The sequence below is a fragment of the Ostrea edulis genome, chromosome 7 (genome assembly GCF_947568905.1).
Source record: "Ostrea edulis chromosome 7, xbOstEdul1.1, whole genome shotgun sequence".
In the NCBI taxonomy this organism is placed as follows: domain Eukaryota; kingdom Metazoa; phylum Mollusca; class Bivalvia; order Ostreida; family Ostreidae; genus Ostrea; species Ostrea edulis.
This window is the reverse complement of record NC_079170.1, coordinates 21,737,722-21,809,810: the sequence shown is the minus strand read 5'-3', so window position 1 is coordinate 21,809,810 and position 72,089 is coordinate 21,737,722. Positions and strand designations below refer to the sequence as shown.

The following is a 72,089-nucleotide window of genomic DNA, read 5'->3' as shown; positions in this document are numbered from 1 at the left end:
AGATACTCTTAATGTTTTTGTAAAGGAAAACGTTTGCGAAATTATAAAAAAATTTTTAGCTAGATTTGGGTAAAAATTGAGAAATGCCATCACTTTAATGACATAAGCTCCAAATGATCATGTCTATCAAAGACAAATCACGCAATCTGTATTGTAATGTACATGTGCATGGTATCGTTATGAATTGACATCTAAATGACTATTTCTTAAAATGATCAGTTTTACGGCGGCCAAGAAAGACTGTTCTCTATATACATGCGGTTTCGTGTAAACAATCATTCTTTAACGATTCCTTCGTTTATTGTTACGGTGCGTGTATTAAGTTTATATTAATAAAATATTAACGTCTTCAGTACGGGCTATCTTATTGTTAAGATTGAGGTCACCAATCAAAACATGCCAATGATCCCAATGAGATTGAAACAAAGATTGAGAACAATGGTTTAGTGTCCCAGGTACTCTAACTTTAAATGTGCCCGTTATTGGATAACGTTCATCTTCGATGCGTTTAATAGAAAGATGTTTAGTAGAAATTGCATAATTTCTTGGGGATTTCTTATATCCACTTGATTACACTATAGGGAACGATTTCATCAGGGGTAAGTCATTTCACGGGGGTTTATATCTGAATATTTTGTGAATGGTTTGCACTCCGAAAATGCATGCCTGAGAGCATATGATAATCTACAAAACGAATAAGAATAATTTATTATACTAATAAACCCATAACGAAAACATTTTTTCTATAGCAGTCGGAATATCAATTTGGTTCCTTTAGTTAAACGAAAATCTATATTCTTGTATTATACATACATCAACTATCAACTGGGAGGTAATTTTCTCTCTCTCTCTCTCTCTCTCTCTCTCTCTCTCTCTCTCTCTCTCTCTCTCTTCCCCCTCCTCTCTCTCTCTCTCTCTCTCTCTCTCTCTCTCTCTCTCTCTCTCTCTCTCTCTCTCTCCTTTTGATAAACCCAGTCTGATCAAAACCACTTCCTCTTGTCCTATCGTCGTCTGACGATAGGAGAAGAGGGGGAGGGGGGCTGGTTTTAATCAGACTGTAATAAACCTGCATACAACGATAAAATGAGCTTCGTTACACTATGGTACGTTTTGGTGTAACTTTAGATCTAAAGTTGTTGTTTTTTTTTTTAAATATAAAACTTTCTTTCGCAGATTTTCAAGCGGTCAATGAGGATCGGTACTTTTCGGGTTACATGACATAGATTTGCATTACAGAATGCCGTAAGTTACACATTTTTCAGATTTTTTTTGGTGGGGGGGGGTGTCATAATTCGAGCTTATATTTCTAACTATATATTGAAGAAAGTACAGTGTAAATGTATTGTCAATTGTCGATAAAAGTGAGTACATTTAGAATACGAAACCACGGCGTTACACTACAGTTTTATTGTATCATATGCACACAAGAAGGGATGTTTGTGCATAACTGACAACAGGTACATAGAAAAAAGGGATTTTTGACATTCTATTTGGTAGTAATAAAACATATGTAAACTTTGAGTATCCAAAGTCACACGAAAACATAATTCTGTGAATTTTCTGTATATTTGACAAAATTGAAATTAGAGGGTGGGTAGCTGGATTTACGATTTTCTGTATATTTGACAAAAATGAAATTGGAGGGCGGGTAGCTGACGTTACGGTTTTCTGTATATTTGACAGAATTGAAATTGGAGGGCGGGTAGCTGGCGTTACGATTTTCTGTATATTTGACAAAAATGAAATTGGAGGGCGGGTAGCTGACGTTACGGTTTTCTGTATATTTGACAGAATTGAAATTGGAGGGTGGGTAGCTGGATTTACGATTTTCTGTATATTTGACAAAAATGAAATTGGAGGGCGGGTAGCTGGCGTTACGATTTTCTGTATATTTGACAGAATTGAAATTGGAGGGCGGGTAGCTGGCGTTACGATTTTCTGTATATTTGACAAAAATGAAATTGGAGGGCGGGTAGCTGGTGTTACAATTTTCTGTATATTTGACAGAATTGAAATTGGAGGGTGGGTAGCTGGCGTTACGATTTTCTTATATTTGACAGATATGAAATTGGAGGGTGGATAGCTGGAGTTGATATAATTTTCTTATATTTGACAGATATGAAATTGGAGGGTGGATAGCTGGAATTACTGCTGCCTTGGTGCTAGCCATTGTTATAGTCTATATCATCAAAGCCAAGTATAAAAGATCACGTGTGCAAAATGTTCAGAGGAACACGAGAATGACAGTGATCAGCATAGAGTACATCTAATACATGTAAGTATACAATGTTACATCCGTACAGGATCGGCTGTTTCCCCAAACATTTATCTGCATAACACGAGTATTGTTTATAATCAACAGGTTATACATCCATGCGTCAAAATGTTTGCATGTAAAGTACACCCTTCAGTAAACAGCATCCGATATGGTTCGATATAATTCTATTGGATCAAAAACAGTTGGATCTACAAATGTATTGATTGACCCAACTCTCTATCTCTCTCTCCATGTTAATCTCTGTACATGTTTTATTCTTTCAGATTGAGATAATTAATTACATCCATTATGATAAAACACTACAAGAGCGACACACTATGGATATGGCATAGCATGTGTTCGGTTCAGCAATGGCATCATGATATCACATGACCTTAACCAAAAGCTAACTGTAGTATCAAAGTTTTTACTGAAGAAAATGAAAGTGTCCACAGAAAATGAAAGTATCCACGGAAAATGAAAGTATCAAAGTTTTTTACCATATGACTGAAAAGTTAACAACAGTATCAACGATTTACTCTAATGAAGCCAAGGTTATTACGTAAAAAAGCAAAAGTTTTTAATGCTTATTATGTTGAAATATGGAAACTTATTCAGACTATCAACGATTTCATGGAAGGTTTTGGTAAAACTATTTGGTTTGCTATATAATTTTCAGTAAGGGTAGTAAGAAATAGGATTCCGAAAACAAAATACTGCTAATTGTTTGACCTTCATTCATTGATTTAAAGGACATGGAATTTGATACTCTGTTTGGTAATTATTTTGTTGACTGTTTGTAACCTTCGTCCAAGCCTAATTGATCAACTGTAATGTTGCTGTGTTTTTGATACAAATGAATAGCTGCAATTATTTTCATGGTTGTTTATATTTAATTTTTTTTCTTTTGGTTATATATTTTGATGTTAGTTGTTATTGCTACATAAATTATGTTTTAAATGTTGTTTTGTCTCTCTGTATTCCAGATTGTAAGTGTTTTAAAAACTCATCTTAGAATAGGTTGTTGAATTGAATTATGTAAAGTAGATTATTGAAGAACAATTTACTTAACCATTGCCTAATTCGATGACCCACTCCTTTCAATTACACCTATATTGAATTCAACCTCGATTGATTTAATTATTTTGATTTAACAATGTCCAGATAGAAGAAACAAATATTGTGAATTGTATTGAGTGGTGGGATTTCACATAGGACATGGTTTAACAATGTTCAGTTCATAAAAGAAACAAATATTGTAAATTGCATTGAGTGGTGGGATTTTACATGGGACATGGTATGTTGAAAATTGTCTTCAAAATGTTCAACCAAACACTTGAATGTTTGTTCGATAATGTCCATAGTAGAATAAGACATTACACATTTATGCTTAGTTTATAAGTAATATAGAATATATAAGAATGACTCCTTTTAAAGCTAGATAGATGACTATATATAGTAATGTACTGTAGGACCTCTGCTTCATTGATTAGATATTTGCCACATCACAGGAATTTCAAAATCTGACAAGGATGGAGAGGAGATGAGTTGATTTAGCCTATTTCATGTGTTACGCTGAATTGTGCCAAGTTTTGTAAATACATTTTCAAACTATGTTTTTGAATTTGTCATTCATACCACTGAGAGAACTTAGGTCATTTAATCGTATTGCCATAATTCATTTCATTAATCACAATTTGATGTTGGAAGTTGATCAAAATGTCTTCCTCTGACTGTCATGTATTATGATATAATAAAGATTTAGAAAATGTATTTTTATGCATCATCATTCCTCCTTGATACACAAAAGAAACTATATTCAGATCTTTATTTTATTGAATAACATTGATCATTAAATCATAACAATTTATCAGTATCAGAAATTTGACAATTAAACAAAAATTATACGTATTACATGTATTAACCGCTATTGGTTTTTGTTTTTTTTATTATTATTTTTTTTTTTTTTTTTTTTTTTTTTTAGAAATAATCAGACGATTAACAAAGTGAAAGATTGTCAAGAACAGTTCACATTGTTGAAATTAAACTGCAAGATACATCTAGGGCAAACATATTTCAATATCTGAATTCCCGTGGGGATCCGGGTTAGAATAAGTCCTCAGTATCCCTTGCTTGTCGTACGAGGTGACTAAATGTGGACAGTCCTTCGGATGAGACTGCAAAAAACGAGGTCCCGTGTCACAGCAGGTGTGGCACGATAAAAATTCCTCCCTGCTCAATAGCCGTAAGCGCCGAGCATAGGCCTAAATTGTGCAGCCCTTCACCGGCAATGGTGACGTCTCCATATGAGTTAAATATTCTCGAGAGGGACGTTAAACAATATTCAATCAATCAATATCTGAATAAACAAAACACATAGCACTAAATTTACAAAGGTACAGCTGTATATACTCTGCAAGTTACATGCTTATTGTGTTTGGCTTAAAATAGTCATTGTTTTCTAGGGAGCATTCAAGTCCTAATTGTCCAATGGGTGAAGCGCGAAGTGATAATGGGTCACGTAATTCTTCTCAAACGAGGACGAGTTGATTAAAGATGGTAATTATCAGTGCAAGAATTAACTCGTACCCCGAAATATTTCTCATCAAGCACTGTGAATAAAGCATGGAGTAAAAAAGACAAAAGAAACTAAATTTAAATCTTTTAAATAAAAAAAATGGATTAACTCATTAGATAAAGGATTGACAGCCTAGAAAGTCAAATAATCATAATACACATCAAATAATCATAATACACATCAAATAATCATAATACACATCTACAAACATCAGTCTCGGCAAGCATGGTAAAAAGTCTGGAAATCTATTAATTACATAAAAATATCGCATTCATAAGCCCTTAATTTTGCCGAAAATACAATGTATACATGTCAATTATAAAAAAAAAAAAAAAAAACTTCATATAAAACTCACAGTCAATATGCATCTATACACCGTAATTTACAAATAGCATACCGAATATCATTTACACATCATGCAGTAAAATCATGCATGGAAAAATATTCTGTTTGTGTTTTGTGAACAATGCACGATCTCAAAATCACATTCTAACACCGATACCTTCTACACCGCAGTCTCCATCACCATTGCAGATTGCCGTACTAGTTTTAACTTGCACCAGCGGGCGTAGTGACTGGAATCATTGGAGAAAAAGGCAAAGCATTTCTCTTGCATTCGCTTTTCTGCCCTGTGAACTACAACTTCCGGGTCGTAAACATCGTAATTCGGGGGTTCGTAATGAAGAACAATGACATTGCCCTTGAAATAAATTTTCAATTCCTCTCTGATAATTTCTCTATGAGAGAAGGGGCCACGAAAACAATAATGAGCTATTTCACAGAGCACAAACTTGCTATCTTTCTTGACAGTCCTCAGAACTACAGCATCGTGCCAGAGATTCCAATAAGAATATCTGATGACATCACCTACATTTACGTCATCATGACGCAATATCGGTGTAACTTTTGCACTGAGGAGCTTCTTGTTGACTTCATAACATTGTTTGCATATGATGTTGTTTTCGAATTCCTTCTCATTTCGAAGTTTTTCATCACTGATTCCTCGAAATCCACGTCGAACGAAAATTGATGCAATCATTCTGAATTTTCTGACCTGAACACTGAATCTCTTTCCTGTGACGCAGAATGTTGTGAAATGCTCACAATTATTCCCTAGTAAATGATAATCAAAATTCTTCCTATTTGGGTCAGCTTCATTGATAAACTTCTTGGCACGGCATGCGATTTCTTGCTTGGAAAATCTTGGTTTTCTGTACACAACTATTCTTATTTGATCTGTTATAAAGTTAAACGTCTTAATAGTACTTTTAACGTTCGCTTTTCCCCCGAACAAAATGCCTGCAGTTGCTCCGAAAATGGAGTTGGTTGCTTCCACTATCTCAATTTCATTACCGTCTTTCCTTTTTGAAACGACAATTCCATGATGATCATATACTGCTCCAGCAAACACAATGTGGTCGCCCTCCTCTATTTCCTCACCCGAGATTACTGGAATTGCCTTAACACACTCTATGCACCCTCCATGTTCCGATATGTCGTCTGAGCTCTTTTCAATTGTATCAGCTTCTTTATATTCATCGGTTACTTTCTTCCCCTCAGATGCAGAAAGGTTCCTGACTTGTTCTGTTTCCGGTACGTCGTGAACGTTTGAATGGCCTTGATCAGGACTAGAAGGGGCAGAATATTCTGCATCTCTTTCTTCATCAGTTATTATTCCTGCGGGGTCCGGTTGGAATGTGAAAGATTGCGCACTTTTCAGAGAACGAATAGAATGAATAGAAGGAGGCCTTTGTAAGGTGGCAGGGTCAAATGATATGCTACTGTTTAAGTTTTGTCTCCTATGGTCGTTTCCCTGAAACTAGAAGGCTCACAAATTATCAATCAAATAGTACATAAGTTGTTTGATGTATATACCCAAGAGTGGCATTGAAAATTCGATTGACTTTTTAACAAGCTATGATCAAATGACATTTCCCTTATTACCTGATATTTAATCCTCTATCATATTAAAGAAATGACTACTGGTGATAAACATCCCTGAGTTGAATTAAGAGATCCTTGTCAACAATATAGGAATGAACAAATCATTTTGTCAGGGAGTAGCAAATCATCCCCAGCTAACACATCAGAATATCACATCAATCCCAGCTAAACACAACACTAAACATCACACAATAGCGAATCAATCAAAGCTAACACAAAATACTAAACATTACAGAATAGCAAATTAACCACAGTTAACACAAAATACTAAACATCACAGAATAACAAATCAATCATAACTAACACAAAATACTAAACATCAAACAATAGCACATCAACAACAGCTAACACAAAATACTAAACATCACAGAATAACAAATCAATCACAGCTAACACAAAATACTAAACATCACACAATAACAAATCAATCACAGCTAACACAAAATACTAAACATCACACAATAACAAATCAATTACAGCTAACACAGAATACTAAACATCACAGAATAACAAATCAATCACAGCTAACACAAAATACTAAACATCACAGAATAACAAATCAATCACAGCTAACACAAAATACTAAACATCACACAATAGCGAATCAATCAAAGCTAACACAAAATACTAAACATCACAGAATAGCAAATCAACCACAGCCAACACAAAATACTAAACATCAAACAATAGCAAATCAACAACAGCTAACACAAAATGCTAAACATCAAACAATAGCAAATCAACCACAGTTAACACAAAATACTAAACATCACAGAATAACAAATCAATCATAACTAACACAAAATACTAAACATCAAACAATAGCACATCAACAACAGCTAACACAAAATACTAAACATCACAGAATAACAAATCAATCACAGCTAACACAAAATACTAAACATCACACAATAACAAATCAATCACAGCTAACACAAAATACTAAACATCACACAATAACAAATCAATTACAGCTAACACAGAATACTAAACATCACAGAATAACAAATCAATCACAGCTAACACAAAATACTAAACATCACAGAATAACAAATCAATCACAGCTAACACAAAATACTAAACATCACACAATAGCGAATCAATCAAAGCTAACACAAAATACTAAACATCACAGAATAGCAAATCAACCACAGCCAACACAAAATACTAAACATCAAACAATAGCAAATCAACAACAGCTAACACAAAATGCTAAACATCAAACAATAGCAAATCAACCACAGTTAACACAAAATACTAAACATCAAAGAATAGCAAATCAATCATAGCTAACACAAAATATTAAACATCACAGAATAGCAAATCAATTATAGCTAACACAAAACACTAAACATTACAGAATAGCGAATCAATGACAACTAACACAAAGTTCTTAACATTACAGAATAGCAAATCAATCATAGCTAACACAAAGTACTAAACATTACAGAATAGCAAATCAATTATAGCTAACACAAAGTTCTTAACATTACAGAATACCAAATCAATTATAGCTAACACAAAATACTAAACATCACAGAATAGCAAATCAATTATAGCTAACACAAAATACTAAACATCACAGAATAGCAAATCAATTATAGCTAACACAAAGTACTAAACATTACAGAATAGCAAATCAATTATAGCTAACACAAAGTTCTTAATATTACAGAATACCAAATCAATCACAGCTAACACAAAATACTAAACATCACAGAATAGCAAATCAATTATAGCTAACACAAAGTTCTTAATATTACAGAATACCAAATCAATCACAGCTAACACAAAATACTAAACATCACAGAATAGCAAATCAATTATAGCTAACACAAAATACTAAACATCACAGAATAGCGAATCAATTATAGCTAACACAAAATACTAAACACCACACAATAACAAATCAATCACAGCTAACACAAAATACTAAACATCACAGAATAGCGAATCAATCACAGCTAACACAAAATACTAAACACCACACAATAACAAATCAATCACAGCTAACACAAAATACTAAACATCACAGAATAACAAATCAATCACAGCTAACACAAAATAATAAACATCACACAATAGCAAATCAATCACAGCTAACACAAAATACTAAACATCACGGATTAGCAAATCAATCACAGATAACACAAAATACTAAACATCACACAATAACAAATCAATCACAGCTAACACAAAATACTAAACATGAAACAATAGCACATCAACAACAGCTAACACAAAATACTAAACATCACAGAATAGCAAATCAATCACAGCTAACACAAAATACTAAACATCAAACAATAACAAATCATTCATAGCTAACACAAAATACTAAACATCAAACAATAACAAATCAATCATAGCTAACACAAATTACTAAACATCACAGAATAACAAATCAATCACAGCTAACACAAAATACTAAACATCACACAATAACAAATCAATCATAGCTAACACAAAATACTAAACATCACAGAATAACAAATCAATCACAGCTAACACAAAATACTAAACATCACAGAATAACAAATCAATCACAGCTAACACAAAATACTAAACATCAAACAATAACAGATCAATCACAGCTAACACAAAATACTAAACATCACACAATAACAAATCAATCACAGCTAACACAAAATACTAAACATCACACAATAACAAATCAATCACAGCTAACACAAAATACTAAACATCACAGAATAACAAATCAATCACAGCTAACACAAAATACTAAACATCACAGAATAACAAATCAATCACAGCTAACACAAAATACTAAACATCACAGAATAACAAATCAATCACAGCTAACACAAAATACTAAACATCACAGAATAACAAATCAATCACAGCTAACACAAAATACTAAACATCAAACAATAACAAATCAATCATAGCTAACACAAAATACTAAACATCACAGAATAGCAAATCAATCATAGCTAACACAAAATACTAAACATCACAGAATAACAAATCAATCACAGCTAACACAAAATACTAAACATCAAACAATAACAAATCAATCATAGCTAACACAGAATACTAAACATCACAGAATAGCCAATCAATCATAGCTAACACAAAATACTAAACATCACAGAATAGCCAATCAATCATAGCTAACACAAAATACTATTACAGCATGACTAGGAAACGTAAAACATAAAGTGACGGATATACCCGGAGGGATGAATAGACAGGACAGGATATGGATATAAATACATTATCTATTACTAAGTCTTGGCATTGAGGTAGAAACTGCATATCATCCAATGAATATACAATAGACACAGACCTTTGTCAATCAGCATTGAGTTAAACAATACAACGAAAACGTTCACAGGGCATGTAGGACATGATCAAATAGCTTATTTCTATGGGACAAACAGCTAGGCCACATCTAAAGCACATTTTTATTGAACATCACCCTGTTTCTTTCCTACTTCTTTATTCAAGAATTTCTTTTGATTAATTAATATTCCAATTCGAACCTACCAATATCGACATCAGAATTAGCGTACAACATTCAATCATCGAATTTGAAAGTGCAATGATATGGAAACAGCTGAATTCCCCTCATATTTTTTAATATAAAGAATTGCATATATTTGTACATTTGCCATTACTTACACGTATTCTTTCATCTTGATCCATGAATCTTAGTTGTTGTCCATATTTGTACTGTCGTGTATCGAACTATGCACTGCGCGGATTAAACTGATTAATGGACGCATTTACTACAAAGTCCATTCAAAGTTCATCATTGTATTTTACTACCCGAAGGATGTGTACTTACAAAACAACCAATATAAGGGAGACAACTAGTAATGACATTAGATCTCAATAAATCATAGAGTTATCTTTCTTTTACTAACATACTATCAAAGTCTATTACATTCTAACTTGCATATATACTACATCCCTTCCTTCCTTTATAAAGAAATGAAATGTTTATGTTTCTTTTTAATATGATGGTCCAAAAAGTATGACCTTGAAAATTATTTTGACTGATGAAAATAACTACAAATATAAAGTTGAAAATAAATTGGCAGTTGAAATTTCATTTGCCTAAGAATGAAATAAGCAAATTAATACACACAAACAATAATTGAAAAATAACACATTTCAATACACATAGAATCCCAAAGTAATATCAATGCTAGATTACAGCACATATATCAACATAATGTTCTTTCCTTAGAAACTGCTGTTTAAAATTTCATTACAAGTATTTTTGTGAATAACATTTAATCAGTTCATTACAAATTCATCAAATTTTGATGGCAATTTTTTCTCTCTAACTGGTCTAGAAAGTACACCTGAACTCTGGGCATTTTCAACAGATTCATTAACATTATTACTGTTATGGCCAATTTAACATTGTACCAAACATTTTTCCGGATTTTTCAGTTCCATATCTTTCCGGATTTATTTGAATGTTTCAATATCCGGTTTAGCTTGGATTTTTACATTTTTCGCGGGTGCACGAGCTTTAGTACAATTTGCAAGTCATTTCTAGATTACTAGTCACCTGTGCTGAAGACTCTATACTTTTCCTATGAGAGAAGCTTCTAAGATGGTAAGTTAAACCTGACATTTTATATGCAAATTATTCTACAAGAGAATTTATGTACACAATGTTGTTAACTGAATGTTTACAGCGTGTTTACTTGCGAAAGTTCATTTTGGTAGCATGTTTAGAGTGCACGTTTGTTAGAAAATTCATAGCTTAATCGTAATGTTTGCAAAGTATATGATAATATGGTTCATATTAATTGTCATAGTATTGAAGGACATAGAATTATGCTGTGAAACTTTTGGTGTGAATTTTCTGTGCACTCTGCAATTTTCATGTATTGATAGGAATGTTTTCCTTTAGCTATTTATGTGTAATATTATGTAGTTTCTAGGAACATAAATTTTTCACTTTCTAGTCTGATGAAATTGTTTTTGTACATTATGCACTGGTTTTTTAGAGTACAAATGTAGAGTATTTACTGTAAACAATGTTACTTACTGAGATTGATAGGGTATTTGTGTACTAGTATAACATTTATCAAATGTTAGGTAATTTGTCTTTGCTATGAAATACTTTACTTATTTTTGTTTTTGTATATTTGCAGTTAATCACACCACACGACCACACACATACACATGTATGCTGTATGTTTGGATTATGCTTGCTAAAATGAATAAAGTGTGTGCATTTACAATGGAGTTGACTCAGAACTGGGGGTATCAGTACAATTACCCTGAATAAATTCAGAATCAATATTAGAATTTGGCATAATTTCAGTTTGAGAAACTTTTGACTTTTCAACAGATACAGGTTCTGACATTGCTGTATTATTTCTTTCATGAAACTTTTTCAAATGTGTAACATTTCGCCTGTACTGAACACCTTGATCAGACTCAACGACTACACTATTGCTAGTTTTATCAACAACTTTAAAGGGTGAAGGATTAAATGGTGTCGACATTTTATTTTCACGGTCTTGCTTTACAAGTACCTTATCGCCAGTGCGAATATCCGTTTCGCATGCACCACGTTGCTTGTCAGCATATAGTTATCCTTTCTCCTTCCTTTCTAAGTCTCGGTCGCGTACCTCAAGGTCATCAACATTATAATCGGCTAATTCGGGTAATTTTGTTCTCAATTTTTGCCCAAAAGCAACTCTGACGGACTTACACCGGTAACAGTATGAGAAGTACTCCGATAGATCATAAGAAACTTTTCGAGCTCTGACCTCCAGTCGCGACCTTCAACTTGAGCTATTCTTACTCTTTTCATGATCGACCGATTCTGCCTTTCAACCTCGCCGTTCGCATGTGGCCATAATGGCGTTGTCCTATGATGAAGTATGCCATTTTCCGACATGAAATTTTCAAAATGTTGACTAGTAAACTGACGTCCGTTATTTTTATGAATAGATAATGGCAAGCCGTGGGTTAAAAAGAACTTTGACATCAGAGATGTAATTTTCTCGGACGTTATCGTTTTAGTGACTGCGACCTCGAAATACCGACTATAATAATCGACTAATACAAACATGTAATGGTCACTTGGCAAAGGACCTAACAGATCCGCCGCTAAATGTTGCCTTGGTGCAGACGATAGCTCGGTACGCTTCATTGGCTCGGGTTTGCAAGGTTGACTCACGAGTTGACATCCATAGCAACTCCGACAGTACTTTTCTATGCACCTATCAATTCCAGGCCACCAAACTTTACTACGCAATCGGATTTTCATAGCAACTATACCGGGATGACCCTCATGTGCCAACTCAAGTACACGCTCTCGATAATCGATCGGTACCACAATACGTGTTCTGCGTAATATCAATTTACCTATTGCACATAACTCATTCCGAATCGGCAAATACTCTTTGAATTCTATACGATGCCATTTTCCATTGACTAGACATTCTCTTGCCGCCGCTTTGAGTTCTGAATCATGTTCTGATGCTCGCTCGAGCTCGCGTGTTGTAAGTACTACCGGTGTCGACTCATTGGCAACGAATCATACATAGTCGTCTGCTGAATTACTCTGTTTTCCTTGATCAAACGCGATAACGCATCTGCGATATTTTTCGGTCCTGGAATATACCGAACTTTTAAACTTGTAAGCTTGCATACGTAAGACCGAACATTCAATTCGTGCACAAACCTTTGATTTTGGAGAGTATATACATTCGAGAGGTTTGTGATCTGTTAATAGTTCAAACTCACTTCCATAGATATATATATGGAACCTTTCGCACGCCCATACTAGATTTAGCGCCTCTTTCTCCGTCTGAGAGTATCGACGCTCTGTGTCGCTTAGACTTCGACTCGCATACGAAATAATACGCAATTCATTTCCTTGTTCCTGTACGAGTACCGCCCCGAGACCGAGCGGACTAGCATCGGCAATGACCTTAGTCGGCGCGTTTTTATCGTAATACCCTAATGTTTCTGCATTAGCAAGGCGCTTCTTAAGTTCGTCAAATGATTCTTGCTCCGGTTTACCCCATTTGAAAATGGCCTTCTTACGAGTAAGCGCACGAAGCGGAGCCGAGACAGTGGCTAGATCCGGAATAAACCTCGCACTGTACCTGGCAAGACCTAAAAAAACCTGTGAACTTCAGCAGAGTTCTTCGGCTCGCGCGCTTCAACTACGGCTTTTACTTTTACATCAGCCGACCCGATATCACGGTCTGATAAAACATGACCCATAAAAACGACTTGTGACATGTTAAACTGACATTTGTCCTTGTTCAAAGTAATACCTTTGTCTCTCAATACCATATCTACATTTTCAAGACATTTATTATGTTCAGCTTTACAACTAGCATGTACAATAATATCATTCATAATATTATGAACCCCTTCACACCCTTGTAAGACCTGTTGCATGACTTTTTGATATAATTCAGGGGCACAACTCACACCAAAACATAAGGCGTTTGTATCTGAAAAGACCCCTATGTGTTACAAAAGTAGTTATTTCTCTCGATTCAGGTTTTAACTCAATCTGATGATACGCCCAGGTGACATCTAATTTGCTGAACACTTTACTAGAATTCATTTCTTGAAGTAACTCAACAATCGGCGGAATAGGGTGTCTGACACGTTTCCCACCTGTGTTTGCCAAACGCGTGTCCATGCAGAGACGAATATCATCACTGGAACGCTTCGGTACACACACAACCGGTGATACCCACGAACTAGGTTCTTCAACGCGTTCAATTATATCAAGATCTAAGAGTTCATTCAATTTCTTCTCAAGTTTATTACGCAAATTGAACGGTATACGTCTCATCGGCTGGATAACTGGCTCCACGTCCGGATCAATCGGTATTTCAAGTTGAAACGATTTCAACTTTCCTACTCCAGTAAAACATTCTGGGTATTTCTCAAAAATTGTCTTGTTCGGAGCGCAAACAGCTCCTTCGGTGACATGATGTACGAGTTTAAGGACACCCAGTTTTAACGCAGTTTCACGACCAAGTAATGCCTATCCTTTCCCATCAATAACAACAAATTCAACATTTGGAATAGTTTTGCTGTTACATTCAATAGTGACACGAATGTTCCCACTACTTTCAACGGTTCGGTTGATCCATACGCAAACAATTCTTTACATGATTTTGTTGAAACGCACTCTATATGATTTCGCTTCAGATATTCCCATAATTAATCGTCTTCCCATGATATTGCAGGATGCACCAGAGTCAACTATCATCTTCAGGTTGACGTTCCCAACTGATACCACAATATTTTCACATACAGCATTTATCTGATTTATGTTAAATGCATAGTCATCATCACTCGAAGTGTGTGTCTGTTGCTGAGAAACTTGACGAATTTTCTCCGGCTTACAATTAGTTTTTGGCTTGTCCTTGGTCTTACACTGACGTTCAAAATGACCAACTTGCTTACACTTCCGACATTTTTTTCCACGTGCCGGGCATTTTGGGTCAGTCCTTATATGGCCCTCTAGACCACAACTGTAACATATTTGTGGCTTACTACTGCGAACTATTTTGTCCACAAATTTACCTTTTGAATAATTAACTTTGTTTATGTCACTTTTGACACTTTGACCTTGGGTTTCGATTGACTTTGCTTGTCGCCCAGAGTCCTCCATAGCTTTAGCCACTTCACGTAATTGTGTTAAGTTAAGGTTGCGTCCCTTTTCAAGTATTTTGCGCCTGAGATTATGATTCAAACACTTGTCTATAATTTGATCCCGTATACTTTCGTCGACAGCTTCACGATTATCAAAATCACGTTTCAGATTTTTGGCGTAGCCTCGTTATATATTGTTCAATTCTTTCGTTTGGCATATGTGTCATACTTATAAACACGGACCTTTCATACGGTATGTTTGCTTGGGGGTGAAATAAGTGTCAAGAGCTCCCACCGCTTTATCATACGCATTATCTCCTTCACTTTCTGGTAAGGTATATAAATGACTTGCACATCCATCCCTGCTGTATGCAGTAGCAGAGCTTGCTTTTGATCAGGATGAGTAACTCCTTTCCCTGCAGCATATAGTTTGAAAGCACGCAGCCATCGTTTCCATCTTTCCGATAAGCCCGTCGCCTCAGAAATGTTAGAATTCGGAATTCCGTGTAAATCTGGCAATAAAACGTCAGCCATCGTGTTAAGAGATGTTCTTTTACACTCGTCGCCAGATAAATGTCGTGTATCGAACTATACACTGCGCGGATTAAACCGATTAATGGCCGTATTTACTACAAAGTCCATTCAAAGTTCATCATTGTATTTTACTACCCGAAGGATGTGTACTTACAAAACAACCAATATAAGGGAGACAACTAGTAATGACATTAGATTTCAATAAATCATAGAGTTATCTTTCTTTTACTAATATACCATCAAAGTTTATTACATTCTAATTTGTATATACACTATATGTACGAAATCCTGTCTCTGGTTTCCGAATTGTACAAAACAAAAGTACATATACAAAATGCTAATGTTTATTTTTAGTCACAGAGAGTCGCTAAAAAGTCATAATGACGAAATAAAAAAAATCCTAATAGCAAGACATAAAGTCGTTAGATGTGTATATTATGACTTTCGAAAGTCGTACCGGTAATAACGAGATTTTCTAAAGTCGTAATACCGAGATAAAAAGTCGTAATAACAAGAGGGGGGAAAAGCCGTTATTTTAAGTTTCTGTCTATATAATACGACGACATTATCAGTGTTTGAGAACGAAGTGTTAAGGCTGAATTTTAACCGTGCAGTCACTTTAGAAGAGCCACGATTGACTTGCATACCGAAACCAGAATCCATTTATTAGGTAGATCAACCCGTATATCAATATCATTTTCTCGTTATATATTTTGCTATTTTCCCTACAGATTCTGTAGAGATCATCCAGTCGTTCCGCAGAGGAGGATTCCAAAGGTTCGGCCCAATTTATCGCCTATGAAAGTCTAAGTGAGGTCAAATTAGGAATGACCGAGGGCAGGTATATTTAAGAAATAATGTATTGCTCAATAACCTCCAAGGTGAAGAAATGTTGTTGGAAATATAAAAGTTGAGGTGTTAGCCGAGTCGAGATGTTAGCCGAGGCTTTTATATTTCAAATAACATTTCGACACCGATGAGGTTATTCTGTAACATCCATGAAAATAAGAAGATGGTTTCTATTTTTCCATGTTATGTAAACACCCAATAGGAGATTCGATTTTGGTCAACTTAATATGGCATGTGTCTAATCTAATTCAAAGCAATACACAAAACGGCGTGAAATCGACATGCGCATGACGGTTTTTACATTTCGAACCCATAACTGTATTCTTAATGTGCAAGACAGATGTGCATTAATTGTCTCATAATCAGTTATTACGTATGAAGGTATACCACAGAATAATGACCGCGGCATTCCTTTGATCTTTTTGGGGTTTTTTGTTTGTTGGTTATATATTTTGATGTTAGTTGTTATTGCTACATAAATTATGTTTTAAATGTTGTTTTGTCTCTCTGTATTCCAGATTGTAAGTGTTTTAAAAACTCATCTTAGAATAGGTTGTTGAATTGAATTATGTAAAGTAGATTATTGAAGAACAATTTACTTAACCATTGCCTAATTCGATGACCCACTCCTTTCAATTACACCTATATTGAATTCAACCTCGATTGATTTAATTATTTTGATTTAACAATGTCCAGATAGAAGAAACAAATATTGTGAATTGTATTGAGTGGTGGGATTTCACATAGGACATGGTTTAACAATGTCCTGTTCATAAAAGAAACAAACATTGTGAATAGTATTGAGTGGTGGGATTTTACATGGGATATGTTATGTTGAAAATTGTCTTCAAAATGTTCAACCAAACATTTGAATGTTTGTTCGATAATGTCCAAAGTAGAATAAGACATTATACATTTATGCTTAGTTTATAAGTAATATAGAATATATAAGAATGACTCCTTTTAAAGCTAGATAGATTACTATATATAGTAATGTACTGTAGGACCTCTGCTTCATTGATTAGCTATTTGCCACAGCATAATTCATTTCATAAATCACAATTTGATGTTGGAAGTTGACCAAAATGCCTTCTTCTCACTGTCATGTATTATGATATAATAAAGATTTAGAAAATGTATTTTTTATGCATCATCATTCCTCCTTGATACACAAAACAAACTATATTCAAATCTTTATTTTATTGAATAACATTGATCATTAAATCATAACAATTTATCAGTATCAGAAATTTGACATTTCAAAAAATTGTTACGCATTATTAACCGCTATTTTTTTTTTTTTTTTAAATATTTGTTGTTGTTTTTTTTGTTTTTTTTTTGTTGTTTTTTTTTCTGTTTTTTTTTTTTTGTTTTTAGTTTTTTTTTTTTGTTTTACAAATAATCAGACGATTAACAAAGTGCAAGATTGTCAAGAACAGTTCACATTGTTGAAATTAAACTGTAAGATACCAATGTAAACATGTGGGGGAAAAAATATTTCAATATCTGGATTCCCGTGGGGATCCAGGTTAGAATAAGTCCTCAGTATCCCTTGCTTGTCGTAAGAGGCGACTAAATGGGGCAGTCCTTCGATCGGATGAGACCACAAAAAACAAGGTCCCGTTCCACAACAGGTGTGGCACGATATATGAATAAACAAAAACGTCAGATAATATATACAAAGTACATAACACTAAATTTAGAAAGGTACAGTTGTATATACTCTGCAAGTTACATGTTTATTGTTTTGGCTTAATAATCAATGTTTTCTAGGGAGTAATCAACTCCTAATTGTCCAATGGGCTGAAGCGGGAAGTGATAATGGGTGACGTAATTCTTCTCAAACGAGGACGAGTTGATTAAAGATGGTAATCAGTGCAAGAATTAACTCCTACCCGGAAATATTCCTCATCAAGCACTGTGAATAAAACATGGAGTAAAATAGACAAAAGAAAGTAACCCCCCCCCCAAAAAAAAATTAAAAATGTTACGGCCATTTCGTTAATTAGTGCTCTCTCTGGAGTTGTAATGTGATGTCATCATTTTTGGGGCACAGTGTAAAGCCCGTAATTCTATTATGGCAGGACGCGGCAAGTGGCATACCTGCATTACCAGTTTTCCAGTCAAATTTTACTAGTTAACTTACCAGTCAGGTTTGTACTGATAATTATGTTCACTAGAGGAAACTTCTGAATTGGTGAGTGTATTATTGTTTTTATTTAGGTATAAACTGTGCATTTATGTATCTCGGTAAATTTTGCATACTTAGTAATTTCAGTATAAAGTAATTGCTTTTAGTATTTGTGCAATTATATTCAAGTTCATTATTTATAATGCAATTAGGAAGTCAGGTAATATTATTGACATGTATGTGATATCGATGGATACGTGCACATTTATCATATACGGGAGATAACTCCATTTTCATCATGTTTTTCATTCTTGATCTGTAATAATCTAGAGTTATGCCTCTTTTGTTTACATTATGTCGGCAATTTTTCTTATCTATACTGCAGTGTCTGTTATTTTCTAGTACATGTAATACATTATAATTGATTTGCTAGGATGTGTTATCATGTGTGATTTAATCTAAAATATCTTGTATTTATTGTATATTTTCTTTGTATTTTTTGTAGTAAATCGTCGTTAAACGCATTTACAAGTTGTTTCCTACTTCATTTCATACTTGGCCAGTACAAAATAAATGGATCAACTCATTAAACAAAGGACTGACAGCCTAGAAAGTCAAATAATCATGATACACATCAAATAATCATAATACACATCAAATAATTATAATACACATCTACAAACTTAAAATCAGTCTAATATGTGCAAGCATGGTGAAAAAGTCTGCAAATCTATTAATTACATAAAAATATCAAATTCTTGAGCCCTTAATTTTGCCGAAAATATAATATATGTCAATTAGAAAAAAACCCACTTCATATAAAACTCACAGTCAATATGCATCTGCACACCATAATCTACAAATAGCATACCGAATATCATTTACACATCATGCAGTAAAATCATGCATGGAAAATATTCTGTTTGTGTTTTGTGGAGAATGCACTATCTCAAAATCACATTCTGACGCCGATACCTTCTACACCGCAGTCTCCATCACCATTGAAGATTGCCGTACTAGTTTTAACTTGCACCAGCGGGCGTAGTGACTGGAATCATTGGAGAAGAAGACAAAGCATTTCTCTTCCATTCGTTGTTCTGCCCGGTGAACTACAACTTCCGGGTCGTAAACATCATAATTCGGGGGTTCGTAATGAAGAACACTGACACTGCCCTTGAAATAAATTTTCAATTCCTCTCTGATAATTTCTCTATGAGAGAAGGGGCCACGAAAACAATAATGAGCTATTTCACAGAGCACAAACTTACTCTCTTTCTTGACAATCCTCAGAACTACAGCATCGTGCCAGAGATTCCAATAAGAATATCTGATGACATCACCTACATTTACGTCATCATGACGCAATATCGGTGTAACTTTTGCACCGAGGAGCTTCTTGTTGACTTCATAACATTTCTTGCATATGATATTATTTTCGAATTCCTTCTCATTTCGAAGCTTTTCATCACTGATTCCTCGAAATCCACGTCGAACGAAAATTGATGCAATCATTACAAATTTTCTGACCTGAATACTGAATCTTTTTCCTGTGACACAGAAGGTTGCGAAATGCTCACAATTATTCCCTAGTAAATGATAATCAAAATTCTTCCTATTTGGGTCAGCTTCATTGATAAACTTCTTTGCACGACATACGATTTCTTGCTTGGAAAATCTTGGTTTTCTGTACACAACTACTCGTATTTGATCTGTTATAAAGTTAAACGTCTTGATGGTACGTTGAACGTTTGCTTTCCCCCCGAAAAAAATACTTGCAGTTGCTCCGGAAATGGAGTTGGTTGCTTCCACTATCTCAATTTCATTACCGCCTTTCCTTTTCGAAACGACAATTCCATGATGATCATATACTGCTCCAGCAAACACAATGTGGTCGCCCTCCTCTATTTCCTCACCCGAGATTACTGGAATTGCCTTAACACACTCTATGCACCCTCCATGTTCCGATATGTCATCTGAGCTTTCTTCAATTGAATCAGCTTCTTTATATTCATCGGTTAGCTCCTTCCTCTCAGCTGCAGATAGGTTCCTGGTCTGTTTTATCTCAGGTACGTCTTGAACGTTTGCATGGCCTTGACCAGAATTAGAAGGGACGAAATATTCTGCATATCTTTCTTCCTCAGTTACTGTTCCGGCGGGTTCAGGTTGGAATTTGAAAGATTGCGCACGTTTCAGAGAACGAATAGAATGAATAGAAGGAGGCCTTTGTAAGGTGGCAGGGTCAAATGACATGCTCCTGTACAAGGTTTGTCTCCTACGGTCGTCTCCCTGTAACTAGAAGGCCCACAAAAGGGTCAAATATCAATCAAATAGTATATAAGTTGTTTGATGTATTGACTTTCTGACAAGCTATGATCCAATGACATTTCCCTTACTACCTGATATTCAATCCTCAATTCAATACCATATTAAAGAAATGACTACTGGTAATAAACATCCCTGGAATGGATTCATAGATCGTTATCAACAATATAGGAATGAAAAAATCGTTTTCGCAAGGAGTAGCAAATCACCCCCAGCTAGCACAGAATAGCAAACCAATCCTAGCTAGCACAAAATATTAAACACCACAGAATAGCACATCAATCTCAGCTTATACAAAATACTAAACATCAAAGAATAACAAATCAATCCTAGCTAACACAAAATACTAAACATCACAGAATTGCAAATCTATCAGCTAACACAAAATACTAAACATCACAGAATAACCAATCAATCATAGCTAACACAAAATACTAAACCTCACAGTATAGCAAATTAACCACACCTAACACAAATTACTAAACATCAGGGAATAGCAAATCAATCAAAGCTAACACAAAATGATAAACATCACAGAATAACAAATCAATCCTAGTTAACACAAGTACTAAATGTCACAACATAGCACATCAATCCTAGCTAACACAAATACTAAACATCACAGAATAGCAAATCAAAAACAGCTAACAAAATATACTAAACATCATCCTAGCTAACACAAAATTACTAAACATCACAGAATAACAAATCAATTCTAGCTAACACAAAATACTAAACATCACAGAATAGCAAATTAACTATAGCTAACACAAAATTACTAAACATCACACAATAACAAATCAATTCTAGCTAACACAAAATACTAAACATCACAGAATAGCAAATTAACTATAGCTAACACAAAATATTAAACATCACAGAATAGCAAATTAACTATAGCTAACACAAAATTCTAAACACTAAATACAAAATACTAAAGATCACAGAATAGCAAATCAACCACATATAACACAAAATGCTCAACATCAAACAATAGCAAATCAATCCTAGCTAACACAAAATACTAAACACCACACAATAGCACATCAACAACAGCTAACACAATATGCTAAACATCAAACAATAGCAAATCAACCACAAATAACACAAAATACTAAACAGCACAGCACAGCCAATCAATCACAGCTATACTAACACAAAATACTAAACATCACAGAATAGCGAATCAATCACAGCTATACTAACACAAAATACTAAACATCACAGAATAGGAAATCAATCACAGCTAACACAAAATACTAAACACCACAGAATAGGAAATCAATCACAGCTAACACAAAATACTAAACATCACAGAATAGGAAATCAATCACAGCTAACACAAAATACTAAACACCACAGAATAGCAAATCAACCACAGCTAACACAGAATACTAAACACCACAAAATATTATTACAGCATGACTAACAACCGAAAAACATAAAGTGGCGGAAATACCAGGAGGGTTGAATATGGATATAAATACATTATGTAACACTAAGTATCAAGAGTAATTTCCTGTTTTATATTGTTTTGCGTTTTAATCTTCTTCTTTTTTTTTGTTTGAGTAAAGAGAAAACACAAAAACCAACAAGTGAATTCCCTTTCTGTTATACAATTCATTCATTCCAATTTTTAATTCCTAATCACCGAGATTTATAACAAGACACGTTTATGACAATTACAAAATGAAACAAACAAAAGAAAAATCCACACGGTAAGATTACGCTCTTCATTAAAGAGAAAGACAACATGGCCAGTGATTAATGACAATGTCTACTACCAGCATAACTGGCAAACTTTACTGAAAAATGCATCAACACACAAATGCTAACAAACAGATAACGTCAATTTCTTGGCATTGAAGTATAAACTGCATACCAGCCAAAAAATATACAGTAAACACAGGCCTTTGTCATTCCGGATACAGTGAAACAGCACAACGAACACGTTCACACGACATCAATTAGCTTATTTCTATGGGACAAACAACAACTAGGCCATATAAGACACATTCTTATTGAACATCACTCTTTTTCTTCTTTTTTTTTCTTTTGGACTTTCGTTTTATGAATTATTATTTCAATTAGAACCGACCAATATCGACATCCAGATTAACGTACAACACTCAATCATCGAATTCGAACTCGGAAGTGATATGAAAACAGCTGAAGCCACTTTATATATTTTTATTTTTATTAATTTTTTTACAAAAAAGACTTACAAATATGTAGATTTGTCATTACTTACACTTATTTTGTCATCTTGATCCATGAATCTTAGTTGTTGTTCATATTAATATTGTACAAAATCCTGTCTCTGGTCTCCCGAATTTTAGAAAACGAAAGTACATATTAAGTATTAATGTTTATTTTTAGTCGCGGAGAGTCCATTCTGTGAGAGAAAAAACTGATCGAGGGCCGTAGGCCCGAAATTAGTTCTTTCTCTTACAGAATGGACAGTTTGAGGCCTTTCTCCTACTTAAAACATGATTTTCTTTTTGTGGGGTGGAATCAGTTAAACAAAATGTATAGAACTTGCATTGTATTCAGAATGAATTGTTCCAGGTAGCATACATGCAATAGTAAGTTCATTGTTTACAGAATACACAGTTACAGGTAAGTTAAGGGCGCTCGGCATTTTGTTAATGGCTATTGTGTTACATTATGCTACATAACAAAAGCCTTTGTCTATGGACACTTACAGGTGGGATTTGGTAAATATTTATACGTGTATGTGATGTTTCTGAATCAATTGAAAGTTCCCCTATGTAAGATAAGCATGTCCTCCTCTGATGGAGAAAGTGATTTTTTTAACTCAGTTAAAATTCAAGGAAACTGAAGATACGCAAAATACTGATGTTAGAAACGAAAAATAGTAAAACACAAAATAAGGCAAACTTCGACCTGAAGGTGATCTCATTCTCGGACATTTCTGATGAGAAATTTAAAATGCTGGCCAGGATATTGAAAATATTGAGCGCTTTCTTAAACCGCTGTTCAAATCGAGAGGAATTAGACGAGTTACTGAAGAAAGGACTATCAAAGAAAAGTTAAGGAAAGGTGAGGTGGGCTATATCATTGTTTGAAACTAGGCAGCAAAACAGGAAAAACATCTTGGGACAGAATTCATTTGGATTTACATCAAAAGAAGATATTTTGAAAATGAGTGATGAGTGAGACATCAGCAAGATTATGGTATTCATGGGACTGTTAAAAGTAGTGACAAACAAAATACAGATGAAGAGAAACAAGTGAAAGTACCAGGGACTGGAAATACCACTAGTGAAATTAAAATCAAATCTGGCAATGTTTCCTTCGAGTTCAAGTTTTGAAGACACGTAAATTAAATGTTGCATTTAATGTATTTGTTGTTTTTCCACTTTGGGTACATTCCAATCTTTACCTGGCACTGTCCATTCTGTTTATTGTTACTGTCCTTTCTGTTTGTTGTAATTGTCCATTCTTAAAAGAATGGACAGTTATTAAAATAGAACAGAGACTTACAGGTAACTTAATGGTCCGTTTATGGAGTTAGCACAACAATAACCTATAGAATGGACAATTCAAACAAAAGGTTTACGTCACAATCATGTTTTAAGGTATTCCATGTATAATGAAAGGATAATAAACAATTTTGAAGGATTTAAATCAACATAAATGTTTATTGTTTAATAATGATGAAAGTGAAGCAGATGAAATTCATATGACTGGTAAATGATTAGAAGCTGACCTTTTTGCACTTAAGCCTTTTTGGAAGAGTTGTCTGCCATTTGTAAAAATAAGAAAAATCTAATTTTCTAAAATTGTGTGTGGTCAAAGATTAATTTTATTTCATATTTTCATTAAGAGAAAGTGTATGTAACTTTCTACCAAGAGATTTGTATGGAAATATAATTTCTTTTTAAAATATTGTAATAAAACATGCTTTCCCCATATACTTCAATGTTAAATTCTAGGTGAAATAAATCAAGCAGTAAACAAAATTTTGAAAATTCCTATGGTGGATTATTTTTATTTGATGAACCCTTCAAAATGATACCATGGTTACAAAAATTCCACCATCCATTTATTAGATATGAAATATGGTCATTATACATTGAATACCTTAAGTCTATATAATGTGATGACATTATCAGTGTATGAGAACGAAGTAAGTGTTAAGGCTGAATTTTAACCGTGCAGTCACTTTAGAAGAGCCACGATTGACGTGCATACCAAAACCTGAATCCATTTATTAGGTAGATCAACCCTTTCATCAATACCATTCTCTCCTTACATATTTTGCTATTTTCCAGTACAGATTCTGTAGAGATCATCCAGTCGTTCCGCGGAGGAGGATTCCAAAGGTTCGGTCCGATTTATCGCCTACGAAAGTCTAAGTGAGGTCAAATTAGGAATGACCGAGGGCAGGTATATTTAAGAAATAATGTCTTGCTGAATAACCTCCAAGGTGAAGAAATGTTGTTTGAAGGATAGAAGTCGAGGTGTTAGCCGAGTCGAAGTGTTAGCCGAGTTGAAATGTTAGCCGAGTTGAGATGTTAGCCGAGGCTTTTATATTTCAAATAACATTTCGACACCGATGAGGTTATTCTGTAACATCCACGAAAATAAGAAGATGGTTTCTATTTTGCAATGTTATGTAAACACCCAATAGGAGATTCGATTTTAGTCAACAATGGCGTGTGTCTAATCTAATTCAAAGCAATACACAAAACGGCGTGAAATCGACATGCGCAGGATGGATTTTACATTTCGAAGTGTATTCTTATGTGCAAGGCAGATGTGCATCAATTTTCTCATAATCAGTTATTACGTATGAAGGTATATCACAGAATAATGATCGCGGCATTCCTTTGATCTTTTCGATAACCGTGGTAGAATTTCCTATATTCCATGCGTGACCTTTTCATTACATAATTTTCAAATTATGCATTTCTATTTCTGGAGGCACATATTCGTGTACCATTGTAGATGAATGATTTCCGTCCATTATTATTTGTAAACAGGCATGACGTCAGAAATGAGTTAAAGTAGTCCCCGTGAATTAACAGTGCAGGCATTTCTGATTTACTAAAACCTCAGGTACCTTCTATAGAATCTGTAAGGGAAAATATCAAAATATTTGATAAAAGAATTAAACTGATGAACAGGGGTTGATTTATTTGATAAATGAATTTAAGGTTTGTCGTGCAAGTCAATTTTGGTTCTTGTAAAATGACTGCACTATGGTTAAAACACAGTCTTAACAGTTTTTCCATTCTTATACACTGACGAATATTTGGATTTCTAATGTTTTACCTTCGATATCTTTACCAATGGAACATCGTCGGAAACCGACCGACCATGGGTTTCCGACGCTGCCAATGGGAATGATAGCCACTTCATGGATGTAAACAACGTGCGTATGAATCTTGATGAATATAGTACGACTATTTTAACGGCTTGGAAGAATCCGACAGAAATGAAAGTAAAGTGTAAATATGAAAGATATATTTCATTTTTTAAAATTCATTAGGTTATGAACAGCATACTTTTCATGAAGCGCTATCTTAAATGTATTCTTATTTTCTTGACAGAAAGTCGTAATAACGACTTTTTATCTACTTATGCAAAAAAAAAAAATGCCATGCCCTTGATTTGACCCCACAAGGCTTTCATAATTACATAACTGACAAACATAACTAAATGACAAAATACATGTACTGGGAACGTTTGTAACTAAATGTTAAAATACTGGGAACGTTTGTAACTAAATAATAAAATACTGGGAACGTTTGTAACTAAATAATAAAATACTGGGAACGTTTGTAACTAAATATCAAAATACTGGGAACGTTTGTAACTAAATGTCAAAATACTGGGAACGTTTGTAACTAAATGTCAAAATACTGGGAACGTTTGTAACTAAATGATAAAATACTGGGAACATTTGTAACTAAATAATAAAATACTGGGAACGTTTGTAACTAAATGATAAAATACTGGGAACATTTGTAACTAAATAATAAGATACTGGGATCGTTTGTAACTAAATGTCAAAATACTGGGAACGTTTGTAACTAAATGATAAAATACTGGGAATGTTTGTAAATATCAAAATGATAAAATACTGGGAACGTTTGTAACTAAATGATAAAATTCTGGGAACGTTTGTAACTATTAAAATGATAAAATACTGGGAACATTTGTAACTAAATAATAAGATACTGGGAACGTTTGTAACTAAATAATAAGATACTGGGAACGTTTGTAACTAAATAATAAGATACTGGGAACGTTTGTAACTAAATAATAAGATACTGGGATCGTTTGTAACTAAATGCTTGACAAGACAGAAGAGGCGTCCTGTACGTCTTTCATAAGAAATGACATTGTTAACTTTCTGTTACATTTCTCAATCAATTATTCCAATGGGCTGCAAAGACGGACGAAATTAATCAATAGCCTGAACAAACTTTCCAGCATTCTTTGGTACTTATTTGCAGTATTTGTTCAATATCAGAAACAATGAATGTTAAATTTCACAAGTACATTTCTAAATGATTATATAGTTAAGGTGTTGGTGGAAGTAACATGAAGTTAAAGAAGTGCTTGTTTTCGAATTTTTAACTGAAAGGGATGGACACAATTTTCTTCGTTTGTTTGATATTTATTTCTTGTAAGTATATCCTATTGACAATTCATTGTTTCCTTCTCCTCCTCATGTTTAGATAAATTGTGCATTTTAAGGAAAATCTCATGTGTGAAGAATGGATGTAATGTGTGCCTATCTTTAACGATCATTTAGGTTTGGTCGTTTCATACAAGTGTCTAGTAGGCTTGCAATGTCTGATGTTCATTCGTCCAAACAACATCGAATCACCTCTTCAAAAATCAATGTCCTCCAGGAAAAAAATCTATATATGACTCGTGTATATGTTCGTAAATTCGAAACTCAATTGGACAACTCAAACTCAAAAGTTCTAAATTAGAATTATTGGAGGAAAGATCTAAGCACGAGATTTGATTCATTTCGAGAAAAGGTCTTATCTCGATTTCACAGAAAGATTAACAATTCGCTTAAAACAAAGACAAACTTTCATTAATAAAATATATACAACACTGATATTTCTATAATATAAAACTATGTAAATTGATACCTTTGTTAATTGTAAATACGATTTTCTATTCTCCTCGTACACTCCTCAGCATTTTTGTTTATTAATATGAACACAGTACATTTCGATTAATGGTTGTTATAAGTGGGATTTATTTTCAGATGTTCAAAAGTACATAGTACCGGTAGTTTACATAGTACCGGTAGTTTACATAGTACCGGTAGTTTACATAGTACCGGTAGCTTATCTTCAAAACACTAGTAACCAATCAGTATAGTTCTTTTGTTGGTTTTACGTCCTTTCGAGAATTCCCCTCTGACTGACAGAGACGTTGCCAGCTGTAGGTGAAGACCCACAAATAAAGATATGCACGGTGCTCAGGGTGAAGGGTTCTTTATCCTGCCAACGCTTGCCATGACATGGGACCTCAGTTTTAAGCTATCGAAAGATTACGAACGTCGCATCTAAATTGTTGGCGTTTGGCAAATAAGTCACTACAAGCTCCGGTCACAATGTGACGATTTGGGTCACTATATTGTAGCCCCGGTCACAGTGTGACGATTTGGGTCACTATATTGTAGCCCCGGTCACAGTGTGACGATTTGGGTCACTATATTGTAACCCCAGTCACACTGTGACGATTTGGAGCTACGAGTAATCACGAGTATTGGCGGGTTTAACTCGTAAAAAACTCAAGGAGTTTGCGATGGTTTTTGATGAAGGGGACATCAGTTCGACCTCTGCCCGAGTTCTCGTCCACACTGTCACGAGAGTAGGATGATGGTTTCTTTTTAACACGAGTTTTCGGCAACATCTGTATGATGTGTTGACAGTGCCTTTCACCAGAATCGAATACTTTTCTACGAGAATGTACGAGCTCAAGTGAGTCTAGTCGACATTTACACGAGTTCTTCACGAGTTCTGACGATTGTTTTACGAGATATGTACGAATTATACTATAAACAAAATGGTATAAAATTTTACTCTGTATTCTAATATATTCATACATAATCAATCTACATTACTACCTAAGTTCATACCGAAATTCCATATATTTCCCAAGATATCCAGAAATGAATTCGGAAAAATTTCTGTTATTTTTTGGTCGACTTTTAGCTGGGTCCTGCCACTATACGACTAAACAGAATTTTTGAGCATTGCCACAAACTATTACATAGAATTTGCAGCAGCAGATGTCATGGACCGGGCTGACAACAACAATAACACAGTCCCAGGTGAATTGAGAAATGGTCTCGTCATGCACGACTTGGAAATTAACCATAAAGGGAATGTCAGAACGAAGGCCATCTATAAGCAAAGATACAAGGACGAGTCAATAAGTAACCAGCCTATCTCATTTCCGATTGACCGAGACGGTTACGATTTTCATGTCTTGTTTCAATACATGTTTCATACCTGGATACAAAATTCCACGCAAATCGAGTCATTCTTTAATAAGATATTGAATGCAAGGTGAAGATAACGAACAGTGATCAATCTTATAACTCCTACAAGCAATACAAAATAGATAGTTGGGCAAACACGGACCCCTGGACACACCAGAGGTGGGATCAGGTGCCTAGGAGGAGTAAGCATCCCCTGTTGACCGGTCACACCCACCGTGAGCCCCATATCCTGATCAGGTAAACGGAGTTATCCGCAGTCAAAATCAGTGTGCCAAGAACGGCTTAACAATCGGTATGAAACACGTCAGACAGCATTTGACCCAATGCGAGGTTGTATTGACGAGCTAGATCGTTATAACGACCATAGAATTTGCGAAGTGCTGACTTCAATCGAGACTGTTGAAATCCCTGTACCATCGACTTGTTTGTCAGTAGCTTACCTCGATTTAAAACCTGACTATACCCAGAACAAGCTCTTGCATATCGAATCAGTTGAGATATATAAACACCATATGCAGGTGATAATGGAATATTGCTACATAAATATAAAACATGGCTCGTGATGCAAAGGCATGCTTTTCATCTAAAGTTGAGTATCGTGCTATAATTCGGTACTTGTATTTAAAAGGTAAAACAGGCAAGGAAATATACGGTGAGTTGGCCGATGTTTATGTGTCTTCTGCACCATCTTATGCTCAGGCTAATTTTTGGGATGGGGAATTCAAACGCGGTAGAACGTCTTTAGAAGACGAAGCCAGGTCTGGACGTCCACTGTATGCCACTGACGAGGATATGTGTAAGAAAGTTCTGAATCTGGTATACCCTGATAGGCGAATTCAGGTGGAGGAAATAGCGCAGACATTAGGCATTTCACATGGCAGCGTTTCAACAATCTTACATGATCGTTTAGGTATGCACAAGTTAACAGCCCAATGGATCCCCAAATCCCTTAGCGATGAGCAAATGGTGACCAGAACATCAGTATGCAGCGCCTTGTTGAAACGTTTTAGGTCAAAAGATGATTTTCTTTTGCGTCTGGTGACGGTAGATGAGACTTAGGTTCATTATTATGAGCCAGAGAATAAAGCTCAGAGTCATCAGTGGATAGGGCCTGGATCCCCGAGGTCAAAGAAGTTCAAGACGCAATCATCTGCTGGTTAGTGATGACCACAGTATTCTGGGACGTAAAAAGCGTTATTATGTTGGAATAATAAGAGAAAAACAATAACAGGAGTGCATCATGCAAACTTGCTAGAACAACTGATGACCGCCATCCGTGAAAAACGACGAGGTAAACTCTCTAAAGGTGTTTTGCTGCAACATAGCTCTTATCCTTAGACGAATTTGACTCCTCTTTTTTGGCACACTGTGTTTCCCCCTATAATAGCTCTAAAACTTCATTGTTATTTCGGATTTCAAACATTTCGGTTGAGCATCACTGAGGAGACATTTTTTGTCGAAATGCGCATCTGGTGCATCAAAATTGGTACCGTATAAGTTTTTACATGACAACGCGAGAGTCCACGTTTGCAAAGTTGCAACGGATGCTGTGGAGCGAAACGGGTATGAATTAATACCACATCCTGCCTATTCGCCAGACCTAGCTCCTAGCGCCTTCTTCCTATTCCCAAACTAGATACCATGGACGTCATTTCCGGTCTGACGAAAAAGTCGTGACGGCAGTTGAGGAGGTGGTCAATGGAAATGACCGTGACTTTTTCAGTTTTGGGCTGATGACACTTGAATACAGTTGGTCCAATTGCATCACACTAAAGGGCAATTACATCGAAAAAGAAGAGGTAGATCTCAACTGGAAATAAATTAGGCTGGTTACTCGGTGAGGTTCCCTGGCAGTATAATATTTTATGAACTTTGCTTCATATACTAGTAACTAACCTGATTTGAAGTAATGTTAGTAAATATGAAAAACTTATACGGTACCAATAAAATATATATTGTTACTATATAATAAATATATTGCTATTTTAGTAACTGTTCTACATTTAAAACGAATTGTGTACAATGAAATGTCTTTCCTCTACAATGAATGGTCATTATTGGATTTACATTGATCATACATTTTGTTTTAATTATCAAGCTGATCAAATAATCCCTTACTGACTGAGACAAGGTCAACTTGTAATCATTAAGGTCATTTATTTTCCGGTTGGTTTTTCTAGGGGTTTTTTTCTGATCAAGATTTGAATACGAAAAAATCATTACAAAAACTGATGATATTAACAATACAAAAAATAGACATTATTTATGTCACATAAAATTAATCTGGTATCGAAAAGTTCCCATTACATTACATGAGTGTTAACAAACAGGAAATCTTTTTGATTTCTGTGTCGTGTCGTCTATATCCTCTAGCTGTCTCACCAAAGACCCAAGACAAGTTAGTGGAAAATGGGGTAGACATCATTGTACTCCCAGATGTGAGTACAACTGTGTTCTATATCTGATCAGAACGACACGTCTGAGTACGACTGCTATGACTAAAATTAGACTTTAGTAGTTGTTGTGGAACCATGGATTATAGCTGACTCTAAGTTAGCCTATAAAACTGAATATGTGGCTGCATTTGTTGTTGTTCCTCTAGTTTCCGTAGGCGATTTGACTCTGCCACAAAGACCATGATAATCCCCCATATGTCTGTGTGGTGTGGATGGGGGCAAGTTAGTTAGCATAGGCATTACGGGGGTTCTCCACTGCCTTGATCATCTCCACAACATTTTCACGTATTTCGCGGCTGCCTTCAACCCAAGCTTGTCTATCAGCTCTTGCAACTCTCTGTGGATGTCATTTTCGTTATCATCCTCCTAGGCGCTGTAGTGGTAGAATCGGTAAATGGAACAACATCTACTCTTCTGGTCGATTGGAATGTCACATCGTCCATGTCAGACTCGTCAGAGGGCAGTGTAGAGGTGGTACATTGCAGCTTACCCTTTTGTAATCCCGACTGTCTGCTGGCAACCCGGACGGTGTGACTTCAGGAAAGAAAAGTTAGTCACAACCCACTTCTCCGTGTACTATTCACGGGCGCCACCACCATACTTTTTTCTGGATAAGCTTTCCAAACCGAGTTCTCATTTTCTTGCACCACTTGGGAAGTAGGACTTCTGAAGTATCCTTTAGGAAAATACTATTAATTATGATGATAATTCACTTATGAAGCCAATTATACATTAATGATAAAACAGCAATTTCACAAACATGTTATTTGATACACAAAGGTACTTTCTGGTACATTTCAGGTTAAACACATGTAACAACAGTTACTTTTTAGCAACATTCCACATACCGGGTACAGCAGTTTCTGTCCACACAACAGCCTTCTTCTCCTTGTTTTTTGTATTCCTCCATGTCTTTGTTATACAATATAGGGTTACCCTGCAACTACTCCACCAATAGTGTCTCTTGTATGTCTGTAAATTTATTGTTTACTAGTTTACCTTTCGAACTGATAGTACCGTGGACATACGTATCAAAATACTGTAGGTCCTCGGTACCCCCTTGCTTTCCGTAAAAAGCGACTAAATAGTTCTGTCCTTCGGATGAGACCACAAAATCCGAAGTCTCGTGTCACAGCATGTGTGGCACGATAAAGATCCCGCCCTGCTCAAAGGCCATAAGTGCCGAGCATAGGCTTAAATTTTTTTTTGCAGACTTTAACCAGCAATGCTGACGTAACTGACATCTCAGTTTACTGTATCTCCATCATCGGATTCTCTCCGTCTGACTCGTTCAGACGTGGTGTTGGTGAATGGGGGTGTTATTAACTGTGGTACAATGTCTTGTTCATCGACCACCTTATTGTTTGTTCCCTTCCTCTTTGGCATGACTGTCAGTAGGTGTCTAGGACAACTGTTGCTGATACAAGATTGTATACAATCACACTGCAAAATTCGTAGCAATGTCGAGGAAATGTGGAACAGAACACGTATAAAATCGTACAAATGTAAACTTGTTGCATGTCGGGCACATGTTGAGCAGAGATTGTATTATTGTCCTCCGAACTCGCTACGCGCCTCGTGGCATGTGGAACTACTTTCTACACGGCGAAAAGCAGTGACATGTGGAACTACTTTCTACACGGCGAGAAGCAGTGACAAGTGGAACTACTTTCTACACGGCGAGAAGCGGTGCCATGTGATAACACGCACACGAGACTGGACGACATCAATTCAACATATCTTCAACATTTCATTGAGACTAAAACTCGCGCAATTTCAAACCGTTTAAAATTCTCGCCGCAGCTTGTCGATTAATGGCGACATGTAGAGACATCTATGTGTTGTGTACAGATATGTGTTCGAGTCCTACACAACACCTGGAAATTTATGGCGAGTAATAACTCGCCGAAACTCGTGGCATCAACTCGTCACAGTGTGAAAGGTTTGACGGGGCCAAGTTCGAATTCACAGCCTTCCGGTCACAAAGCGAATAGTTTAGCCATGTGCCATCGCGTTCGGTCTTAGTAATTAGAATTCATTGTTATAGTTCTGAACACAGTAAATCCTAATAATAGATTGATGTTTGTAAGAATCATTGTTGTTCTTCTACAGGGACATTCTCAGATGCCAAGTACTGTTACTACTCCTACTACTACTCCAACTACTACTGTTCCAACAACAACAACACGTACCTGTAAGTATAAATAATCAACAACACGTACCTGTAAGTATAAATAAACAACAACAACACGTACCTGTAAGTATAAATAAACAACAACAACACGTACCTGTAAGTATAAATAAACAACAACAACACGTACCTGTAAGTATAAATAATCAACAACAACACGTACCTGTAAGTATAAATAAACAACAACAACACGTACCTGTAAGTATAGATAAACAACAACAACACGTACCTGTAAGTATAAATAATCAACAACAACACGTACCTGTAAGCATAAATAAACAACAACAACACGTACCTGTAAGTATAAATAATCAACAACAACACGTACCTGTAAGTATAGATAAACAACAACAACACGTACCTGTAAGTATAAATAATCAACAACAACAACACGTACCTGTAAGTATAAATAATCAACAACAACACGTACCTGTAAGTATAAATAAACAACAACACGTACCTGTAAGTATAAATAATCAACAACAACACGTACCTGTAAGTATAGATAAACAACAACAACACGTACCTGTAAGTATAAATAATCAACAACAACACGTACCTGTAAGTATAAATAAATAAACAACAACAACAACAACACGTACCTGTAAGTATAAATAAATAAACAACAACAACAACAACACGTACCTGTAAGTATAAATAATCAACAACACGTACCTGTAAGTATAAATAAACAACAACAACACGTACCTGTAAGTATACATAATCTCCAACAACACGTACCTGTAAGTATAAATAATCAACAACAACACGTACCTGTAAATATAAATAATCAACAACAACAATAATACGTACCTGTAAGTATAAATAATCAACAACAACGCGTACCTGTAAGTATAAACAATCTCGAACAACACGTAAATGTAAGTATAAATAATCCCCAACAACAACAACAACACGTACCTATAAGTATAAATAATCAACAATAACAACAACACGTACCTGTAAGTATAAATAATCTCCTCCAACAACAACAACACGTACCTGTATGTATAAATAATCAACAACAACAACAATATGCACCTTTAAGTATACATAATCTCCAACAACAACACGCACCTGTAAGTATACACAATCTCCAACAACAACAACACGTACCTGTAAGTATACACAATCTCCAACAACAATATATCCAACAACAATAGCAACAACAACGTATACCTGTATATCAACATCATATCAGGTCCATAAACAGTGGTGACCTGTAGGCATACAATATCAGGTTTACCTTGAACATAATGTTTGAATAGTACGTTAGAGGGGTAGAAACAGGTACTTGACAAGAGGTTTCTTTTTATATATTGAACTATCAAGTTATTAGAGCCCTACACGAGTGTCATACTGGCAGTTCAAATAAAATGGTATATTGAGACTTTCTCAGACCCAATGGGTCTTTAGAATATTTGTTCATTAATTCACCCACCCAATTTGTAGTTTTTTCCCCTAATTACCTCCCCTTGTAAGATTTTATGACCCTTTATTCGAATATCTTGAATTATTTGGTTTTAACTAAGCATGTGTTGTTGCAAGTTTGTTTGAAATTGACATGATGGGTCTGAAGAGGAAGTACCAAAATAATAAAAGACTGTAACAGACGAGAGAGAGAGAGAGAGAGAGAGAGAGAGAGAGAGAGAGAGAGAGAGAGAGAGAGAGAGAGAGGAGAGAGAGAGAGAGAAACCCATTCTCTCACCAGAGGGCGTTTTAAGAAAGTTTCACTTCCAATAAATCAACATTGCAAAGTGACAAGCACGTTAGTGAATACAAATAAACTGACTGTAATGTGTATAAAAATAAATATGAACAGCTTTAATGTGTATAAAAATAAATATTAACAGCTTTGAAGTAATCTATGAGGAACTAAAAGATGACAGATTTCAGTTACAACCTGTAGATGATATGACGTACAGTTTGTGATGTACGTGTGGGGTCTTTCTAGAAACACGTGTAGCACTAGTTACAATTTAAGTCTGACAAGCTCTAGTTATTCCACAGGGAACGTCAGCCTTGTTATATACCACTAGTTACAATTTAAGTCTGATAAGCTCCAGTTATTACCCAGGGAACGTCAGCCTTGTTATATACCACTAGTTACAATTTAAGTCTGACAAGCTCCAGTTATTACCCAGGGAACGTCAGCCTAGTTATATACCACTAGTTACAATTTTAGTCTGACAAGCTCTGGTTATTACCCAGGGAACGTCAGCCTTGTTATATACCACTAGTTACAATTTAAGTCTGACAAGCTCCAGTTATTACCCAGGGAACGTCAGCCTTGTTATATACCACTAGTTACAATTTAAGTCTGACAAGCTCCAGTTATTACCCAGGGAACGTCAGCCTTGTTATATACCACTAGTTACAATTCAAGTCTGACAAGCTCCAGTTATTACCCAGGGAACGTCAGCCTTGTTATATACCACTAGTTACAATTTAAGTCTGACAAGCTCCAGCTATTACCCAGGGAACGTCAGCCTTGTTATGTACCACTAGTTACAATTTAAGTCTGACAAGCTCTAGTTATTCCACAGGGAACGTCAGCCTTGTTATATACCACTAGTTACAATTTAAGTCTGACAAGCTCTAGTTCTTACCCAGGGAACGTCAGCCTTGTTATATACCACTAGTTACAATTTAAGTCTGACAAGCTCCAGTTATTACCCAGGGAACGTCAGCCTTGTTATATACCACTAGTTACAATTTAAGTCTGACAAGCTCTAGTTCTTACCCAGGGAACGTCAGCCTTGTTGTATACCACTAGTTACAATTTAAGTCTGACAAGCTCTAGTTCTTACCCAGGGAACGTCAGCCTTGTTATATACCACTAGTTACAATTTAAGTCTGACAAGCTCTAGTTCTTACCCAGGGAACGTCAGCCTTGTTGTATACCACTAGTTACAATTTAAGTCTGACAAGCTCTAGTTCTTACCCAGGGAACGTCAGCCTTGTTGTATACCACTAGTTACAATTTAAGTCTGACAAGCTCTAGTTATTCCACAGGTAAAGTCAGCCTTGTTGTATACCACTAGTTACAATTTAAGTCTGACAAGCTCTAGTTATTCCACAAGTAAAGTCAGCCTTGTTGTATAGCACTAGTTACAGTTTAAGTCTGACAAGCTCTAGTTATTCCACAGGTAAAGTCAGCCTTACCTATGAAGCGTTCAACTGCTATTTCATTTGCTCTTTCTCGACTCGTAGGTTTGTTTACTTTGATGCTGATGTATTCAGGATAGGAGTCCAAAGATTGGGGGAATACATGTAATAAGTGAGATTCACGTGGTATGATTAACATAAGTACAGCTTCTATCAATTGAATACAGTACTTAATAAGTAAGAATCTCCCTCTAGTAAGTGAATGGGACAAACATTGATCAGTGTATGCATGATCTAACAAACAAGTAGCACTATATAATGTCGTAAAAAAGGCAAACAAAAGGCGAAGATAACAAACAGTAATCAATCTCATAACTCCTATAAGCAATACAAAATACAGAGTTGGGCAAACACGGACCCCTGGATTTACCAGAATGAATAGGTAATATCACTCAGTAATATAATATAATGTAATATGATATAATGTAATATGATATAATTTAATATGATATAATGTAATATAATATAATGTAATATGATATAATGTAATATGATATAATGTAATATGATATAATGTAATATGATTTAATGTAATATGATATAATGTAATATAATATAATTTAATATGATATAATGTAATATGATATAATGTAATATGATATAATGTAACATGATATAATGTAATATGATATAATGTAATATAATATAATTTAATATGATATAATGTAATATGATATAATGTGATATAATGTAATATGATATAATATAATATAATGTAATATAATATAATTTAATATGATGTAATGTAATATGATTTAATGTAACATGATATAATGTAATATGATATAATGTAATATGATATAATGTAATATGATTTAATGTAATATGATATAATGTAATATAATATAATTTAATATGATGTAATGTAATATGATATAATGTAACATGATATAATGTAATATGATATAATGTAATATAATATAATGTGATATAATGTAATATGATATAATGTAATATGATATAATGTAATATGATATAATTTAATATGATATAATGTAATATGATATAATGTAATATGATATAATGTAATATGATATAATGTAATATGATATAATGTAATATAATATAATGTGATATAATGTAATATGATATAATGTAATATGATATAATGTAATATGATATAATTTAATATAATATAATGTAATATGATATAATATAATATGATATAATGTAACATGATATAATGTAATATGATGTAATATGATATAATATAATATAATGTAATATGATATAATGTAATATGATATAATTTAATATGATATAATGTAATATGATATAATGTAATATGATATAAAGTAATATGATATAATGTAATATAATATAATGTAACATGATATAATGTAATATAATATAATTTAATATGATATAATATAATATAATGTAATGTAATATAATATAATATAATGTAATATAATATAATATAATTTAATATAATATAATGTAATATGATGTAACATGATATAATGTAATATGATGTAATATGATATAATGTAATATGATATAATATAATATAATGTAATATGATATAATGTAATATAATATAATTTAATATGATGTAATGTAATATGATATAATTTAATATGATATAATATAATGTAATGTAATGTAATATAATATAATGTGGTATAATATAATATAATGTAATATAATATAATGTAATATGATATAATGTAATATGATATAATATAATATAATATAATGTAATATAATATAATATAATGTAATGTAATATAATATAATTTAATATGATATAATGTAATATAATATAATATAATGTGATGTAATATAATATAATATAATATAATGTAATATAATATAATATAATGTAATATAATATAATGTAATATGATATAATGTAATATGATATAATATAATATAATATAATGTAATATAATATAATATAATGTAATGTAATATAATATAATATAATGTAATATAATATAATGTAATATGATATAATGTAATATAATATAATATAATATAATGTAATATGATATAATGTAATATGATATAATGTAATATAATGTAATATGATATAATGTAATATGATATAATGTAATATGATATAATGTAATATGATATAATGTAATATGATAAAATATAATATGATATAATGTAACATGATATAATGTAATATAATATAATGTAATATGATAAAATATAATATGATAAAATGTAATATAACCTATACATGTATCATCTGTGTTTACTACGCCTACAAACTTCCTTGACAAACGGTGTGTAATACATATACAGTGTAATTGTCTCTGGTGACAATGTCCTATACAAAATGATATCGAATTTATTACTAAATGGTAATAAACAGGGGCGGATCAAGGAATTGCGGTTAGTGGGGCGCAACTTTATGAGGCAGGGGGGTCTAGGGACCGCCTTGAGGCCTCCAGTGGGTCCAAGGCGAAACCGGGGGGGGGGACCCCGGAAAGCTCCTGGACTTTACAGATTTTATAGGGCTTGAAATATGTATTCTATGTAGTCATTTTTACTATTTTCTGCCATTTTTGATAGAGGAAAATCAATATAATTTTAAAGGGTTTTTTTTTGGGGGGGGGGGGGGGGAATGAAAGTTCTACCAATAAAAGTAATTCAATAAATCAAAAGATTTTGTCATTTATTGCTCTTAGAGGGGAAGAAATTATTGCTACTTTTATTGTTTACATTTTTCTAAACAAGAGACTACGAATTACCTTAAATTTGAAAATTTTAGGGTGGGCACCCCCTTAAATCCGCCACTGATAAATGCTAAGTTTTATTTTGCACATTAATTTGTAAAATTTAATAACTTTCATCCCAAGAATTTACAAATTAACACTTTCATCTGTAAATTCTACACTTTCATCTGTAAAAATTACACTGACTTTTATATGTAAATTTTATATTTTAATCTGTAAACTTTACACACTTTATTCTAGAAATTATGAGTAAGAATTATTGCCCTTTGCACAATTCATAGAACCAATAAACCTATGTTCCCCAGACTTCGAAAGAAATATATCATAAATGAATCACGCATTAATCGAAATATTGCTTCCAGTGTCAGCGAGAAAACCTTTTTAAAAACCTGTGCATGTTTATTTCAAAGGTTTATTAATTAGCCTGTTCTCCTCAACACATACCTCCATATTTCTATGTATATATTTCACTATGTTTGTATATTCCTGTGATGTACCTTGTATCAATACATGAAATCTATGTATTGTACCTTATGTACCACTTTCATTGTGGTTTGAGCGAATAAAAAAAGAAAAGAAAATGGAAAGTAACCGAATTGTTGCTTACATCCATTAAATTCATGCGCGTATGTCACTGAATTAATGATAATTTATAATTGATTCAAGTAACAAGAGTAATGATTTGTTTTGCGTTCATTATCTGAATTGCTCCCTCCATTGATGCAATGATTGTGCACAAGACGTAAAGATATGATACTTTTAGGGTAGACCTTTGTTATTGGTTTGTTGCTCACATTATATTGAATAACTAATTATAATTTCAATTATCGAAATTATTGTTGATTTGACACTTAATATTTCCATTACATATACATGGCCACATGTATATGAATTCTAATAAATTATATTTTAAGGTATCTCTACCCTCGGGCGGTCCTTCAGATGAGACCCCCAAAACCGAGGTCCCGTGTCACAGCGGGTGTGGCAAGACAAAGATTCCTCCCTGCTCAAAGACCATTAGCGTCGAGCTTAGGTCTAAATTTTGCAGCAATGGTGATGTCGCCATATGAGTGAAAAATTTTCCAGAGGGACGTTAAACAAAATACAACCAACCCCATGTGATGTCATCAATGTGTACAAAATTTTTCATTAAAACTGCATGTCCATTAGAATTATATATTTAAATATTTAGAAGAATCTTTATAAATAAGTGTATAATAAAATAACTTGGTTTAGTAAAGGAATTTCAAAACTTTATATTTTCTATAATTAAACAATTATTCATTCTTTCGAAAATTGTGTAAAATTTACAGATTAATGTGTAAATTTTACAGATTAAAGTGTGGGAAATAAAAAATAAGAAATTGACTGCGGCACTATATAGTTACGCTTCCGTATAATACTAGTATACTTAAAGGATCAATATCTAGGCCTAAAATCGGTGTTTATGTCGATTCGATATATTCCTGTAACTCGAAATAAAATACACTACAGAGTCCTCCACATCTACTTCGTACTTGGATATTTTATTGAAAATAAATGTCAACAGCAAACTAACAACTCAACTTTATGACAAACGGTATGATTTCAGTTTCTTCATCGTCAACATCCATATTTATGTAGCAATATTCCATTATCATCTGCATATGGTGTTTGTATCTCTCAACTGATTCGATACGCAAAAGCATGTTCTGCGTATGATCAGTTTTTAAATTGAGTCGGGATACTGACAAACAAGTTCATGTTACAGGGGTTTCAACAATCTCGTTTAAATTCAGCATTTCGCAAAGTCTATGGTCGTTATAATTATCTAGTTTGCCAATACAACCTACTCGTATCAATGGGTCAAATGCTGTCTGACTTGTTTCAAACCGATTGTTAGGCCGTTAATGGCACACTGATTCTTACTACGGACTACTCCGTTTACCTGATTAAGATATAGGGCTCACGGCGGATGTGGCCGGTGGACAAGGGGTGCTTACTCCTCCTAGACACCTGATCCCACCTCCAGTATATCCAACAGCCCGTGTTTGTCCAACTCTCTATTTTATATTCCATGTAGGAGTCATTAGATTGATCACTGTTCGTTATCTTCACCTTTTCATAAGAGTATAAACTACCTCCTGATTAAAATGTACACACAATAATTGACTTTTTTCAGAGACAGTCGGAGTATCGCCGGTATAGTAGTAGGCAGTGTAGTGGCCATCGTTGTTATCGTAGCGCTCGTCATTTACTGTAAAAAGAAGGAGAAGAGTCATACTCGCGTGGTAGAAATCCGGAGTAACGGCACCACACAGATACACGCCATGACTACTGTCCACCCCCCACCAGCACCACCAGGTCTGTTCTCTCTCTGTCTCTCTCTCTCTCTCTCTCTCTCTCTCTCTCTCTCTCTCTCTCTCTCTCAATCTAAATAAAGACCACAACTGTGATTCCTGTGTACATGTATGTTACAGGTCACTATCCCGGAATGGCACCACCCCCTGCATACGGAGCCCGACCGGCCTATCCCAGCACAAACATGTACCCACCACCGGCTCGACCCCCGCTGAACCAGCAGTTTGGAATACCGCCAGGGGGAGTTAACGGTCCGCCCCCGCCAGTATTTCCCCCGACAGCTCCTGTTCAACGTCCAGATATGCCGCCTCCATCATGTTGATAAATGCTGTTTGTTATGAAGTATAAATCGCTGGTCCCTGTTATTCCTCTTCTCTACTGATGCACTGAGTGATTAGTTGGTTGTTTTTTGGGGAGTTTTTTTGGTGGTTTTTTTTTTTTTTTTTTTTTTTTTTTTTTTTTTTTTTTTTTTACATCTGTCGTACTACCACGAAACGATCTGTTGATAAATGGAATAACGTTCTTTTGTGTAAAGAATTCTTTTTCGGTTTGCTAAGTTCTCTTGTTGGACAAGAGAAAAGCAAAGTGGGACCCTCACACACACACACACACACACACACACACACACACACACACACACACACGCGCGCGCGCGCGCAAGCACGCCCCCACCAACACACACGCGCGCACCCAACCTTCAGTTCATGAAAAAGATTATGGTATATGATTGCGATTGCTACAATCAATTTTGATATGGCTTTCATGAAGGGGAGAGGTCTAAAACACGTCTATCTTACGAAAAGGGTTGTATTTCACCCTAGAACACTGATAAGTCAGAAAGTAGTTTGATATAAAAATTCCAAGTTCCATACCTCAGCTACAATGTAACAACAAAGCCAATAAATCTGAAAATCAAAATGGGTCTCTCGTCTGCCTATTTCAAGTATTTATATAAAAATCATGAAAATATTTCTTTAAAAAACTTAAATTATCGCGTGCCATAGACTGGCGGACAAATCCAAGGCAACATTGCAGCTCTGTTTCCATGTAAATCATAACAGAAAGACATGATAAGTATAAAAGTTTGTCATTTATTTAGAAGGACGAAACATGCGAGTCCTAAAAATACAGAGCGAAATTGGCTGGGAGACATACCCACATCTTGACTAGAAATGCAATATATAAAAGCATTACATAACATGAACAGCGTCCTCTCAGTCACAATATTTTAACCAAATGTGATATAATACAAATGAATCTTTACTGAAAACAAAAGTGGTGCATAAAAAGGCTTTCTGAATAGTAAAAGCATGGCAAGTGGAATTTGCTTTTTTATAATTTACATATTAATGTATGACACCAACATGGGTGCGGATTCTATGTTTAATGGTGTGTACAAAATGTCTAACACATTATTTAAAAATTTGAATCTAAAAGTTTCATGATATTGGGAGGGAGGAGTCATTGACTTTGAAAGACGGTAGGTACCCACTTCGCCGTTTCATATACACACACTGATTAGAAAATCGCAACACCAGCCTTTTTCCTCTTAGCCGAAGTATGATGATTAACTTTATACTATAAGATGAATAAGTTTTCATGTTTGACGTTTTTATTAGCATCACTTGATCTCTATAAACGTGAAAACGTCATCAGTAAATGCATTCATTTGTCATTCTTTTTCAAAAAAACAGAGGACGCGAGATATTGACATTGTCAGCCATGAACACTGGCCTTAATAGAAAACGACGATTGTTAAAATAAGGCACACCTGCAGCAAAAATGGCCCTTTGGTAATTTTGTGCATTAAGATTGTCCCTAACTGTGATAAGATCCAGCTTACAGTCGTAGGGAACACAGTCCCACACCACAACCGATCCACCACCAAACACAGTCCCACACCACAACCGATCCACCACCAAACACATTCCCACACCATAACCGATCCACCACCAAACACAGTCCCACACCACAACTGATCCACCACCAAACACAGTCCCACACCATAACCGATCCACCACCAAACACAGTCCCACACCACAACTGATCCACCGCCAAACACAGTCCCACACCATAACCGATCCACCACCAAACACAGTCCCACACCACAACCGATCCACCGCCAAACACAGTCCCACACCATAACCGATCCACCATCAAACGGAGTCCTCTCTACAATATTCCGTTCATCATATCAGTTGTAAGTTGCCGTCATACACGCATTCGTTCATCTGTAATATGTAGCAAATAGCGGCTTTCAGCTGACCAATGGACTTTCATCCACGAGGCTAGGTTCCGATGCTGGTGATCGAGACACCATTGCCTCGTGCTGCTCCTCTGGTTGGGTGTGAGCAACGACCTCTTTATGGATCTTCTTGCACAATAGCTAAATAACCGGATAACCTCAGTCGATTTTGGTTTGTTCTCGTTCAAAACAAACGATGTGGTTTTTAAAAATTGAGCTTTTGGTAAAAACGTTTCGTCTAACCATCCTTCTGAGTGCAATGTCCTCATGAACAGATGTTTTACGGGGCCTTCCAGATCTTTCACGATCTTGAACGCCATTTGTGAACTGGTTCTCTCTGACAATTCTACAGATAGTTGAATGATGATGACCCACTTAATTGATGACCGATTTGTCTCGATGACAGACCTGCCTTCCCTCATTCCAATAATCTGTCATCAGATTACATTTGAGACTTGTGGAGGACCCATAATTTCGATGATGCAAGAAAAGTCAACCTAATCTGTCAAACTGCACAAGTTAAACAAAGAGCTAAAGCAATGTGTACAAAACTTGCAATTCTGTCAGACCTGAGTACAATAGTCGCACGGACGATTCGTGAACAATAAACAGTTGAATACAGGTATATTTAGCTGCAATAATGTAGCCCTATCCAATTTTTTTTTTTATTTTGACGTTTTCGGGATAGGGCTACAATTCCATAGGATCTCCGTAATGGTGCAAAATAATTGTATGAATAACCGATAATAAACTCTGTGTATTAGTCCCAAATGTTGTTTACACCAAAAGGAGTACCAACTTTGTGCTCGAGCATGTCTAATAAAGGTGTTTTTCATTAAATATAATGTACAGCATGCAAAATTCTTCGTCTGCTCCGCCATGCTTGTTATCGCGAGATCTCGTAGGTGGATCTAATGAAAGCCTAAACATTGACAATCAGCGCGAAAATGTAGTTACTCGAGCCACTTCGACAAAGAAAGGAAATCATATTGTTGCAGAAAGATTTTACACTCTGCTGTTCGGTTTTTAACTTGATATTTAATTCAAACCTTTTCAATACCGACGAAATAACTTTCGCCTCCATACTTGTCCATTGATGTAAATACTACCTTATATGGCATATGCAAATGACTTGGCAATCGGAAGTTGAAACTTCAGTACATCAAACATGGCGCACAAATATGAATCGAGGAATTGGAATGTATCGAAATTGTTGAAAACGGTAGAATAGAGCCTCACAAATCTAAAGTTGCAGGTTGTAAATTTATATATTGACTAAGAAACATAGAATATTATTTTATTTACGTAAAGAAAGTCAGGAAATGTTTAGAATGAGCGCAAATGTTGCGGGAGTGAATCACTCCCGCATTTGCACCATTACGGAGATCCTAAGGAGTTGTAGCCCTCTCCCTAAAAAAAAAAAAAAAAAAAAAAAAAAATCAGAGAGGGCTACATTATTGCAGCTAAGGTATATTGTAAACAAAGGTTTAGAATGAATTCAAAATTATTGCTCTGTTTTCAATTTTTTTTTTTATAAAACAGTAACTTTGGTGTTGCAATATTTCTTTGTGTATATTGAAATTTTGCTTGTAACACAACTTCGACAAATTAATCAGTGTTGCTAATTATCAAACAGTAAACATGACTATAAAAGGATAATTATTGATATCCTATGTCCGCTCACAGACTCCGTGAGTCCTCCTGTATACCTATCTATTTGTTCAAGGTAAATATCGTATAACTTCAGAGAAATGTCGTGCTTCCGCTCTGGCAAATGAGTGCGAGATCGATGTTTGACAGAAACAAATTGATTTCTAATTAATATCTCATGGACTTCAAATAATAGCATAACTTCCTAAGCTTGGAATACCAAATTCGTTAGCTGGGAGTTTTGAAAATTCTGAAGGATGGGTGAAATAGGTGGTGGATATGAGAAATAATCGACTAATTCATTATCAGGGTGGTCATTCTGTTGTTCGGTCTTGCAATTTAAAATTTCGCCTTGAGGTGAAATATCGAGGCGGATCTAGAAAAGAGGTGGTACCATCACCATTTGTAAGGATAGAACAGAATAGGTCCTCAGTACCCCACACCCGGGGATCCGTGTTAGAATAGGTCATCAGTGCCCCTTACTTCTCGTATAAAGCGACTAGATGGGAGGGGTCCTTCGGATGACACCGCAAAAATCGAGGCCCGTGTTACGGCAGGTGTAGCACGATAAAGATTCCTAGGCTGCCCAAAGGCCATAACATGCATAAGCGCCTACATTTTGCAACTCTTCACCGGCAATGATGACGTTTCCATATGAGTGCAGATTCTTGAGCTGGACGTTAAACAATTTACTACCATCCATTTTTTTTTTCACAGTAGTGATAGTTGGCCATTAGAACCCCGCTCTCAGAATCCCAGACCATGGGATAGGGGGTCTTTGATGTTTGCAGTGCTGTCTAATTTTCTCTATTTTGCACTGAAAAATATTGAATATCTAACTGCATTCTATAATACAGTTCACTATTGCATTGTGAATAGCAAACTGTGTTCCAAAATCTAATTTGCCTGAAATATCACGGTGTTTAGAGAGAAGTTCGACGGAGCCGGGTAGAACAAATGACGACAGCAACCTGTTCAAGACTTTCCGAGAGAGAAAAAAGTATGTCCACATGTCACCTAAAACAGCAACCGACTGATCACCCTCCCCCTGAATTAAAACACACACACACCCCCCCCCCCCCTCATCGACCTCTGATCTGAAGCTTGGACTTACACTATTTAACAACGTTTGAATTGGAAAATCTTCTTTGTTCAATTTTAAGACAACGAGTTAAAGTATTACCAAACTTAGATTTGCTCTCTATCATACTGTATACAGTTTTATTTTCGCCACAGTTTGATTTTCGTTATTTTCACTGTACATCAAAATCCTTGAAATTGAAATTTGCAGAGAATACAATCTACGTATATCTAAATAGAATGGACATAAAGCCCGTAGATTTAAGACTCCTTGAACAAATGGGGGGGGGGGGGGGGATACACACACACACACACACACACACACACACACACACACACAAAACCCATGAAATAATCAAGAACGAATCGAAAGCTGAATATAAAATTTAATCATGACTAAAGTTTCTTATTGTTTTAAAAGGAAAGTTTTGGAATTAATCACACCACTTTTTTTTATGGGGATCTCAAAGCAATTATAGCCTACACATGTTGCTAGAAAAAGCGCCTGCAAAAACATCCATGTAATGCTTGTTTTTGTTGGGGTTTTTTTTCCAATCATCTCTTCTCACAAACGTCCCCCCCCTCCCAACGTTTATGTGATTTATTTCAATTGCTCTTTACACATCACTTTTATATATCATATACTTTATTTTCGACCTCTGTTAGGATGTTTTATACACCTATATAATTGATAGGATATTTTAAATATTTGCTCTTGGTCAACACACACAGGATCTGAGTCTATTTAAAGGCAAAATAAGTCAACAGAGTAGACTTCAGAAGTTAACATCAAGGCGTGTGAAACAAGAGCGAAATGAAAGAATGAAAGTAGACCTCAGTAGTTAACATCAAGGCGTGTGAAACAAGAGCGAAATGAAAGTAGACCTCAGAAGTTAATATCAAGGCATGTGAAACAAGAGCAAAATGAAATTAGACTTCAGGAAGTTAAGATCAAGGCGTGTGAAACAAGAGCGAAATGAAAGTTGACTTCACAAGAGCGAAATGAAAGTAGACTTCACAAGAGCGAAATGAAAGTAGACTTCAGAAGGCGTGTGAAACTAGCTGCAATAATGTAGCCCTCTCTGATTTTTGATTTTTTTTTTTTTTTTTGGTAGGGAGAGGGCTACAACTCCTTAGGATCTCCGTAATGGTGCAAATGCGGGAGTGATTCACTCCCGCAACATTTGCGCTCATTCTAAACATTTCCTGACTTTCTTTACGTAAATAAAATGATATTCTTTGTTTCTTAGTCAATATATAAATTTACAACCTGCAACTTAAGATTTGTGAGGCTCTATTCTACCGTTTTCAACAATTTCGATAAATTCCAATTTCTCGATTCATATTTGTGCGCCATGTTTGATGTACTGAAGTTTCAACTTCCGATTGTCAAGTCATTTGCATATGCCATATAAGGTAGTATTTACATCAATGGACAAGTATGGAGGCGAAAGCTATTTCGTCGGTATTGAAAAGGTTTGAATTTAATATCAAGTTAAAAACCGAACAGCAGAGTGTAAATTCTTTCTGCAACAATATGATTTTCCTTTTTTTGTCGAAGTGGCTCGAGTAGCTACATTTTCGCGCTGATTGTCAATTTAGATTTTTCATTAGATCCACATACGAGATCTCGCGATAACAAGCATGGCGGAGCAGACGAAGAATTTTGCATGCTGTACATTATATTTAATGAAAAACACCTTTATTAGACATGCCCGAGCATAAAGTTGGTACTCCTTTTGGTGTAAACAACATTTGGGACTAATACACAGAGTTTATTATCGGTTATTCATAGAATTATTTTGCACCATTACGGAGATCCTATGGAATTGTAGCCCTATCCCGAAAACGTCAGAATAAAAAAAAATTGGATAGGGCTACATCATTGCAGCTAGTGTGAAACAAGAGCGAAATGAAAGTTTACTTCACAAGAACGAAATGAAAGTGCACAGCCTGGTGTTGAACACCTCCATTCTGTACAAAGCGTGAAAACTGTACATGAAGATTTCCACGAAAAAAGAGAGACGGAAAGTCGGCGAGGTAAATTCGAATATATATTGAAACTCTCTAGGCTATGGGAGACAATCCAATCATTGTGCAAGGCGAAATTCTGCTAGATTCTATAGTTTATAAGCAACACTGCAAAGTTATGAAGACAAGTTGTTTTAAAGCTTGGAGAGATAATTTTACCGACAAAAAGCCTGAAATTTTTAAAAATAATAATAATAACCCACTAGTTATAGTGATTAACAAAATAATTCCAAAACAAATTCACTTGTTGGAACAGTTGAAGAATTAGTAACCATAGACAATGGAAAAAGTTAAACAAACCACTCGGTCTAACATTGGACCCTTAGAAGGTGGGGTGTTCTGTAGACTTGCCTACTTTTACGATGAATTTATTGAAAATCCAAACCAGAAGCCAAAGAATTGGGCCTTTAAAAATTGATACTTGTGCTTCTGTTTCTTTTTATTGGAAGCGTTAGTCTCCGAAGACTTGTTTTGCAAAGCACAAAGTTAATCCAGATTATACGGAAAAACTGATGAACTTTATATGATGATTATTCATCAGTAAAGATCACGTGGGATTCATTACAGGAACTGCAGTCACCAAATTCGGGGTACAAAATTCCCCTTGTGTTGGTCAACAGAATAATTAAATTGTTTTAAACATGTGGTGTCCGATTGTGACGTACGAAAAGTGGTAGTCGTTAAAAGCTCTAGTACAAAGGAAATGCGACGGTATAAATAAAGATATTGTTGAAATAAAACAAAGAGATGGTTGAACGCTTATGCAGCGAAATTGAGATTTATGCGCTCAATTTAATTTAGAAAATACAGAAACCATAGAAATTAAATCTAACACAGCAGACCACACGCCTATAAAAATACCATATTGAACATCAGGCAATTTTAGATAAAACGTTAACGTTGTTTTGAAAACGCAAATACTGTTCAAGATCAAATTCTCCTGGGAGTTTTTGCCAGATATAAGATGACAAGAGAGACGTAACAAATCAATTTTGTGTAGATTTTAGATATTTGAATAAAATATCAAAATCAAATGCTTTTTCACTTGCTGATTATAAACTTTTTGAAATTCTTGTCTATTCTATCTAATGTTCATAGTGTATATTATTGAAATTTTGACAGGTTATTGTGTCTGTTATTTGTTTATATGAAACTTGAAATAAATAAAATTTAAAGGTGGAAATTTTTTTTAATGCTTTCCCCTTCATCGAATTTAACTCGCGTTCCTTGGGTCAGAGATGGTCTAATTTTTATACTCGCTCAATTCTCAAATGAAAAAGTGAAGATAACTAATTAACAAACAGTGATCAATCTCATAACTCCTATAATCAATACAAAATAGATAGTTAGGCAAACACGGACCCCTGGACACACCAGAGGTGGGATCAGGTGCCTAGGAGGAGTAAGAATCCCCTCTAGAGGGAACACACCCCACGTGATCCCTCCATTTTGATCAGGTAAATCAGTAGATGCACTATTTCTGTTAAGTGATTTCAGCTCCTGTCTTGGCATTCTTAATTAGGGATCATGGTGTAAAAGTTGACACTATCAAACTGAAAGAGAGCATCGACTTCACTCAAAATCAGAACCCGTGAACACATAAAACCAGTGAACACACACAGAACCCGTGAACACACACAGAACCCGTGAACACACACAGAACCTGTGAACACACACAGAACCTGTGAACACACACAGAACCCATGAACACATAGAACTCGTTAACTTTCTGGAAGGAGTTATGAAAACTAGAATCAAAAAGAAAAGTTTACCTTCTGATCGAACATGTGATTGATTGATTAATTGAATATTGTTTAATGTCCCTCTCGAAAATATATCACTCATATGGAGACGTCATTACTGCCGGTGAAGGGCTGCACAATTTAGGCCTATGCTCGGCGCTTTGCGCAGGGAGGGATCTTTATCGTGCCACACCTGCTGTGACACGGGACCTCGGTTTTTGCGGTCTCATCCGAAGGACCGCCCCATTTAGTCGCCTCTTACGACAAACAAGGGGTACTGAGGACCTATTCTAACCCGGAACTTGTGCATTGTATTATATGATGAGGACAAATTCATACAAACTTGGGCGTATGCTTTCAAAAACCTGTACTTAAACCCAAACAGAAAGTAGAAGATGCATCGTACAATCAATCCATTATACACACGTGCAAACAGCTCCCAAAAAAACCAATTTGATTCATTATCAATGAAGCTTTTACATTTGTATGTTTGTGTCCCTCTTCCCTGTATCTCTTTTCCCATTGGAATGTATCACATGTACTTGACCTCATGTACCACGAATTGTTGGTTTGAGTGAATAAAGAAACTTGAACAAACTATTTCCATGGAAGTGCGTTTATCTATCATTTTAAAAAACGGGAAAAGTCCTGAAATTGATTAAATCTATAACGAAGTTCTAAAAAAAAGTATTTGAAGTGTTACGTGTGCTATTCATGTTTTGCTTTAACAATCCGAAGGAAAACTTTGATCCGTCCAATTCCAGAAGGTTTCACAATTGATACAAGGATACCAATGAATTAACGAGAAATTGGCTTGCTATCGGTTGTTTAATCTGCTAAAGTTGCGTTTTAAACAACAGAATTCAACAATACTTAGGAGATTATGGATTATTCTCTTTCGGATTTTAGCGTAATATATCACATGAAGACCTTTATCAAGCTTACTCAAGTGTCTGGAAAAATTCCCCTGTCTATGCAATAACGATTTTAGTATTTCTTGTTTTGTAATTGGTTTCAATGTTCAAATGGCGTACATCTCGGTGATAACCTATCACCTACATTATTTCCCCTCTATATCAACGAGCTCGCTTTAGAAAGTATGGTGTTCATATCTCTCAACTGATTCGATACGCAAGAGCTTGTTCTGCGTATGATCAGTTTTTAAATTGAGGCAGGCTACTGACAAACAAGTTGATGGTGCAGGGGTTTCAACAGTCTCGTTTAAAGTCAGCATTTCGCAAATTCTATGGTCGTTATAACAATTTTGTTTGCCAATACAACCTATCATTGGATCAAATTCTCTGTGACGTGCGCCTTACCGATTGTTAGACCGTTCTTGGTACACTGATTCTCGTGGGGTTCTCTACAGGTTTATGATTGATACCCAATCATCAATGTTACTGACTGCAGTGGGCTCTACAGCGGTTAAATCAACGCCAAAATTGAACAAGGGTCTTTTTTTCTCACGAATTAAGATTCATTGTCTGTAATGCGGCGGGCAGAATATAAGTTTAACTACGTCTTCATGAACGCTACGTGGACAAATTCGTGCTTGAACGAAACAAATGCCATGATGATTTGGGGCACGACTAACACAAATTGTCGATCCCAATGAATTGGTCATTTTGCATGGAAATGTAACTACTCGGCGTTATGCAGATGACGTTCTGCAGCCTGTGTTGTATGGAGCGCCAAATTAACATCAACTCAAATAATTGAAGATATCTTCAATTATTTGAAGATATCATCAATTCATTTGGTGCGCGCAACAATTTAATTAAAGATCTTCAATTCTGATATCTTCAATTCTGAATTATTGCGCGCATTAATTGAATTGATGATATCATTAATTCTTTAGCTGAATTGATGCGCGCTTTAATTGAATTAATGCTCTCTTCAAATGAATTAATGATATCAACAATAAATTGATGAGAGCAATAATTGAATTGATGCTCGCATTAATTCAATTATTGCTCTCTTCAATTGAATTAATGATATCTTTAATTCATTTGAAGAGAGCAATAATTCTTTTAGAGAGAGCAACTATATACATGTAATTAAATATATCTTTAATTCAGCATATCCACAATTGAATTAATGATCTCTTTAATTGAATTGTTGCTCTCTTTAAAAGAATTGATTCGCGCATTAATTCCTTATACAAAAGCATTGTAAATAATTAAAGATATCTTCAATTGAATTAAAGAGATCATCAAATTATTTATAACGAGTTCTAAATTAATTATTGCGAGCAATATTTCTACGAAATTGATGCTTTCATCAATTGAATTGAAGAGAGCAATAATTGAATTAATGCGCGCATCAAATATATTATTGCTCTCATTAATTCAATTGATGCTTTCATCAATTGAATTGAAGAGAGCAATAATTGAATTAATGCGCGCATTATATCAATTATTGCTCTCATTAATTCAATTGATGCGCGAATTAATTCAATTGATGAGAGCAATAATTTGAATTGAAGCGCGCATTAATTCATTTGATGAGAGCAATAATTGATTTAATGCGTGCATTAATTCAATTAAAGAGAGCAATAATTGAATTGATGATATCTTCAAATAATTGAGTTTGTGTTAATTTGGCGTTCCATAGTGTTGGCATCATCGACAATGCGCGCTCACATTGTAAAATTGACACGGAATTTTCTTCAAAAATTGACATCAATGTCCTTGATTGGACCACCATGTCCCCGGACCTTAATCGGATTGAACATGTTAGGGACAAGTTTGGTAGACGTTTGCGCAGCTGCCAGCCCCAGCCACAGAATTCACAAGCGTTGGTGGAAGAGTGGCATAATATTCCTCGAAGAACCATTCGGACCATTTGTCAGTCGATGGAACGTCGCCTACTCGCCTCATAAACGCTAATGGTGGACATATCCGGTATTGGAGAACCAAAACAGAATTGTGTTCACAGCTACCGCCTTTGACCTCATTTGTAGCATCTCAGGGAATAGCAAAGATTATATACCAGAAATATGATATGTCCCAAATTAAGGAAATGAAAAATAAGACAAAAAATTACCCAGTATTGCATTTATAAAGTCTCTCGGTATAATCAGGACAATGGCCATGAAAAGATTGCGCTGGCATGTCAGGTTTTTCTGTTTTTAATGAGATGCCATAATGGTCGTGTAATACTCCACCAATATTATCAGATTGGGTGACTGCAGTTTTGCAAGGATTCGATTCCATCCTGTTCTTGGATGACGTATTATTTTCCATGCGCATTGTTTGGTTTCTTTATTACGCTTAGCTCATTAGCATACAACATGTCATTACGCGCCACACACGTGGAAGTGGTATACGATTACAGGAGAGTTTACAGAATGTACTATAGGTTGTATTATTTACGTACATTCATTATAAATGATAGCAGGACTTGACAAACATGTTGTCGTCATTGAATGTACCTCTCAGACTTATTCTACTGATTATATACAATTACATCCAGGTGACAATAATTTTCTGTATCGATTTGAAAATTGAATACAATCATCTAAATTTTCTACTGATATACATGTATATAGGGCAGGCTAATATAAAATATTTTTATCGTAAACACTATTCATGTAGTATGAATACCAACATATATGATATATATTTGCTTGGGGGGGGGGGGGCGGTATTGGTTGTTATATCTACACGAATCAGTTTCTACCGCGAAACTGCGGACAACTAATTGAAGTTTAGATACACAATTTTTATACTTTACAGGAAGTGATTTCCTTCAATGATGCTGTAAGAAATGTTCGTCAGTCAAATAGCCTACAAATAAATTGAAATTATATTTCTCGAATTTTCAATCTTTGTAAATATTTCTCGCTTTGCTTCATTGAAAATTCTTTGACAATTTGCAACATAATTTTATGAAATGCTTGTTTGTTCCAAATTTCAGTAAAACCAGGCGACCGTCTGGACTTATATGTACAGTTGTATATCGAGCGAAGTGAGAGGTTTGTTTGTATAATCCGACTGTCTGTATATCGAGCGAAGTGAAAGCCTACTGGTCTTCAAGGCACTTTGAAATAAATTCCCGTCGTTTTTCAATATCAGCTACCCTTTTACTGAGACTTTGAACTTTTCGTTTCATGCTTGACAGAGAGATTCTCTAGTTTGTTTTAGTGTTTCAACAATCGTACATGATCGTTTAGGTATGCGCAAGCTAACAGCCCGTTGTGTCCCCAAATCCCTTAGCGATGAGCAAATGGCAACCAGAGCATCAGTATGCAGCGCCTTGTTGAAGCGTTTTAGGTCAAAAGATGATTTTCCTTTGCGTCTGGTGACTATAGATGAGACTTGGGTTCATTATTATGAGCCAGAGAATAAAGCTCCGAGTCATCAGTGGGTAGTGCCTAGGTCCCCGAGGCCAAAGAAGTTCAAGACGCAACCATCTGTTGGCAAGGTGATGGTCACAGTATTTTGGGACGCAAAAGCCGTTATTATGTAGGACTTGTTTACCCAAGAGAAGTACAATAATTGTAGTGTACTATGCAAACTTGCTAGACCAGCTGAGAACCACCCTCCGTGAAAAAAGCCGAGATAAACTCTCTAAAGATGTTTTGCTGCAACAGGACAACGCGAGAGTCCACACTTACGAAGTTGTAACGGATGCTGTGGAGCGAAACGGGTATGAATTAATACCACATCCTGCCTATTCGACAGACCTAGCTCCTAGCGACTTCTTCCTATTCCCAAACTTGAAAAAGGATACCCGTGGTCGTCATTTCCGGCCTGACGAAAAAGTCGTGACAGCAGTTGAGGAGTTGGGTCAATGGAAAGGACCCTGAGTTTTTCAGTTCTGGGCTGATGGCACATGAACACCGTTGTTGTAAGTGCATCATGCTAGAGGGCGATTACATCGAAAAAGAAGAGGTGGTTCTCAACCGGAAATAAGTTAGGCTGGTTACTTATTGACTCGCCCTCGTATCTAGCTGTGTCACGACCCACTGAGGGGATAATTGAGAAGCGGTTGAGGACATTGCGACTGTACGTACATTTGGGGGTGGGGGTGTTTGCATAGGCTACAGACACATGCTTATTGTCAGTATGTATGTGCGTTGTAAAGTGTTTGTATTATTTTTTCCCTGTAATGTTCATGCTTCCTGTCATCTTGTTTTGTGGTTGTGTCCTTTGTTTTGTTTTCTCTAGTGGTTTGGACAGGGAGGTTGACCCCACGTTCATGTGAAACTTACTACACATAACTAACGGAAGTGTCCATGTTTCAATAAATGGAAATATGAAAAAACAACACTGAAACTCGCCAATGAAAACATTTGTTTACTACCATGCAAGGTCAAGTCTGCACTGAAGGTCATGGCCATTCAGGGAAATCACGTAGAGTACCGACATGACCCATCGATAGGAACAATTAAAAATGCAAAATTTTAGGGAGAAAAATGTGAAATTTTCCGGAAAACCTGTGTCTTCCTTGGGGCAAAGAAATCAAACATGTATATTGTAGATAATACTGAATTTACATCGCTACGTATGGGTGTACAGTACTTGAGTGAATAATTCACTATTGGTTAGGCGTCCCAGAAATGTTCGCTTTCCTCCGACTCAGGCTGGGGGAAAATACATGATTTTTTTTTTAAGCATGAAAGAAACCAAGAGTCTACGAACGAAGCAAATTAGGGATTTAACCATTACAAGAACACAAATAGCCGAGGAATATCCGGTTATATAGAGCTCTTAAGAGTCAAGCACTTTACAGTTCTATAACATCTTTAAAATTAGGTCATCGGGTCCCCGATTGGACTTCCTCTAATTAACATTGAAGAGAAAAAATGGCAGGAAGGCCATGGTTCGAATCTCATTAGCGGAGGCCATAACTGGGTCCTTTACTAAAATGCAGGAAACTGATTTCAATACACATCATTTACACGTACCCGTAATTTGTTTCATAACTCCGATTTTCCTGCATGCAGATCCAGTATTTCAGAACGAGTTCTGGCGAATAGCGATCCGATAAGCAAATACTCTTTCTCACTGCTTATCGATATCAAACTGGTTTCTGTACAATATTTTGAATAGCAGAATCCATTGCAACTATTTGCACGTCAAATTTATTAAAAAGACATGCCAATATTTGTGCGAGATTAATTCCAATCGCAGACAATTTCAGCCTCGTGAGAGCTTGTGGGCCTGGAATGTTGTAATTATATGATGAATGGCAAGATTGATATAAAAGGTTTCGGGTAGTGGTATTAAGTTATCAGTGTTAATTTGACGTGCACATTTCTTTTTGAAATATTGAGCATGCATGTTGTCCTTGGTTTGCTGGGGGTTTTTTTTGGGGGGGGGGGGTATTTATTTTTTTATTTTTATTTTTTTTAAGGTTTTTTCATTGCTTTTATGATTAAACATGAACCCTTTCTTTAAAATGATGAAGAAAAATGAATTCGACACACGTACACATCTAGATTGCGATAATTGTACGTGTATATGTGACTTATTTCAAATTCTCGTTCCCTTTATCATATGCTTTATGATATAACCGTTGTGACGGAAAGGAATTGAGAGAAAGAGAAAGTTGTGTGTGGAGAGAGAGAGAGAGAGAGAGAGAGAGAGAGAGAGAGAGAGAGAGAGAGAGATGATAAAACGTGTATAGTGAGGACAATTTTTAACACAATTACGTCCCCATAAACGTGATCCACAACATGTAAAAGATGTAGATACAAAATATTAGATTAGTGAGGACAAGTGGTGTGGGGGCATGTTCTCACAAATATTCTCTCTCAAAACCATTTTTTTTTTCACAATTCGAAAGGGAGTATTAGATAAAATTTTATAGGTGTTCCTATAGCTATACCTAACACAGTACATTTTTGCCTTTCAATAACATATCCGTGTATTCTCTTCTAGACATCGTGAGGACTTCCTCATTAAACATGTTTCATCGTCCAGAGAGAGAGAGAGAGAGAGAGAGAGAGAGAGAGAGAGAGAGAGAGAGAGAATAATTAACCAGTTGCTAAATAAATATGAAAGATTTCGTGATTTAAGCTACAGGTATAATTTCTATGTCACAGAGTGATAGAACACGGGTAATGGACAGGAGGGCTACTATTCTTTGATCCCATCATCAATATATTGATTAGAAATAAGTCAGGTAGCCAGCTTTTCAATTGGGAAAGATAATTAATGCACATTTAATTCCTTATAAGAGATACATTCTTAAAAAAAAAAAACAACAAAAAACCATGATCATAGTACGGAAATTATTGGAAAGTTAAACAGTTAAAAGTTAAACGCGTTAACAAACGGGGGCAAATTTATATCTAAAAACATTTAAGACTTTTAAAAAATCTTAAAGATAAAACATATGGCGTAAGATATCACACTTGTGACATAACGGGAAAACTAATTTAAAATGATGTGTGGTTTTTTTTAAAAGAATTGATTAAAGTCAATTATTATCGCATCGTGCCTTGTTGATCAGCACATCGGGCATATAGTGCGTGTTCTCAAACATTGACTAAGCAAATATGTCCTTTGTAGTGTAAATACATTAATACATTTTGTAGCTTAATTTAGATTTAGTGCTAGGATTTTTGTACATCTTTTACTATTCGTAGCTATCTTATGTAAAACCTTTTATCCAGAGGAAGGGTCAGGTCGTCCCGAAATATTGAAAATTTCTCAGGTAGCTAAAACACAATATTGAACGAGAAAATGTAGATAATTGTTTTATGATATGATATGATTTTATAATTCAAAACATCAAAACTGGCCACTAGAGCTTACGAAACGAAACCTGGTCGGTCATTTTTGTTTGCAGCAAGAGTGCAAGAATTAGCTACATAGCCAAAAGATTATATGATGGAATAATTTAAACTATCGAACCCAGCTACTAAAGCTTATACCAAACGTTACCTGATAGGTCATCTTCACATCGAGTCCAATGTTACTGTAATTCACAGGGGCGGATCCGGGAATTTTTGAAAGAAGGGGTTCTACCATTAAGTTTGGTTTTCAAAAAGGAGCGTCCACCCTCAAAATGCGTTATTTTTACCTTTTTAGTAAATTTTCTGACGAAGGGGGTGGGGTCCAACACAGGAATCCCATTTCTGGATCCGCCACTGATGCAGTAATTATTACTGCAGTTTGTAATCAAAAGTCACCTTTTATTTGTAGCTACAGCTCAAGATCTGGTCGGAAGTGAGCAGAGACGCGAGGTTTCATTGAACGACCATCTACATATCATATACCTCCACCTCCACCTCTCTCTCTCTCTCTCTCTCTCTCTCTCTCTCTCTCTCTCTCTCTCTCTCTCTCTCTCTCTCTTACATCTGCACTCTACATGTACGTATATATAATAAGATCTGTCCTTCCATCTACACTTCGTGGGAACCCCTCCTATATTCTAAGCGCTACGTAGTGATATTTGCATATGATTTTACATATCATGCACATGTCCAATGAGGTTTTGTAAATTTATTAATTTTCAATTATATTAAAATCTGATTAGTTGTTAAGAAGGGTCGAATTCTTTTTAATGTCGTGGTCATAGAAATTCCTTTAACAGTTAATCAAAGGATTAAGATGTTTCGGATGAACTTAGATTTTGAAGTTCAATCCCGAGTGAGTACCGTGCAGCGGATTTTTTTTCCGCGGGTGATATATTTGGCTTATCTTAGCGTTTAGATAGTTTTCCGCTAAAATTTCACTCGCCAAATATGCACCCAAATGCGACTTCAATATTTGCAAGAGAGATAACGTTTCCTTGTCCGCCAAAATTTATTCCACTAAAATCATTATCATCATACCTTTGAACAATCAAATCGCCAAATTTTAGACACGCGGAAAAAACCCGCTAAACGGTATTTACTACAGTGAAACTGAAACACGTGTGATACACTACAGTAGAGGATACATTCAGTCAGACTTCAATCGAGTGAACAAGTTAAAATAGGTGTGTGTGTGGGGGGGGGGGTGGTAATTGGGTAATTGACCTAAAAAAAAAAACTCACTCCTATGGACACGTCATCATTGCCAGTGAAGGGCTGCAAAATTTAGGCTTGGCGCTCACAGCCTTTGAGCAGGGAGGGGTCTTTCTCGTGCCACACCTGCTGTGACACGGGATCTCGGTTTTCGCGGTCTCATCCGAAGGACCATCCCATTTAGTCGCCCCTTACGTCAAACAGGCCCACGGAACTAGTAACTAAATATATTCTAGAGTGATGAAGCTTGCATGATAATACGTTTTAGAATACAATTGACTTATTTTTTCTTCTTCAGAAGAGTGATCTACATGTAAAAAAATATTTACACCCAGACCGACCTGTCTGACAGCAGCCTTGAATAAACGACAGTGCAGATTTAATTTACGTTAGTGCTGACATCTCTGCCAGACGTTACATCTGTCCAGGCATAATTGTGAAAATTTTTTAACAGAATTCATTGTAATATTGGTGTTTAATGTCATTGTACACCGTGTGCATCATACTGAGCACTGATTAATATTAAAACTAATTTAAATAAAATCGTGACTGGGTTCAATATCCGTATTATATAAGATTTCCGTAACATCCTGTTACGTATGACGTTGTTTACCGTCGCTTTTGGTTTTTTTTTATCACCTGCACAATAGATTATAAGATTTTGATTTGATTGTGTTCCCAACAATGTTAGAATTGTAATACGCCAATCCGCTTACAGCTGTCTATAGTGTTTACCCCTGGTCTACCTATAATCAGCTCATATCAGTACTTTTTATTTTTTATAAGTAGGTTAAACACACCCAGAGAGAGAAAGAAAGAGAGAGAGAGAGATTCAGAGAGAGGGAGAGAGAGAAAGAGAGAGGGGGGGGGCTCAGAGAGAGAGACAGAGAGACTCACACATAGAGAGGGGGGATTTCTTTACGGATACCCTGTTAAGTAAAAACGTAACTCCATTTTAATTTTATTCAATCATGTATTTCTGAATTTGAATTCAGTCACATCTGTAATTCCAGGCATCATTGAATACAATTCTAATTCCATGAAAAATCATTTTCCCTGCTACGTGGTACCCTGAAGTGTTGGTATATAAATCTTGGCTTTAGAATGTTTAACTCAGTTCATGTGCCCATAAACTGAACCAATGCGTTATGCTTTGTTCGGATAATAAACAGCTAGGGGCCTATTCTATAAAATCATTGATATTACAATGACGACCCTCCAAATTTTCCAAAACAGTACCTTTGTATACCATATGTAGACTAAGCAAATCTCACATACATGTACAGATGTATACTAAAATATATACCGTATGTAGACTAAGCAAACCTCACATACATGTACCGATGTATACTAAAATGTATACCGTATGTAGACTAAGCAAACCTCACATACATGTATAGATGTATACTAAAATGTATACCGTATGTAGACTAAGCAAATCTCACTTACATGTACCGATGTATACTAAAATGTATACCATATGTTCACAAATGTACACCATATGCATCGTTGCAAACCACGGTTTGGAGTCCACACACGCTCCCTCAAACCCACGGGTGATGATGGAGAGAATCGATTAGAAGCACCCGTGGGTAACCGGTGATTTACCTTATGTACACTAAACATATCTCCCTCTGTCCCTTCTATAATCAGTGAGTGAATTGATCCCCCCCCCCCTCAAGTAATTTCCCAAACGTAGTTGAAAACATTTGCATTTAAAAGAAAATAATGGAAAGACTATCTATAAAAAAAAATTGCTGTAACATCGGACCCCCCCCCCTCCCCCGCACAGACACTTTAAAAGGAGTTATGGAGAGGCGTAGTCACTGTCAAAAATTCAGTCGATGCTGGCTCTTGTATGTTATGCATACAGGGTGGAGTCTACGTCAAACTGCATTATAGTTCAAAGTTCGTGACCTTCAACCCAAGCACTCACTGCTGTACACTGTATATGTTACAATCTGTCAACATCTGTAATAGTAAAAACATCTATAAATTAAGGTATCACATACTTCACAACAGACGGTGATTGTGCTGGTGTAAAATTTACAAGCTGTGTGAAAATGTCTACACCCCCATTGTTCCATTATAATCTGATTTAATAATTTAAAAAAAAAAAAAAAAAAAAAAAGATTAACGAACTGTAGGGCCTCCATCTGTACATCAGGGTTCACTTGTCTAAGATAACTTCACAGATTGATGATGTTCCTCTAGCATAGACAAAAGTTGTCTGTACTGATTTCAAAATTCATCGGAGTTCCAGGGGCGGATCCAGGAATTGCAGTCACTGAGTTCTGTTATTCCGCAGTCTGTACAGTCAGCATTTTAATGGATGTAACAATGAGAAACACTGTACAAGTCTCAGAGCTCAAATTATCATCTACAGGAAATGTGTTACCTTTATGTGCGCTGGTGACCTTGACCTTGACCTTATGATCTTACGATAGGGGGGGGGGGGGTAACAATAGATATCATCTCATCATCTGTTATGAAGTCATTGAGACTGCCCTTGCTTTTACTACTTTCACTTTCTATTGGGTACATTCAATTTCTTCCAAATATACTGTATCATAATCCACCTCTGACGTTTGTTTTTGTACATTATAAAAGTAAATAAATTTTGTGTAATATCACTTGAAGAGGGTGTTTTTTTTTCCTTTGTAGATTTTAAGAATATATGTCCAATACCAGTGTAAATGTTAGGTGTATATGTTGAAATCATTAAATATAATGTGTATCTGAACCAGAACAATATTTTACAGAAAACAGAAAGGCATACCTTTTGAAATAATTCACATTATTGATACTAGATTATATTCCTTTATATAGTATACCCCCACCCTCCTATATAAAGAAGCAAAACAAAATACAGTGGCAATTTTTAAAAATCTTGAATCACACTTTGTGTATTTTCTAGCTTTACTGTTTCGATATTAATAATGATACAAAAGAATTGAACACAGACATTTTGAGCCGCACGATATTGCTGTGACACCCGTTCGTAGGTCGTAAAAACGCGAAGCAGCAACATGCGCGCGTGTTAATTCCCCCCGTTAATTTCTCTCCGCCGCCACTCCTTCATAAATATCGATGTTTACTTTCATTAACCAACTCAATAAGACATTATCCCCTCTACCCGGCGATTCTTAATTAAGTTTATGCCTTTCAAATTTCCCATCAAAGTTAATCAAGTAATAGGTGGTAAATTAATTTGCTGTACAATCTCCGATGAAGTAGACATGCCTGTAATTAAGTTAATGAAAGAAAAATGAGTGACATTTCTAGTGCTTAATTTCAGAGTGCCTGTCGTATTGAAGGAAATCTTTAGATAAATGGAAGAAAAAGACTCAATTCTCTCTCTCTCTCTCTCTCTCTCTCTCTCTCTCTCTCTCATCTCAATCCAAAATGTATGCAGCATTTCACAGTCGAAAAGCAAAATAGGCACAAACTTATTTTTTAAATTTTCGTCAGAGGTATTAAACGGATAAACCAAATTATATTGCAAAAGCCAACCCTTTTGTGTTATTGATCGATGTTTGGCAGTTAGAGGCAAAGGTGTCCCATTTTAAAACTCCACGCTGGAAAAGCAGGGCTTTATCTTTACCATAATGTGTACAAAGAGATTAGGAATTCAGAATTATAGCAGTTTTAATCTTTTATAGATATTTTGAAAATCTCCGTCTGGAAATTTAAGGCCGCTATAACTTCGTATTTCTCAAGAGGAATATGGCGTTGTCATAAAGTTTTGAAGAAGTCTACACGTATAATGGGTTACCACAGATTTAAAATCCAATACACACTCGTCTCGTGATATCATCAAACAGCGTATTCAGTAATCGTGGTTTGTTTAAACACGAACTACTACGTCCCTTTACTATGGATTTTTAAGAGGTTTTCTTTTCCTATTACACGCCTATTTAACCTCCTTTCTGTTGGAATTCTACATGAATAACAAAAGCGATCATGTCTATCATTTTGAATTTCTTCAGACCTGCATGTAATAAGTGCTTTAGTTATGCTGTTTCCTGTGAGCGCAACCCTATAGTTAAAATCGTACAGAAAGGGTTTGGTGGATAAAGCTTTAATTTTTGTATTCAAATATTCATGACACTAATAGATATTTGCTCGCTGGTGATTTTCGTTTTTATTGATTTAAGAAATTTATACTAGTTTACTCTAAAGTTCTACACGATTATACAGTGATTCTATTGGTGAACGTGAGCATACAGGGATAAAGACGGAAAAAAATAATTAGAATACGTGCTTAATTAAAGGTGGCTTCAAATTCTAAACCATGAATTGATGTTTACCGGCATCTTTAGCACGTGTCTAAAAGTTGCCCGGGATGGCGGGGGGAAGGGGGGGGGGTTGTTTCACCGATGAACAACTTTGAAGATAAATATTGACAGTTTTTACGACACAAACATTAAACCAACAATGTAGATACGAAGGAGCCCGCAACGAATCTCCTACAGGGTCTCAATGTAAACTCGCAAAAATCAATCACATTTTATTGGTTTGAATTTTCTTTTTATGGTGGTTTAATGTCAACATTGCCGTTAAAATTTAGATTTCGTCCACATAGGTGAGTTTTAAGAGTTTAAATGGAACGTTTTTCAGTTATCGGTTTGCAGATCAAGGGATCACTTGTTCTATTCACTGTCTGGGTATAGGGATCTATTTTGTGATTTTGGATTTGAATTTTTAATCAAATTCATTTTCCCTAACACCTTCCGTCCGTAAACTGTTGATAAAAAGTAGAGTGAAATATCAGACGAAAAATATATATGTATACATATTGGTGAATAAACTATCTATCTATACCAAGGTTTTACGATACCGATGAAGAAATATCGCATGTTTAACCGAACGACAACTTTAAATACTTATCATTTCCATTAGTGGAACTCTTCAAATTAAAGGCGCGTAAAGTCGTGCTACCGGGACAACATACGTAAACATTACTTAGGCATACGTAATATAAATTATGGTATCGAATACATATTATAACCGACTGCAAACCACGACACTGATTAAAATTCTAAAGGCAAAAGGAATTGATTATTCTTACAAGAAAACAGACGAACTTATTAAACTATGTGAAGGAGTGCAAGTACTAAATCTGCCAAATCTGACCGATATAAAGCATCAGTCGCAAGAAGAACTGTGAAGGGGAAAAACAATTCATGCACATCCGACACAATGACTTTTCTTGTAATTAATGGGATTCATGTGTTATTAAGATTATTCTGTCAGACATTCTATTTTATACAATTTGGACAGGTTCATATGGCATGGACTTTGTAATCGTTAATGCCTCCTCACCTCCCCCCCTCTCTCTCTCTCATTTTCAAATATTTTAGTATAAGTTATATACTTGCCAAACTGCATTTTTTAAGACGTTTATAACACTAATTAACACAACAAATGCTTTTCTAAACTGCATCTAAGCTATTTTGAAAATTACAAAATATTGATTGACTTAGGACAGAGAACATCGTTGTTTGGAATTTTTATAATAGGTGTAGTGGAGTTTAAAAAAAAACCCATGTACCATCCTTGATAAACTAGTGTTAGTATATTTTTAAAATACAGTTTGACCAATGGCTATTTTATTTAAAAGTTCACCATGTACTTTAACTTTAAAAAAAAGGGGGGGGGGGGTGCTATGAACGTTTCGTTTATGTCCCAGTAATCTCGCACTTGCTCGCGAGACTTGTGCATTTTCTTACCAATGACGCACAAGAGTCATCAAAGCGCGATAACTCTAATGTGCTGGTAATGAGAAGTATTGGAAAACGATTCTCACTTACCCAACAGCGAAATTTATTATTTTTTTCAAATCAGTTATTCCTTCCTCTTTTAAAAGCAAAGCATGAATTTATTGTCATTTTTTTGTTGTTGGTAAGACACCAAATATTGCAAAAGTCAAAAACATGGAAAAAGTTATTTGGTGACGTGAACGACTTGATACAATGTAGGTCATAGTACTAACAATGCGAGATAACTATAGCTCGTGTTACATGCACCAGCGTCGTGTGTATTTTGATTTTGGGCCCGTTTTATGTGTAGAGAAAAATTCATTAATTTACCACTGCTTGTGTTGACCGTCTATGTACAAATGCATGCGCAGTGATATATATACATGCACATTGAATCCCCCCTACAAAATCATCGATAGAAACCTACATTTTTTTTTATTTTTTTTTTTTTTTTTGCTGTTTAATCGAAGAGCAGGAAGTAAGAATTAAGTTCATGGCCTCAATTTGACATCAATGCTATTTTCTCAATTATGTTCAGGAGTAATTTGTATAAGACGATTGTTAAAAATTACATCTGGCCACATTTTCCTACAATATCTGTTAGGACCTAACTCGTTTTTTTCCCCAGGTTCAAACAACATTTATTCACGTAATGACAGTCAGGGTTTTAACATCATGCCCTTAAAAACCCACCTGACTAGGGGGTACAGGGTATTTTATCTACCATTTACTCACACATCCACTCTAATAGGCATTCATTCAAAGAAAGAATTAGAAAGGAATGAAATTATTCTGGCTTATCATATGTATACTATACAAAATAATATTAATCTAATAGGGTGTCACAAACTAAAGGTTTTGAATGTATAACAAATGTACTGTTATGACATTGATAATAACTTCCGATGATATACATAGGCTAATGTATACAATTACATATTATGTATTCAGGATGATCTAAAATCTATAAATCTTTTAATTTATGAAATGTATTCCATTTCTTCTCAAAAACATCTACATAATCATTTTTGCATGCTAACTGCCTTCCTACTTTGTACACATTTGTCCAAGTGGTAACAAAGTTATTTAACAAACTATCATTAAAAAAAAGGCCTCTACATTTGCAACAATACACAAAGTACTTTAAATAATAATTAATCAAATTGATCATTTCATTTTCTGAGCTACCCAGCTTTATCAACAACAATATTTAAAGGGGAAAAAATCCCTAAACCATGACTGCACATTCTTGAAAAATAAAACAACATTTTCACAGTCATACAAAACATGCTCTATTGATTCCTTTTCTTTTGCACAAAACGAACATAAATCGTTGTCTATTTTCTTTATTTTTAACAAAAAATAAATTTGTGACTAAAATTTTATGATTTATACAATATTGTAGCCACTGTAATTTTGTATCCTTTGTAATAGAAAAAAACATTTTTATTAATTGTATTCCACTCTTCTTGAGAGATATCAAATTGTATATCCCACTTCTTTCTTAGGATCTAGCTCAGTAAACTTCTCTTACACAAACAATATTGATTTTTGTTCGTATCGTATCTAAGTCAAATTGACCTTTGACTTAATTCAACAGATGATTTTCACCAAGACCTTCAATATTGTTTTGCCCTTGATCTTTCGATTCACCAAATTAATACTACATTTCTCAATAGTATATATAGTTTTTATATCAATGACTTATATTAAAGTGGGTTTTTTTAAAATTAGTCAGATAGACCTAATGCGATACGCAGGTGTCCGCCGGTCCACGTGTATCAGATCAGTGTGAATCAGCGACACCTACATAATAACACTGTGAAGTTGGGTTATTTTTTCGGATTTTTTTGTTTTAAATTTATCAAATGCCGCTGCAACAAATCTGTCATAACAACCCAGGACATGATGAGTGATTTGGCAACACTGTCACTGGCGTGACAGATGCCGGACGAGGCACGGGAGTGCATATTAATCAACTCCTCCAAAACTCAGCGGGTCACAGACACCTAGAGCAAGGAATGCTGATAACCAGTATTACTACTCAAATAATTCAATGGTCAAATTTAAGACATACGTATCTTAGTCATGGCCTTTTCGCACATTGTTTACAACTTTAATCGCCTGCCCCCTCCCCCCCCCCCCCCCCCCCCCCCCCCCCTTGATAGAGTGGGATTCTTTTTTTTTTTTCTTTTTTTTATAGTAATGTTTGCTATTTGAAGTCTTTGGCGAGAAAGGTACAAACTTGAGTCACACACCCCTCCCCTTTTATTTGAAAATTTTCTGGGTCCGCCACTGCATAATCAAGGTATGTAGAGCATTGCAGGTGTACATCTTATTCATGCCTCTCAATGCCCTGACAGCGTTAACCTTGTCTGTATGCTTGTGTCAACTTACCCGGGTTCTGTATCCGGTGTAAGCGATACAGAATCTACAGGCTTCCTGTTAATTATGTTTGATCAATACGGGGTGATAAAGTTTCGAGATTTATCATAGTATCTTGTGCACCTCCTGGTGGGGCGGGAAGTAGTCTCTCAATGTCTCTGTGTATCGATCACCGGGTGGATTTCTTATCTACAACACTCATACTCAAAATGTTCATACTTAACCAGGGAGCTGAATGCGAATGGAACGTTTGTTTACAATTTCCGTACATGAGTTTTAATTTTATTTTCTCACCTCAAATATAATTAAGTGCATCAAACATATTTGCCCCAAAAGAAAGATTTGGAAAGGGAAACGCAAATATGGGGGGGGGGGGGGGGTTACAATTATTTTTGTTTGGTAGGTTGTTTATTTTTTTCTAAAACAAATGACATCAACATAAAAAAAAAAAAAAAACACGACCCCCCCCCCCAACATCAACACAAAAACCAGGGTATCGATGCACAGTGCATGCATTTAATAATTGGAAAAAAGATCTAAGAGCTCCCTTCCAGAGCAACCTTTTGCGTTCATACTCTGTGCTGTGCTAAATCACACTGGTCCTTCTGCTTTGAAGTTCATGTTCTTCTGAATTTTTAAAAGAACCAATCCATTTTAAACAGAGCTGCATATTGATTATCGCATCAATGATTTTTTTTTTTTTAGCAATTTCTTTTTCTATTGAACTGTAGCCTATACCTCGGATCTGACATTGATGTAAGAAAACAAGGTTATCAACCCTTGAAAGTCAAATGATGTGGTGAACATATATAAAATGAAATCAATTGATACATCGTGTATAGAATTCTTTGAAGATGTGGTAAATCAATGAAACACACACATTACTATGAATCTCAAGGACCGCAGTTTGATCCTACTTTAATTAAACCGATATCTGACAATGCTGTTTGGAAACCACCTTTCGAGAAAAGAAATCAAAATGTTACTGCGTTTGCCATTCACCAAGTGACCGTACGTTTGATGGTCGACGAATATACATAATATAGGTTTCTCTCAAAATCACATCTCCTATTATCTGTGTATATAATGGTATCTCTATTGTCACTCCATTATCGAGCTTAGCTAGTTATTGCAGCGACTTTTCATTTCGCGCATCGTTGAAAATCTTCCCAATCACATTAACAAGTATATACCTTGGAAATGAACCACAATGATAATGAAAAGTCTCCCCTTTTCATTTATTCATAGAGCTCCGTATCAATAGTAATGTACCAGTTATAATTTATTCATTGTTCCACCTGCCCCGCAAACATACCTGTCCTAAGATGGAAACTATTGAATTCCGATACTGAAGAATTGGTAATTTATGACTGGTTTTTGTCTTTGTACAGTAGGTATTGTCACGCTTTGCGTTCCATTGAATGTGCATTATAAAGCACCGTTGTCCGTCTATATCGAATTTAAAGCATTATAGTTACCTTAGCAGGCGACATATTTAAAGGTACGACTATCAAATGCACTACAGAGCTGAAGAAAAATACAAACACAGTTATCTGAATATCATAGAGAAGTCATATAATATTTGTATATGACACGCATACCCAACACAAACAACATCCCAAACGTTCGTAAAATGTATACACCTCATCGTAAATTCCAGTAAACACCTGTCTGTTCATTAACAGGTGATAAAGATATAATGAAACCTACTGAAAATGAATAATGACATATCGTATTTTTGCACCAGAATCCTTCACAGTACCTCACAAGTGTTAATTGGATTCGCCACACATTCCGCCATCGCAGGGTAATCTGTCGGACTTTGTCATGTATTTTTGCAGGAGCAGAAAAACACGATAGAAAAAAATAAGAAAGCACAAAGATTTAATTCTCATGTCATTTTAATTTAAAAATCTCTTTTGCAGAAGGTATAAAATACTTTAGAGGCGTAATTCATTCATAAATATACATGCATTCATATTGAGAAATACATTCAACATATATTTAAATAATATATATTAAATATCTGCCAATTTGGACGGATGGCACTGATAAAAGGCCTGGAAAGCAAAATCTGGTTCACATATTCCAGTCAATCTCACCACACAACTCAACCACAGCTCCACATTTACCCGACTTGCAAACACAGAGGACATCAAAACAGACTTAACAAACAATATACATGTATATATGTACATTAACATGCTAAAAGTTTGAGCAATGGCTAAATGCAGGTGCAAAAACAGATAAGAATTGTTTAGTAGGATACATAACATAATACCATTTTGTCGAACAGGCGATCATGAATAACAAACAACAATTTATTAATACTTTCATGATTTTGCATAAGATATTTCACAACAAAGCTAATAAAATTTAAATGTCATCTCATATTATTGAGAGAGATTTAAAAGAGAGAGAGAGCATACTGCTGAAAAAGGTGGCAATGACATCCAATACACGTATAAGAATACTCCTGGAATGGTGGTCACCATAAATAAAAATCATAATACTTTAGTTGTTCAGGGTTTAAGATAGACACAATATTATGACGTTTATCAACTTTAAACACTGACCGAGGGATTAGCTGGAATTCCAGTGCGCGTGTAGAAAGTGTCCGCAACAATTCGGGTACGACCGTGAGGGGGCTTTTTAATTTCCTCTTTCTTTATCACATCTCCCAGCCTCCATCCATACTCCCAGGAGCTTAGTAATGGGAATTCGAATTTTTCTTCGGGTCCCTTTCTATTCCTGGCGCACAAATACTGGTATCTGCCTTTGCCCTCCTTCGTGAAGCCATCGTACAACTTTTCTTTGGTGCCCGCTGATGCGGGGCGCATCTCTGCAACCAACTGCTGAAGCTTTCCTTCAGCTTTGGAAAGATCGGGAAAAGCGTTAAAGTCCGATTTCACTTTGTTGAATTTCGGAGGGGTATAATCTTCAGGAAGCTTTTTGAAAATATCCTCTGCGGGTTTCGGAGCATTTTGAATTTTCCTTCTCGCAACTTCGGATTGTTTGGAAGTGGCAAGTTGTCCATTGGAATCTTTGAGTTTATAAAACCACTGTAACCGGGTATCTCTTTCTTTGTTGTAAGATTCCTCCAAAAATTTCTGAATCTGCGTATTCGCCGGATAGTTCCGAGCCATTTTCAGCAGTCAGTCAATTATCTTTGAGTGAAAATTATCGAGTAGTATCAATAAATACCTGCCTAACTATATAGTCCGCTATACCTGAACGGGACACCGCACGTATTGACATTTCCCATAGCAACTTGTGTCGTCACGATCGCACGGGATTTTACGAGAGCAAACCATTTCCGATCAAAACAAAAATGGCGCCCAACTGTCCTGAGGAGGTTGATGTTTTCACAGTACCCCATTCTCGAATGAAGGAGCTAGTTCACAAATATTTGGTCATGGTAAACTGCTTTGTCATCCTTAAAATTCTTATGGAATTCATTTGACATGTTGGCATTACGTAATTTTTGAGGAGGAGTTGAATTGCATGTCGGCCAACTATTACATTTTTTGATCTTATTTCAATGAAACCGATGTCATCTTTTTGACTAAAATTTACTGCCATTGTAATGATTTTCTTAAGACATTGAAAGATTGAATGATTTCTGCAAATTATAAGTGCTA

The 72,089-nt window shown here is 35.4% G+C and overlaps 5 protein-coding genes and 2 long non-coding RNA genes across 9 annotated transcripts in view; 4 read left to right on the top strand and 3 right to left on the bottom strand.

Moving 5' to 3' along the window:
• The first annotated feature begins 406 nt into the window (after positions 1-406).
• LOC130047920 (uncharacterized) lies at positions 407-4,030 on the top strand. Its single transcript, XR_008796738.1, has 4 exons — positions 407-599; positions 1,174-1,242; positions 2,117-2,275; positions 2,542-4,030. It is a non-coding gene; the product is annotated as an uncharacterized LOC130047920 (long non-coding RNA).
• Positions 4,031-4,907: 877 nt separating this feature from the next.
• LOC125656891 (uncharacterized) lies at positions 4,908-10,575 on the bottom strand. Its single transcript, XM_048887514.2, has 2 exons — positions 10,425-10,575; positions 4,908-6,654 (listed from the first exon to the last, which is right to left on the bottom strand). The coding sequence occupies exons 1-2, from the start codon at positions 10,446-10,448 to the stop codon at positions 5,341-5,343; spliced, it is 1,338 nt and encodes a 445-aa protein (XP_048743471.2). The 5' UTR covers positions 10,449-10,575; the 3' UTR covers positions 4,908-5,340.
• A 7,397-nt stretch (positions 10,576-17,972) lies between these two features.
• On the bottom strand, positions 17,973-23,648 carry LOC125655199 (uncharacterized). Of its 3 annotated transcripts, none has more exons than XM_048885391.2 (2): positions 23,492-23,648; positions 17,973-21,210 (listed from the first exon to the last, which is right to left on the bottom strand). In XM_048885391.2, the coding sequence occupies exons 1-2, from the start codon at positions 23,513-23,515 to the stop codon at positions 19,897-19,899; spliced, it is 1,338 nt and encodes a 445-aa protein (XP_048741348.2). In that variant the 5' UTR covers positions 23,516-23,648; the 3' UTR covers positions 17,973-19,896. The 3 variants fall into 3 exon arrangements, with proteins under 3 accessions (XP_048741348.2, XP_048741351.2, XP_048741349.2); XM_048885394.2 differs by having other exon boundaries at positions 21,312-23,636; XM_048885392.2 differs by having other exon boundaries at positions 21,315-23,635.
• A 4,135-nt stretch (positions 23,649-27,783) lies between these two features.
• Positions 27,784-43,202, top strand: LOC125654975 (uncharacterized). The gene is made up of 4 exons (XM_048885081.2): positions 27,784-27,901; positions 34,315-34,396; positions 42,413-42,594; positions 42,711-43,202. Exons 1-4 carry the CDS (start codon positions 27,862-27,864, stop codon positions 42,911-42,913), a joined length of 507 nt encoding a protein of 168 aa, XP_048741038.2. The 5' UTR covers positions 27,784-27,861; the 3' UTR covers positions 42,914-43,202.
• Positions 43,203-43,205: 3 nt separating this feature from the next.
• On the top strand, positions 43,206-46,645 carry LOC130047921 (uncharacterized). Its single transcript, XR_008796739.1, has 3 exons — positions 43,206-44,450; positions 44,656-45,458; positions 46,305-46,645. It is a non-coding gene; the product is annotated as an uncharacterized LOC130047921 (long non-coding RNA).
• Positions 46,646-70,331: 23,686 nt separating this feature from the next.
• LOC125654075 (protein ATP6V1FNB-like) lies at positions 70,332-71,742 on the bottom strand. The gene has a single exon (XM_048883824.2). The coding sequence runs from the start codon at positions 71,592-71,594 to the stop codon at positions 71,013-71,015; it is 582 nt and encodes a 193-aa protein (XP_048739781.1). The 5' UTR covers positions 71,595-71,742; the 3' UTR covers positions 70,332-71,012.
• LOC125654074 (F-box/LRR-repeat protein 5-like) overlaps positions 71,729-72,089 on the top strand; it is a 48,598-nt gene continuing 48,237 nt past the window's right edge. Inside the window, exon 1 of the mRNA XM_048883823.2 lies at positions 71,729-71,866. Coding sequence (XP_048739780.2) covers positions 71,780-71,866 — 87 coding nt within the window. The 5' untranslated portion in view covers positions 71,729-71,779. The remainder of the gene's footprint in view (positions 71,867-72,089) is intronic.

What these genes read in the sequence shown, in the direction of transcription:
- LOC125654975 (XM_048885081.2), top strand. Translation starts at nt 27,862, where the DNA reads ATGGACACAATTTTCTTCGTTTGTTTGATATTTATTTCTT. An exon ending in AACAACAACAACACGTACCT is followed by an intron (nt 34,397 to 42,412) that starts GTAAGTATAAAT and finishes GACTTTTTTCAG; the next exon opens with AGACAGTCGGAGTATCGCCG. An exon ending in CCCCCCACCAGCACCACCAG is followed by an intron (nt 42,595 to 42,710) that starts GTCTGTTCTCTC and finishes TGTATGTTACAG; the next exon opens with GTCACTATCCCGGAATGGCA.
- LOC125654075 (XM_048883824.2), bottom strand. Translation starts at nt 71,594, where the DNA reads ATGGCTCGGAACTATCCGGCGAATACGCAGATTCAGAAATTTTTGGAG.
- LOC125656891 (XM_048887514.2), bottom strand. Translation starts at nt 10,448, where the DNA reads ATGGATCAAGATGAAAGAATACGT. An exon ending in ATCAAGATGAAAGAATACGT is followed by an intron (nt 6,655 to 10,424) that starts GTAAGTAATGGC and finishes TGAGCCTTCTAG; the next exon opens with TTTCAGGGAAACGACCATAG.
- LOC125655199 (XM_048885391.2), bottom strand. Translation starts at nt 23,515, where the DNA reads ATGGATCAAGATGACAAAATAAGT. An exon ending in ATCAAGATGACAAAATAAGT is followed by an intron (nt 21,211 to 23,491) that starts GTAAGTAATGAC and finishes TGGGCCTTCTAG; the next exon opens with TTACAGGGAGACGACCGTAG.